Source organism: Plectropomus leopardus, chromosome 4 (assembly GCF_008729295.1).
Source record: "Plectropomus leopardus isolate mb chromosome 4, YSFRI_Pleo_2.0, whole genome shotgun sequence".
Taxonomy (NCBI): Eukaryota; Metazoa; Chordata; class Actinopteri; order Perciformes; family Serranidae; genus Plectropomus; species Plectropomus leopardus.
The window spans coordinates 35,933,328-36,005,416 of NC_056466.1; positions in this window are offsets into that span (position 1 = coordinate 35,933,328).

Consider the following 72,089-nt stretch of genomic DNA (forward strand, 5'->3'; position numbering starts at 1 on the left):
ATGCCAGTGAAGTTTGCTCTGGTTTTTGCTCATTTGTGTTGGTACCTGTGTGGGTTTTTCTCAGAGGGCTCCAGTTTCATCCCTCAATCCAAAGAAAAGACATGCACGTTAGGTAAACTAACAACTCTAAAGTAAGCTGTTCATAGTTGTGATTGTGATTGTGATTGTCTTTCTTTGTGCTAGCACTGGGACAATGGTTCCCAACACAGTTGCAAGATGAACAAAAGGATTTTCATCCCGTTCTTACTCCGAACTCAGAATATGTCCGTTCTGCAAGAGCTTTTGGTGGACAAGGGTGATGGCAAAAGCCACCTTCCACATCCAATCAGAACGGGGCTGGTTGGCGTCAGATAAGAATATGCTTGGACCGAATTGGTGGCATTGTTATTATATGCCAGCAGACGGCCGAACAGCACCGGGCGCATTCACATGCAGATTGCAGCCAGACAGAACTGATCACATACAGATGAAACAGGACAGTGTCAGGTAATAACACTGCAGGTAACAACGTAATACAAGGTGCATGGGTGCGCTTATAGGGCAGGTGGCTGGGGAGGTTGATGAGTCCAAACAACAATTATCTGTCGTGCGGGAGTCTGGAGTTTGCTTCATGTGTCAGTGTGAAGGCCTTTTTTCCCCTACACCTTACCACGTGTCTCTTTCTGTAACCATCTGACTTTGTTGCCTAATCCTAACTGTTTTAACGTCTGCTTTGGTCGCCAAATGCTGTTGTGTAAACATAAGGACAGAGCAGGGTCATCCAGCCATGTGCATATGATGACATCACCGTTATGGCTTTCTGGAGCGTAAACAGCTGATGCAGAAGAACACAGAAATTGCCATAGGTAGATGCAGAAAGTAAATGCAGAAGGTTGCTGACAGAGCGGCGCCATGTGAAGAGTTGATGTAAGAATATCTTGGGATGATAAATTGTTGCTCTTTTCTGACATTTCTCTACTTTTTGCTATTTTGTAAAACATTAGATAGTTTTATGCAATTTAGAAGTGTGTCTGATTCTCCCTCACTGATCTCTAAAAAGACAGCTCGAATTAAATGCAATGACACAATATCAGCTGCTGCTTTGTTTATGGAAAAGATACCTGGTATGCCTTAATGGACAGCTCAGCTTTTTCAGTGTTTGCCAGCAGGGATGCATTCAGAGACATCAACACAGGCTCTGCCCATGTAGGCCCCCCATGGGCCAGCCTTTCATTTATAGAGGACCTGGGACTAGCACACAGGGTCCAGGCAGGTTATTGCAGCTTTTTAGCTGGCACCCTGCAGCTGGTCAGTTGTTCCCTGATCCAGTTTTACAGGAAGTGGCGATACAACTGCACGTTATCAGAGTGGATAGACAGGAGGCTGAGACTGGGGTATCCTCTACAGTAATGCTACATTCCTTCTGTTGCCCCTGTTTATGGGCATCGAGGAGGAGAATTTATCCTTCAGGACCTGACTCCCCTCTGGGCATGATACATCAACATGTTTCCCTGCTCTCTTTTAACCCCTGGAAGGTTAGGCCGTAACTCACCTCGTTCGGTTGCTTACCTCCTTAGTTGGCTGTGGTCCTTTACTTCTCTGCTGCAGTGGCTTAGGTTATAAAGAGGGAGGCGGGCTACAGTGACTAACCTATAGCCAGTCATGACAGGACATTTATTCACTGAGCACTACACACTCCGCCCATAGAGTCCAGGAGAGGGCTTAGCCTGTTTGAGACAGGGGGAGGTTACAATATTTTAACCTTACTTTCATTAGCATAAGTGGAGCCCTCTACCTGTTGGGCCCTGTTGCTTTTAAACCTCTGCGGAAATGTCTGATGTCTGCGAGCTGCCTCATATACTAGTCAGCATGTCCTGATTGGCAGGCTACATTTATTCAGATCTCAGTGTGTGAACACATGCACCCAAAGAGTCCAGTAAAGGGCTGTTTTAATAGAACTAGAGTTACAATATCGCTTCCATCTTTATTACTCTCGCATCACCGGAAAAAGTTGATACTGTGAAAGGAGCTTTTTGAGGCCTCAAATGTGCAGGGATGACAAACACATTGGTTTGGCTGGGCAAAGGTTACCATTAAGATCCCAGAGGGCAATGACAATTACAGTTTACTTTCCAACAATTTTCATCTGCCATCTACTGATCTACTGACTGCATCTTTCTGAATTCCATACCTTAACCCTAAAAGATTTTGGGGCTATTCTTTTGAATTTGTTGGAGACATGGACAAGCGGCTGAGTCTTATCTAAAAACCCGTCAAGAGTTGAGGAGTCAAGTCTTAAACTGGCCCTAAATGACAGAGAGGTACTTTACATTTTCATGATTTCTCCACATTAAAATGCCTTGTGACCAGGAATCAGATTTATATAGCCATAAAGAGAGACAGTTACACAACCTGAGTATTGGAGTATCACTCTCACAGAAACTTCTTTTTGTCCTTTAATTCTGTGATAATTACACAATTGGCAATAAATTCTGAATGTACTGACACTCTGCCTGGGAACCTAACACAATTTGAATACTTAACTCAGTACTACATACTTTTTGTTGCTATTGCTTAATGACTCAGGTTTTGATTATAAATCAGATGACCAGACAGATGAAAGGTGGTGAGGAGAATCAATGGATGAATGGGTCAGAAGGGACCTCCATTGAAAGAGCAGCAGGGAGAGATGAGATGGGTAGACAAAGAGAAAAAGATTTGCATTGCTGAACACTTTGAAAGCTCAGGTCTTCAGCTACTGTTTGGCCTACTTCTCTCCTGTCTCCCCCATGGTCATCCAGCTCTGCTGTCTGTGTGTTGTTAGAACAGGGGAGCAAAGTGGAGAGAGGGGAGATGAGGGGCAATGCGACAGTTGCAATCATCTCTTCCGCTTCTAAGAAGCTTTCTGCCCTGAGGTTCTGAGTACTCCATTCATTTTCACTCTAATGGTGCCTTCCTCTGCTTCCTCCCTACCCATTCTCCTCCTCATCTGTCTCCCTCGGTCCCTTTTTTCCCCCATCTGTTTCTCATCTCTCATTCTTGCATTCTTGCTTGCTTTCAGCCATGCTTAGCCATTCTGCTTTCAGTTTCCCCTTCTTCCTCCTCTCTCACTTTTCCCTTTCATTTCTGCAAAGTCCTTGTCTTTACTTCCCCTCTTTCTCTTCGATCTCACCCCCTTTCTTCTCTTTAGCCCATCCTCTTAATTCTCTCTCCCCGCTCATCATGGGGACAGTAAATCCCTTGGTGGCTGGAGCACAGAGCCATGGAGCTCTTTGATCGTTTGCAGAGAACCGACATTCTGACTGCCATTCTGGACGTAGCTCTGTCTGGTGTCTGCTTGGTTGATGCTGGGGGAGCAGCAGTCAGTTCTTACACATAATGATGTTCCTGCTTCCCACACACACACACAAACACACACACGGGCAAGTGTTTTCCTGTGTGTAATTAAATTTCCCGAGGACCAGAAGAATTGAGTTTACAATACAACCGAACCAAATATCATAAAATGCCCTTCACAAGTTTCTTCCCTCACCCACAATCCCTTTCTCTCCTTTCTTCTCTCCTCTGCCAGTCACTCTGAATGGTTTATGGGGCCCTTTATCCAAAATATGCTGTTTAATCCGTCGAAATGAGAAATTATCATCAAACAAGAAATATGGACTTATGAAGTGCCGCTCCCTTCCAATGACTTAAAATGTAATGACATGATTCAGTCGTTTATAATGCATGAGTGCATGGCTTGTAATCAAACGAAATTGTGTTGTTCACTTGCTGGGGAAAAATGAAATAATAATGATGTTCTTCAAAATGAATGCTTTGTGGGATTAAAATCCAGTAAGAGTTAGTTAGAGGAACTAGTCTCATTGCATTTAATATGTGATTTAGCTTCAAGATAGTGGAAAATATATACATTTGGCCCGTAATGGAAGCGATTCAGTGGCACACTGGAGAAGCAAATCATAAAGGTGAAACGTTGCAAACATCTCTCTCTATGATGTTTTGGCATTTTGCTCACTTGCTTGTTTTTCTTCTTTTGCAAAGTCTCCACAGGCAGCATTTTTTGTTTGTAAAACATTAAAAAGATTAAAAAAGGAAAATCAGAAAACAAACAGAGGCCTCTCAAATGTCGTCTTGTTTTTCTCTCTAATGTGAACAGCAAGTCTTAAATATCAATACTATATTCCTCATGCTCTGCTCTTGCTAATGGAACTTGTGGAATGCACAAAGGACTGAACGATCCCTAATCTTTGAGTAGTCTAAACTATCTTTTAATAACTGCTTTCAAAAAGATTCATCTGAGGAGGAAAAATACACGTGAAATAAAGCACATTCCATCTGATATCATTATCACATTTATTCATGAGTGTGATATTTATTTTGGGATATGAAAATCCATTTGTATTTAAAACTTAGTCTCAGTTGTCAGATGTGGGGAAACAATGAGTGTTTAATAAGGCTTGAATCCCCTTAAATCCTCCTGCTTTGATTTGACATTTGGTACAATACGTTCATTATGACAGCATTTAACGTGTGACAAAGATCCCCCCGGTGTCGCTCTCTGTCTAGAAACAGAAGCGCTATAAGAAAATGCATCTGAAGAGAGCACACAAACACACACTTACACAAGCACCACCCCTTCTTCAGTTAAGCCTGTGGAATTGATGTGCCTCTAAGCCTGTTTTTTTTCCATGCATTATGCCCCAAGAAGAGAGCTTCTGAATGGCAGTGGCTGCCACTCACTAGAGTATAAGCTCGGGATCAGACTTCAGACGTAAACACATGCACACATACAAAAGAGCACACACACACACACACACACACTCACACACACACACACACACACCTACAGGGAGAACCGGAGCAAATGTCGGGGCGCAAATGCGCAGTTTCAGGGTGGAGAGACATTTTTTAAGGGCAACACATTCTGTTTCACAGATGCACCCACAGAATCACCCCCCACACAAACACACACACACACACACACACACACACTCTCACTCTCACCTCTAAGCTAAGAAATGAAACCTGCACAGTGTGTCTCTGCCTCATGCTGGCTTAGCCACAGAGCTGAAGAACAGTGAGGGGATAGAAAGTGGAGATAAAGACATATGACGGAAAAGCTCTGTAAACAAGACACACACAAAGACGTACACTTACAAACACATAAACGCACACACAAACAGGCACATACACATACAGGGAGGCTGCTCCTGCCTGTCTCTCCTTTCTGCTCAGCTACAGAAAGGTGTGGTGCTTTGTGTCAGACTGGCTGTCCCAGAAGTCCTTTTTACACAGAGATTGCGCTATAGGGCAGCTACAAGGTCTGCTTTGAGGTCCCCTCTTTATGCCAAACGACAGAGGCATCATTCTGCTCCAGTTTGCGGAATCAAAAGGGGCATCGTGGGTGTGATATGTAATAGTGTCAGCCGTTAGAGTGACATAAAACATACAAGTGTCAGTAGCGCTCTCTGAACTACATCATTGGCATTAACGTATAAATGGAAATCACTTACCGGTCCTGAGGTGAATTATCTCATCTTTTGCTCAGACGGTCAGGAGCTCTTGAATCTCATTGTTTCTCAAGTTACGGATATTTACAGCCACTGTTCTTCTTTGAATAAGGCGCAGCTACTTTTTGAATCTCCTACAGTGGGTCACACGTATTACACTTCTTTAAAACGTTACACTCACCTCATCCATGGTCACGTCTTTCTGGCTTAATGTTTTACACAGACCACATCTGGGGCTGTTACCTTCTACGTTCCCAGCTCAGAGTGAGACAACTGTCCTTTCCATGACAGTATGTCATATGCAGAGTAGCGAGGCGGCAAAACAGTGCATTGTTTCTGTCTTGAACAGGCAGTTTAACAGCGGCTAAATACAAACAGTGTGCAGGTTATGACAGCCTCTTCTCACTCCGAACTCATCAAATATGTCCGCTCTGTCAGTGTTTTCAGTGTGCGAGTGTGAAGCCAAAAGCCACCTTCCATGTCCAACAGGAATGCAGCTGGATGTCATTAAATGAAAACACTCTCCGACAGAACTGGTGATGTTGTTTTTATATGCCAGTGAATGGCAAAAAAGGAACCAGATTGATCCATATGCAATGCACATGAGCAGCATGACTTAAGATTGCGGCCAGATGGTGCCAGTTGTGTGCACATGGAAAGCAAAAGGACAGCGTTAGGTAATAACGCTGCCGGTAACCATGTCATATAAGGTGTGCAAGTGTGTTTATAGGGCAGGCAGGTGGGGAGATGGATGGGTCCCTCAAACAGCTGGCTTTTGTGTGGGAGTCTGTGGTTCCCTTCCCATGTGGATGTGGGATTTTTTAATCTACAACTGACAACATGCCTCTTTTCCCTAAACCTAGTCATTTGAGACACTGTTGCCTAATTCCAACCATTGTGATGGTCCACATTGGTTGTCATGTGCTGTGTAAACATAAAGACAGTGCTGCGACTTCCCACCATGTGCATTTGTTGACACCATGGTAATGACATCCCATAATGTGAACAACTGATAGAGATACCTGAAACATAGATGCAGATCGTCACTGACACAACAGCACCATGTGATGAGTTGGAATGAGAACTTGTTGCTTATGCACCCACAAAAAATGTCAGCAATTGCCGAATCAAAAAATCAATCTAAGACAAGAATCAGACAAAAGATCTGCACACTGTATTAATAGCTTCCAGTAATTTTAAACATGTAACATTTCGATCTAACAATCTAACAGAGATCTTCATCAAATATTGTGACAACATCATTAAGGAGAACAAACAATACATAGTCATCACTCAGGTGATTGCATCTTCATGACGGAGAGTCAATCTACTCTCAGGCTAAAATCAGGTTGGACCAGTCATGGATGAGCTGAGCAACACTGTCTGATACTCCACAGGGGACATAGAGCATGCCTCTATAAAACAGAATAAGAAACATCAAGCTCAATACTAAACAGCTTAGTGCTTGGCCACAATTTTTATTGGTCCCTGTTACAAGAAGGACAACACAAAGAAAAAGTGTTTATGACTGACTGTCTCATGCCATGACTGTCTCCTGCCCTGTGCTCAGCACCACAGGAGCTGCTTGATGTCAGTTTACTGTGAGGCAGAGAGGCCTGGGTGAAAGGCTGACAAGGCCTCTCTGTGGGAGGCTTCAGCTTGCCTCGTAAGATGCTGCTGAACCTTTCAGACCCAGAGTACCTATGTTTTGCTGCGTGCTGTTTTGAGAAAGGCAGCAAACTGCTGACTCATGGGCTATCATAACTGTGTGGGGTGTAGGGCATGGCAGATCTCCTTGTTTGTTGGTGGATGATGTGTCTTAGAACTTATTACATACTGAACACACAAACTAATGCAAAGAGTAACAAGAAACACTTCAAAGGTGCAAAATAAATTTTAAAATGCTGTCTGCTGCAGCACCTACAACAAGCCTCAGGATAGTATATTTAATGAAAACAAATGTCAAATTAAGTATAAATGATAATGAAGATGCTGAATTTTTTCTTGTATTTTTGACCTGTTAAATGCTTGTTAAAGCATGTGGAAATAATTAGATCAATAGACAATATGTGATATGTAAGGGTTTGCTTGTAGTGATGAACTCATAGTACTATCACCAACCTCTGCGGCTCCCCTCAGCTATAAAGAATGTTTTAACATTTTTAAACTCATTGTTTTGATTTTAAGACCTGCAAATGTACTGTTTTTAAGACCATCAAACAGCCTGTTGTCATAACAATGGACTCTGAGGAATCCTGTTCCTCTAGCACAAATATAAGCCTGGTGACAAGGCTGACCAACCACTGTCACCTTGCAAAAACAACCATCTCTGTATGTTAGTATTATTATTATGATGCAGCCCTTATTTGTTTGCTTATAAACAGAACACCCCTATCATTCTGTAGGCTTCTTTCAGAAAAGCCACACATTCCTGTTATGTGATTTCTCATTACCAAGGTGGAAGCAACGGAGAACCTTTGCAGCAAAGTTATTTGAGGATGGCTAGGTGTTACCCTGTCTCTTAGTTTGGTCGACCTGTACAGAAAGACTTCCAAGCTGTGCTTACTGCTTTTATCGGTGATGGAAGAGATCAAGGCTACCAAGGCAAGAGCAGTCAACACACCGCTGCTGTCTGAGGACAAAAAACTACAAATGGTCAGCTAACAAGACCATCAAGTGTGGCAGGAAGTTAAAGCCTCAGTAAACATTAAATGTAGCAGAGGCATACTGGAAACATCAGGAAATTGTTGGGTGGTTTGTCAAGGATGGCTAGGCTGTGTTAAAGTGGTAGAGCTCACCTCCCAAAGCCAGTGGATGCTGTGGGACCAGGCAGTCAAATGTTTGCTTTTTGGAGAGCAACTCTGGGGTACCAACCAGGGCAAGTTGACCTTCCTCCTGCGTGTTGTATCTGAACTCCTGCCAGCTTCAAAGATCCTAAGGATCTGGGGCAAAGAGGAGGACTGATCCTGCAGGGAGCAACCCTGTATCAGGCACCAGCAAGTCATTTATCAGGCATGCCAAGTTACCTTTGGGGTGAAAGAAGGCAAAACTGTCAATCCACCAGCAGGTATAAATAGGAGACACAGATCACAGAACTGTGGAAAGAATAAAGGATGCTCAAGAAATGGCAGCAGAAAGCAGACAAAGAGGGGAAAGGACCCCTGAAACAACTAAGCTCAGTGTTGCAAAATATCTTATTCCAGCTTCACAGGACAAAGACAATCTGGAGAAAGCGGAGAGTAAAGGGTTAACAGAGAAAGTCCTTTTTGAACAACCGCTTCTGGTTTACCTCCTCAGAAAGCCTAAAACTGGAAGGCTGGAATGTTCTAAGGAAAAATCAACAGGATAGTGTGGCAGCAGCGCATGGTGACCCCAACAGAGACATTCCACTGTGAGAATGGCCTTTCTAGCTGCCAACACTCAGGCCACATCCCCTTTGGACATGGCATATGTAATTACCTGGAAGGTAAGGGCAGAAATGGAAAAAGCTTGAGAATGTTCCAGGACAGCATGAACCACTTACAGGATCTTCAGAACTGCCCACAACTGCTGAAGAGGCTATCTCAGCTTTTATGGACTCTCTGGAAGAAGAAGCAGGAACCCTGGTTATGGACACTTGCTGAGGACTGCTTTATCACTAAAAAATGATATCATCATGACTTCAACAGTTTAGAGAGATCTCTCTGCTAGACACCCAAGGGAAAATATTCTGGTCCATCATTGCTAAAAAACTAACATCTTATTTACTCATCAATACATTTGTGGACACGAGTGTCCAAAAAGAAGGAGTTCTGGGGTATTGTGGATGGCTGGAGAATGCATCAGTGATCAGCCAGGTCTCCAAGGAAACAAAGAGGAACATCAACACACTCAGTCGTATGACTAGAATTCACCAAAGCCTACCCAAGATGACACCACTAGTTGATCTGAAATGCAGAATCAGGGAGCTCTACCAACTACATCCAGCAGAAGTCAAGCTGTTGTTTTTTACACATGAATTGGCTGAAGATTAGGTTCACCATGGGAGACTTCATCACCAAATAGCAGAGGCTCAAGCAGGGCATTGTGGCAGAATGCGCAGAATCCATGGTCTTGTTTGTGGCTACCATGAAACTACCACTCAGAGCAGGAGGAATACAGTGTAGAGGGCCAAAAGCAAACAACTGCACTATAGATCTTGTAGAGCCTTCACAGATGATATCACTGTGATGACTCCATTGATGAAGATGAAATATCTCTACCTGGCAAAGGATGCAATATAAACCAGGGAAATCTAGGAGTCTAAGTATCCTCAAAGGAATGCTGACAAAAAAACCCATATATATAAATACATATGTATTCAAGAGTCTGAGATTCCAATAATTCAAGAACAAGGAATATTGATACCATGAAAGAACTTTGTCAGCACCCTGATAACCTTAGGATGAAAGAGTCAAATACATTAACAAGACCATCAAGTGTGACAGGAAGTGGAATCCTCAGGATGCAGTGAAGGAAGCAGAAGCAAACTGGAATCATCAGTAATTCTTAAGGTGGTGCAGAGGGAGGCAGCAAGAAAAACTGCTAGGGCCAGTTGACCTTCCTTTTGTGCTGTGGCTGAACTCCTGCAATGTCCAAAAAACCTAAAGATCTGTAGCAAAGAGGAGGACCCGTCCTGCAGGCAGTGTGGAGCAACCCTCTGCACCCTGAATCACATCTTGACTGGATGTCCCAAAGCACTAGGTGAAGTCAGATGCAAAAAAATGTCCCTAAAATAAATTATCCAATTGACAGACCTATGCATTCTCAAAGCCAATACACAACAGGCACCACTAATCCAGAGCCAAAAGGAAGGAGAAAAGGTTCAAAAAGCAGGAGCAACTGCCAAGAAGTGCAGGTGGAAGTTGTGTGTCAGACATGCTAAGATACCTTTGGGTGAAGGAAGGCAAAACCACCAGCAGGTCTAGTAGGATCACAGGATAAACAGGATAGGCAAAAAAGAACTAAGAACTCACACACACACACACACACACACACACACACACACACACACACACACGCACAATACATTGGCCTTCCTTTTCCCTAAGGAAAACAGTACTAGCTGGAAAACATGAGGAGTAAAACAACAGCTGTAAACACTGGTATACAAAGAAAACAAATCGACAAGGAAGAAACAGAAACAGGCATATATATACAAACAACTTCTTAGAAGAACAATACATGGCTGAAGTAGGCAGGCACTGGCGTAGAGGGGGACACACAAATATAGGCTGACTGTAGTAGGAAGTAAAACAAGACATGGCACATGAGGAGATTGGAATGTCATCTTTACAGCAGACCATATACCACACCGTTGATTGGGAGTACCCTCTTCGGGTACATACACATATTTGGTTTGTGAGACCGCCGGGATAATAAAAGCATTAAAAAAATTATTTTAAAAAATGGTAAGAATGTTAAGCCTATGTGGAAGACAAAAAGATTTTGGAATCAAGAAGTCTGCCCCTCTCTATCAGACACACACAAACACACACACACTTATAGACCAGTGGGGCTCTTCACTGACCATTATTCTTGGCAATGAGAGCCAAACAGAAAGTGCTTAGTAGAAAACAACAGGATACTTCCACTCCAACTCAAACAGCATTCACCAGCTATGTGTGTGTGTGTGTGTGTGTGTGTGAGGTAAACACTTGTGTGTCTCTGTTTAGAGAGAAAGAAAAAAGAAGGATATATTTATCTTGTCACTTCACTAATGTGGGCCTGGGTTCTCCCAACATCCCTCTAACTTTCATGTTCAGTTTCAGCAAGCTTACATCACCCAAGCCTTCATCACTTCTGACTGTATGTGTGTGTGTGTGTGTGTGTGTGTGTGTGTGTGTGTGTGTGTGTGTGTTTGTGTGTAGGACAATGAGAAAATGAGATTAGGTTTGATTGTGAGAGACATGCAAACCTCTTGCATATCTATCAAACCTTGTGTTAAGACATGAGGAGCTGCATTTACAGACAGTATGACAATACTCTCAGAGAGCTTTTAACGTAGTCTAAAAATGTCTAGCAAGGAGTCCTAACTCCGGACTGATTTAGGTAAATTCTCAGAGCAACTCTGAGCAGGCAAGGGACAGGTGCTTTTACCTCAGTGAGGAGGTGTGGCTGAGCTTTTGCTACATGTGACACATTCTTTAAACAGATTGTTTTTCCTTTTGTGAGCCTTGCAAAATGTGGACACCCAGTGGAAATAAAATGAACTGCATTGCATAAAAAAGACTATGGAAGTGTTGTTATAGTTTGTGTAACACTGATGAAAAGTTAAGACAGACTCAGTCATCACTGCTGAACCGTCAACAAATATCTTAGTGTTGTGCTCACATTATCTGTGGAATACCACCTAATGAATGGTTTCCTACAACCCAAATTTCAAAAACAGTCAGGACGCTGTATAAAATGTCAATAAAAGCAGAATGCAATGATTTGCAACTGCTCTTTGTCCTTGATTTAATCAAATACAGTACAAAGACAAGGTATTTAATCTCCAAACTCATACACTTTATTCTGATTTTTTTTAACCCCCTGAGCCCTAAGCCATTTTTACCTATTTTTGGTTCGCCTGGACTTTTTGTGCAATAATGCACACTCAGCCCCCTAAATGCACAATGGAGTTATACACATTTTTTTCAGGACAACCTGGGCTATCAGAATATTAAGGCTGCAGTAATGTCACTTGAATGTACAAATAGTTATGAGACCATAAAGACAAAAGAAAAATCAAGACGGAAATTGAATTGTACAGATCTTTAGTGATAAATCACCCAAAAGTGTTATGCACAAGCTTTTTTGCTGTATAAAACCTTTCTCCCAAGTGTAGGGAATCAGAAAGTGAAGAAATAAACAGTATAACTATTATAGTTCAAAAAATGGACACACTTTTCCAAAAAGCCCAATCGTTTTTTGTTTTGCAGTTGTTTGTGTATCCCATTATCTGTGCCATTCTGCAAAGCAACTCCTCTCTGTGATGCTGCAGAGGGCCACATCACACTCCTGACACTTCAGAGAGGGCCCTGATTCTCCTGCCTGCTCTGCCTGCAGTCAACACAGAGTTTACATCCATACGAGGCCCTGCTGCTTGTTAGACTGTCTCCTGATTTACCCTTGTCTCATTATTATTATTATTATAGGGGCTACCAGAGTTTATTCTAATGCACGAGGCGCTACCAATAACACAGAGCGATAGCTACAGTAGGATTAGACCAATCACAGTGCAGTTTGCTTCAGATGACGTGTGGCAGTGAAAGCGGATACAACGTGTCGCTTGGTCTTCCAATTGGACGTCAAGACCAAAACAAAACCTCTGACCTCTCCAAAGGAACTATCAGAAACCAATATGGCATTTAGCATCGATGCTAATATACTTTTATCACCGAAATATGATAAAAATATGGATGGTAGACACCCAATACCGGATCTATCATCATGGATTTATTGAACAATGTCCCAGAAAAACACCCGATTCCCAGGGCTGAATAGAGAGGCTTCTAAAAGAGCTATGATGCATTGGAGACATCCCTGTGAAAGGCACAGCCGGGAGCTATCAACACCGAAAGAATGAAGACGATCCGACCTACAGTCGCAGAGTTAGACACTTTACATAAAGTGGAACACAGTTTAGTTGCCGGCGACTACGCCCGGGCTCAGAAGGTTTAAATATAAAAATTTGCTCATCTTGAATTGGATGCCTGCAACAGGTTCCAAAAATATCGGAAAGGGGCATGTTTACCTTAGTATTACATCACCTTTTCTTTTAACAACATCAGGAAGTGTTTGAAAACTGAGGACACTAACTGTTGAAGTTTTGAAAGTGAAATTCTTTCCTGTTCTTGCTTGATACATGACTTCAGTTGTTAAGTATTTACTACATAATGTTCCACACATGTTTAGATGGAGAAGGGTCTGGACTGCAGCAGGTCTGTCTAGTAGCTGTACTCTTTTTACTACAAAGCCACACTGTTGGAACACGTGCAGAATGTGTGTCATTGTCCTGCTGGAATAAGCAGGGATGTCCCTGAAAAAAAAAAGGAAATTTGGATACATTTGGTACACACAGGTTTTGTGGCAGCATGCGCTGCCATATAACCTGTGTGTACCTTGTAGCATTGACCAAGTTACAAGGGCTAAGCTAAATGACCAAGCTACAAATGCCATGGACACCAGCACCCTCCTATACCATCACAGCTGCTGGCTTTAAATTTTATAATCTGGATAGTAATAATCTGGATAGTCCTTTTCCTCTTGCGCCTGCAGGACACAACGTCGACAAACGCACTTTTTCACTTTCTGTCAGTCCATCTCAGATGAGCTCCGGTCCGAAGAGGTCAGTGGTATTTCTGGTTGTTGATATCTGGCTTTCACATTGCATGGAATAATGTGAACTTACAATTGTTGATGCAGCAACTAACTGTGTTGTAATATCCTGGTTCTGACTTTTTTTTTTTTATTTATTTTTTTTTTTTAATCAAAATTGAGTTTTGGGGATTTTCTCAGTCTGTGAAAAAAAGAAAACAAAAAGATTAATGTTTTTGCTTTTTGGAATGGAAAAAAAATTAATGTTCAATATCTTAAACCTGATCAGAATGCAGATATAACCTTATATCATTCAGTACTCCAATGACTCAAAGAAATGCAGGGCGGGAGAAAAGTCAAACCATTAAGTTAAACAATCTTTCTTATTCCTGAGAGTGAGAGAGAGAGAGAGAGAGAGAGAGAGAGAGAGAGTTAGGGCTAGGGGATATGGCTTAACATATTATCACAATTAAAATGGTTATATTGGTCGATGTTGATAATTATCTACCAAAAAAGTAAAATCATCATTTCTTTTAAATGATTTTTGCTCCTGAGAGAAAGTTAAAGAAACCATACTATTATTTGTAGTTTAAACTATTATTCATTGCCAGAACATGAGAACATTTTCGAAACAGAAGAGTATTTCACAAATCTGAGGTAAATTTAAAACAATGATATCAACATGTTGTTATTAAATAAAACAATAAAAACAAACAGAAATCTTAATTCTGGTCAACAGCAGGCCAAACTCTTTGGATAGACATTTTAAAATGTTTGCGTTTCATGTTTAGAAGTCTTGCACTTGATAACAAATAAAACTAAAACATTATTACATTATCAGCTTCCTCTTATATATTTTTTAAAAACCCAGCCAATACTGAAACTACCAGTCATTAATGTAAGAAATTATTACATCACAGGAAAAAGCTATTAGGTAATTGGTAAAGAGTGTTTATGACATTATGCCAAGTGTTGACATTATGGACTTTTATTACGTTGAAAAACTGAAAATATTATGTTATTGGCAGTTATTACATTATTATAGTTATTCTTGGCTTCTACAACAAGTCATTAACAACAAATCTGAAATCAGGATGAGTGGTGGCTTTCAGAGGGACAGAACTGACCTCGGGAACCTGACATCTCAGCTCTAAACAAGGTATCACTTACTCAAGACTCTCTCTCTCTCTCTCTCTCTCTCTCTCACACACACACACACACACACACACACACACACACACACACACACACCACACTTCCAATCTGCTTTGATTGCCTCTCTCCCCCTAGTCTATTTGACTGGCCATCACTGTCTCTGGCTCTCTGTGTTGCATGTTTCTTTACAGAGTGTCTTTTGCTTCATGTCTGGTTTCCCACTGGACCCTCTCTGCACTCCAATTAGGTTTGTCACTCAACTACTGTGGATGGGATTAAGGGAAAGACAGAGCGAAGGGAGAGAGGGGGAAAGATAGAGAGTTAGAGAGAGTGAGGTGGGTTGAAGCAGCTTTTTAAAATTTAGGGAGAAAAGTAGAATGTGTATCAGGGCAATAGAGAAGAAGAATGAGAGCAAAGGGAAAAGGGAGAGGGAAAATAATTGCGAATGCAAGCAAGAGGCTACAAGTGAACAGCTGGATTTGGCCTAAAGGACTTCTGAATAATGTGGTGCCATTAAAGCAGGATTCATAAACTTGCTGTCCTCCCTTCCCCTCCCCGAACCTCGCTGCCTATTTTTCCTGTTTTATCCTTTTACTTTAATATTCCCATAACATGCATACTGGATGCTCTTGCATATTCTCTGCAGTGGATTTACAGCTAGTCAAACCACATGTGGACAATAAGCTGCAACATTGCCTTATACCCCAGCCACTGTAGTGCATAGTAAAAATGACAGAGCTAAACGTTTTCTACCAAGATATATGGCTCTGTTGTCTTTAGGCAGCCTTACACACTGTAATATTGTATAAATTTTTGATAGGTCAGATGTTTGGTGTATATTATGTTGATGGTGTTGTTGTTGCTGAAACAAGGGAGCAATGGAAAAACAGCAGGAGGAGGCAGAACAACAGCGACTGTTAGACTGTTAGTGTCGGCTGCTGAACTGGTGTTGAACTTTGACCTGGTCTTAATGTACAGCTGCTCACCTCAGTAGAAAAATGCCATTTAACGCATTAAAAAAAGTGTGTAAGAACTGTCAAAGAAAGAGCGAAAAAAAACATGGCAGCTGTATCAGCCAATCTGCTGACATTGAAAACATTAATCCAAGGAGAAACTTCTTTAATGTAGAGAAAGCAAGACTGGAAAACCAACAAATAAGCAATCAGAGCAGTGTCACTTTACAGAAAGTTAATAGGTTTTAAGATTAAATGTATAGCATGGCGTTTTACTTCAATCAAGTAAGGCCACACACTACTAAACAAGACGAAGAGTTACAGCTTCTTTTTTGTGCTTCAGCGTTCTCATAATGACAATGCTAACTTGTTAATGTTTAGAAGGTATGTTCACCAGATATGGAAGGAGTTTTAGAATATACTACTCAGGTAAAGCACAAAGCACTGTAAGTACTGCCTTGCAGAACCTTTCGGAGGCTGTACACTCATACACTCATAATGTTTGCTGATGCACTTTATCAACGGTCATAAAACATAATTCATTAAGTCACACCTGTAAGTGTGAAGTGTCTTATTGATACTCTTGACAAGCTATGAACTAGAGTTTGACTGATAATGTATGATTATAATGCATTATAAATACCTACACTCACCTGTACACACATTAACAATCAAATGTAGATATGAGAGGGTGTCAGACTTCAGTTCTTTAAATGTATTTTCAAAGTATTCTCGTGTATGGAAGACATTAATCACTTATGATGCAGCATATAGTCTTACAGATGCGTGAACATGATTACACTTTACTTAACACCAACAAAGAAACATTTTGATAAAGCATAACATATTATAAATGCCTCAATATGTACCTCACTTTACACATACAATGATAGCTGATGATACTGCATGGTCTGTTATAACACACTATGAGTCCTTACTACAGCAGATTGTTGATATGTGTGTAGGTGAGTGTTGGTATTTATAATGTCCTACCAGTCAACCTATAGTTTATAACTATTCAAGAGCATCCATAACACATGACACTTGACATTTAAAATTCATTTTAAGTAACATCTGTAATGTTTTATGACTGTTGATATAGTGCATCAGTGAGCATTATGTGTGTTTATAAATGTAGTCTTAAAGCATTACGAATGCATTATAATTCCCAATAATGCATTATAGATGTGTTCCTCATAGAATGTGTTACCCATACTTCGAATGTGAAGGTGGTGTGTGTGGTTAGGACTGTACACACTGACCAAATCCATTTACACTACACAGATCATTGCAACTATACAGGCAGTGAATCTTGAGCTTGAGTCAACCTGATTGGTAGGAAGACAACAGTGAAATGCTAACTGGCTAAAACCTCACTGTGCATTTCAGACACAATTTCTTATTTTTATTACAATGCAAAGAGTATGTATATGAGTGAAAAGAATTTCACTGGTCACATGCATAATGCAGTCCCTATTTATAAAATACAATTTGCGCATAACCATCTAAACCAGATAAATGAGCTCATAATGAAAAGCTGATTTATTTGGCTCTTTTCTAATATTCTTTTCAATATTACAATGTTTTTGTTTGAGTAGAATATTTCCGAAACCTCCAGCACCAGACATATTTCATTTCATATCATGCAGTGCAATTGGCACAATATTTAGAGTTCCACACAGTGTGTCTGAATGCAAGAGGCTTTTTATTATGTGTGTAGAGTGAAGAACAACTTTGCCATTGTGCGTTCCTGACAGACAAACAATGACAACCACTCATAACAGCGGTTATGAAAGCTTGAATTTGCCTGTGTCAAGGCAAACAGAATATTTGTATGGGAACATTTACAGTCAATGGCACACAATGTGGGAGCGCCTCAGGCCTTAGCTGTGGTGAGACCATCAAAGATAGTGTCACAGAGAGAGGTTTCCCCGTTGCCTTTATAAAATACATACACACACACACACACACGCACACACCACTCTGCAAATGCAAACACAAACATTACTTCACACCCCCAAAAGCAAAAAAAGCAAACTCCATTCTAGATGACTGATTAAAGCTGAACTAAAGTCCCATCAAACAAGATTCTGACAGTGCTCTACACTCAGGTTGCCCAAAACAGAGGAGTCTGTGCGTCAGTGGGATTTAAACCTGCTAAAGTCATTGAAAGATAAACGAAAAGAGCCATCGAAAGATGTTTAATGAAATAATTAGCTGTCAAAAGACAGGCTGTGGAGCTGGCAAGAAATCCATCACAAGGAAGAGTAAAATCCCCGGGTTTATACTATAATCCAAGCTTTCAGGGGCTTGGGTGATATGGGCCACTTTTTTCTTTGACTGCATTTTGGCTGGATTAATTGACAGGCTTGTCACAGGAGTGAAAGCTGTTTGGGGCAGCTGGAAAGTCAGGACCTAACAGGAAAAATCTGTGGCTTAAAGAAATGGGCTGCAGGACTGCCTATATTGGTGCCAAAAAACAGACCTTTGTGTGTGTGTGTATGTGTGTGTGTGTGTGTGTGTGTGTGTGTGTGTGAGTCTAATTATGTGTATGTCTGCGTTTTTCACATTTTGAATGTTTTTTTAAATGCAAGGTGATCTGAGGTCCTTGTATTGAAATGAAATAGTTACTTCTCTTTGTGTCCAGATCTTGGTTCTCAAATGTTACCAAACTTGAAACTGTCCATTGTTGTTGTGTCCAGTTTCCTGTCTTGGTAAATGATACTTGACCATCTGCAGACTTACATTCTGCTCGGCAAGATAATGTCCTTCCTTGAACCTGCTCTTATCTCTCTAGTTGTTGAGGATGAGTGGTAAATTCAAAGCCCAGGAAAACCTTCTTTAGCCTTTTGAAGTTCCAAGACATGTTTGCGTGAAATCAATCGCAGGCACCTTTTTTCAAATGCCTCACATCAAAGTGCTGTCCTGTCCCACTGCTGCCGCTGAGGCCTTCCTTCCATTTTCATCAGTGAGAGATTGGTGTGTCTCGGTTCTTAAGTAAAATTCTGCTGTCTGATTACATTTCCCCTAGTTGAGGGGTTGTTAATGGAACATAAAAATAACTGACCCTGAAAGTATGGATGGTAGGGTGCATTATTTAACTACTCCTTCCATGGCCTCCAGGGAGGAGAGTAAGGAGGGGAGATAAGAGAGGGAATAACAGCTAAACAGATGGAAAAAAGGTACGAATGCACACGACAGTATTGGCAACATTTCACAGCTACATTCAGTGATAAAACTCTGCTTACTCAATGAAAGACAAAAATAATTTTGCAGCTGTGCAATGTCCTTGTTTTAAACTTTCAAACTCCCGTGCCTGGATGTAGTAATTCTTTAAGGGTCACACATCCTGATGTTTTAATTGGTCTCCTGTGTGCAGAAGAAGTGCCTCAGGGCTCTGGATCTCTGGATCTGCATGTGTTACTGTACAAACAGGTGCTGTGGGAGCAGAAAAGGGAGTGTTTAAAGAAAAAAAAACAAGGGCTGGATGGAACGGGATCACAGGGAACCATTCCCATTGTTGATGTACAAGATATTTCACGTCTGTTTCATGAATTATTAACAGCAAAGCTCTTTTGTGTCCCCAATAACAAAACAATGGAGAAAAGGGGGGTAAAGATGGTGTCTGTGTCTCATCATTAACAGCAACATGCTGTCAGTGAGTACATTCAAATGCACACTGTTATCACTGTTAAGTCTTGTTCTAGTTTTATTTGTGTTTAGTATGCTAAAGAACATTTGAAACCTGGGATTTTGACATGCTCTATATTTCCGCATGACTTTCTTTACTGACCATACAGCCCGTTCTCATTTCACACCCGTAAAATACCATCACTTTGATGGTGCTTTTGGTGGAAGATCGTAACGCCAAAAGCCACCTTTTGCATTATTATGCAGGAAACACAACTGGATAGGGACAGGTGAGAATGCGGCTAGACAGAAGCGGTCATGATGTCATTTTACCCCTGCTGCGTTCACATAATGTGCACAGCATCACTGAAGAACACGGCCAGACGTAACCTGTCATGTCTGCATGAAATGCAACAGGACGGCATCAAGTTGAAATGCTGCAATGATGCAATATAAGAAGTGCACGGGTGCCTCTAGGGTGGGCAGGAGGGGTGGTGAATAGTCTCACAAACCCTGGACTTTCATGCAGCAGCCCGGTGTTGACTTCTTGTCTGAATGTAATGTAATTTTTCTTCACCTTATCACGTGCCTCCTTCTACTAAAGAGACTACACAAAGTCATCCAGATTTTGACCCAACTGTGTCACCGCTGACCATTGTGGAATGATGGGTCTGAATATGAATTCTGTCATAGTGTGACATAATAAATGTTGGGTCCAGGAAGCCCTACGACCCCTATTCGACAAAACTGTTTTTTTTTTTTGTTTGTTTTGTTTTACATTTTCCATCTAGTTTGATAACCTTACTGACGTCAGTGACGTTTACCCTGATGCTGATTAATAGGATTACAAAATGTTCCCTAGCACTTGTGGGTAAAGAAGGATGCCAAAGAGGAAGAGGAGTGCAGCCCTTGCTGTGAGGTGGAGCAGTGAATCTGAGCAAATGTTTGTTGAGCTGTGGAAAGAACACCCTGCCTTTTTAACATAAAGTGAGTCAATGTAGGTGAAACAAGCACAACTTGCTTTTTTCATATACATTATGTTTAGTTGCTAATGTTACCCTATAGATTTGTGAAAAAATATGACTGAATGAATTGGCATTTTATGTTTTCTATGTTCGTGACACACAGGGACCAGTCTACAATCATTAATGCTTTTATTTTTTTCCTTTTCTAACCACTAGACCGCTAGCATCTCACACAATGCTTCTGCTGTAGCCATGATTGACCTGCCTACCCGATGAACTATGAACTTGCACACAGTCGCAATGACCGCAGATGACGTCAAGACGACAGCGTACAATGACTGGTTGGGATAACACTTGTAGTGTTGCAGGTCTGTCAACCAAGACAGGACAAAACTTTCATATCATAGGCTGACATTGTGGCATCATGAAAGACACACAAAAAATTGTGTAGTCTGTACCGGCCTTAACTACCAGTATGTGCATTTGCTGACATCCTGGTGTTGGTTGCCATGTGCTGTTTTTGCCTAAACATAACCATGTGCAGTATAATCCCACCATATGCTTGTGTTGACATCATGGTAGCGGCATCCCTGAATGCAAAGAGCAGACGTAGAATGATACCTAGAGTATAACATGTAGATGTGGTGGTCCACTGCAAAGCAGCAATATGTGAAAACTTGGGATGAGAATGTTTTGGACCCTGAGGTATAAGCAGTATCAGAAACTCACTTTTTGGTGTCTTGGCCACATTTTATGATGACCAGGACACAAAGTGTTCTACTGATATAGATACAGCTAAAGAGCTCTGCATCACAGCTTTTAATTGGTGGTTTTTACGTTTTTACATTATTTGTATTATGTCCTGTAATAGGAAGATCTTGAGACAGACTCTCTTCAACCCTGTTATTATGTTAGACTTTTAACAGACTGCAGCACTGTGGTGGTTTGTTTCACCTGCTCACCGTCTTGTGATAAATTAGTATCACTCTCTTTGAGCGTCTTTAACAGAGCCTAATTGAGCATGTTTGAGAGCTGTCTTTAACTGGAGCAAACAACCTACGCTTTGGCATAGTTCTGCACTGTTATGCAATTTAAGCATGAGAAACTCAAAACTACTAACCCACTATTAAGCTTCACAACATGTTTGGTGCAAAATTACAACTCTTTGGAAGATTTGGGTTCACTGGCTGCCCGGTGCAAGTGGAGACAGGTGCTCAACTGCTTCCTCACTTCCATGTGTCTTTATAAACTCATCTTAAATATAACTTAAATTATTAATTTCCATTGTTATGCTGACGATACGCAATTATATCTATCTATGAAACCAGATGAAACTGATCAGCTATCTAGACTTCAAACATGTCTTAAGGATGTAAAAGCCTGGATGAGCGTAATTTCCTGATGTTGAATTAAGACAAAACTGAAGTTATTGTTCTTGGCCCCAAACACCTCAGAAGCTCCTTTTCCAACAATGTAATTTCTCTAGATGGCATTACCTTGGCCTCTAGTACAACTGTAAGGAACCTTGGAGTTTTATTTGATCAAGATTTATCTTTTGCCTCCCATATAAAACAAACTTCAAGGACAGCTTTGTTTCACTTGCGTAACATCGCAAAAATTAGACATATCCTGTCCCAAACAGATGCTGAAAAATTATTACATGCATTTGTTACCTCTAGGCTGGATTACTGTAACTCCCTATTATTTGGTTGCCCCAACAAATCTCTTAGGTCTCTCCAACTGGTGCAGAACGCTGCTGCTCGTGTTTTAACGGGAACCAAGAAAAGGGACCATATTTCTCCTGTTTTAGCTTCTTCTTCATCCAGGATTGAATTTAAAATCCTCCTCCTTACTTACAAAGCTCTAAATGGTCAGGCTCCATCCTATCTGTCGCACCTCATAGTTCCTTACCAACCCTCAAGATCACTGCGCTCTGAAAACGCAGGGTTACTTGTGGTTCCCAAAGTTTCCAAAAGTGGGATAGGAACCAGAGCCTTCAGTTACCACGCTCCTCTCCTATGGAACCATCTTCCAGTTTCGGTCAGGGAGGCGGACACCATTTCAACTTTTAAGGGTAGACTTAAGACCTTCCTCTTTGATAAAGTTTATAATTAGGGCTGGCTCAGGCTGCCTGGACCAGCCCATAGTTAGGCTGACATAGGTTTATCCTGCCGGGGGGCTTCCTATGATACGCTGAGCTCCTTTTCCTTCTCTCAATGCTGCCATCGGAAAATCATGCATGTCTGTTAAATGCATTGCCATTTGCAAGCTTAGTTTAGCCTCAGTAGTTTAGCTTAGCCTAACATCTGTGATAGCCATGTGGTACTGTCACTACCTGGGGCTCGCGATTACGGAGCCTGAACTGCATTACACTAATCCTGTGGCCTCTCGGGAGCATTCCTGCTCCCTTGTTTCCTAGTTTTCCCGGATCCTGGCCGTAACCTTGGCTGTGTCTGACCGTGGTGATAGCTGTGCTGATGCTGTGACCCTGCCTTTGGTTGTGCTCGTGCTGTGTACCCCCCGCTCGCCCTGATCGTGGTCTGGTCCTGGTTGCGCCGATGCTGTGATCTTGCCTTTGGACACCTCCCTATCAATATACACATGAGACTGTTGCACATATTTAATAATTAATAATTAATTAATAATTTCACACCTATCGTTATTGTAATATGACATCTGTTTCTATTATTGCTGTGCCTTTCCCCCCTCTCTCTTTTTCTTTCCTTTTTGCCATGATTGTATTTCATTTGTTATTTATGACATCTATTGCACATCTGTCCGTCCTGGAAGAGGGATCCTTGGGTGATGTGAGGGTCTAAGGGCAGAGGGATGTCGTACACTGTAAAGCCCTCTGAGGCAAACCATGTTTTGTGATAATGGGCTCTATAAATAAAATTGACTTGACTTGACTTAAAATGATGTTTACATCTCCCACACCAAAATGTCTGTGCACGGCACTGCTCTGCTGCACAAACATTTATTTTGAAATGTTTATCCTAAACCTGTTGTGTAGGCTGATGTGATGTTACAAGGAAGTTGTCCAAGACAGTTAATTAATGTAGAAGGCTTGGTTTTATTGCAACTGTTTCAGACTGTGGTGAGGAGACACAAGGGAGACTTGGTTTTGCCTCCAGGGTTAAAGTTGAGGCTCATTTCAGAGCTAACACCTTCACTTTACTGAGCACCTGGAAGGCAAGACACAGAAACTTTCTACTACTCTCCTCCAATCACAACGTGCCTATCCAAATTCGCATAGACCACACAGTATATAAAGGAGTTGAAGGATGGGGATTGAAACCCAGTTCTATTGAGGACCCAGTTCTGCTTTTTTTTTTTTTTTTTTTTTACTGGAAAATCAATCTAGTTTGAGCTTTTTAGTACTGCTGTCGGGTCCTGTAAGTCCTATAATATAACATTACATCTTGAGCCAAGTCATGCCGTTTAATTCCAGTAACATACATCGATTGTCCAATTGAAACAATGTTTTTAATAAATCAAATTACTGGTAAATCTAAATGCAGAACCTTCAACTGTCTAAAAAAACTATTTCAATTCTGTCAGCTGCTGCTGCATCACAGCCGGCACAGGCTTCATCAGCATCCACTTACAGCAGCAGTGGGAAGCACACCCAAACTTTGTAGCAAGTCCTGTCAGTCAATGTTACAATCCCAGTTAAAACTGGCAGAATAAGAGCTAGTTTGCTAAATAAACGAGGCTGCATAAGGTTCGATTCTGATGTGTTCAAGGTCAGCTCAGTAAAATGACGAGTTGATTCCCCAAAGAATGGCTGATGTGATATGTCGCTTTAAATGTTGCCGCTGCTAAAAATTGTGGGACAGATTTCTCTCTTTTCCTTTAGTAAAGGATCGTCCAGTGTATCCTATGCTAAAGGAGATAATAAGGGAAGTACTGAAGCACCTTTTCTTTAAATCAGGAGAATTGGAAAAGCTCTTATCATGGCAGTGGCTCAGATATATTCGGGTCATTTCTCTCAGTAAGGAACCTTCCTAAGCAAAAAGATTATTCGACTGCAGCCCTGGTGTATTTAAGGCCCAGTTTTTCCCTGTGACTGTCATTGTCACAATGGTGTTTTCATGCTCTTCAGCCTTTTCCTTATGTTTGATTACCTGGTTTCTGACTCTTCTTGGATTTATGGACATTGTTTTCTGTTAGATTTCCCTGACTGGAATTTTCTGCCTTTGCTGATCTTCACATGATCTGATCTCTTCAGAAAATATTTGGATTTAATGAACTGTTCTTGGTGTTTGGTGCTTTTCTCTGCAACTGAGTCCCAGTTTAATACTACTGTTAATGCCACTTCAATAGTTAAAGATGATTTTAGGACGTAATAACAAGAAAAAAGTATTTATGCACCTCATTGCACAAAATGCATTAAAAAATCTACAGTGCATGAGTAGTGCATATAGGACTGCATCGGTGCTCATTGTTACAACACTGTCTTCTCAAACAGAGTAATATTTCTATAGATTTACTCAGAGTATTCTGTTCACTCCAAATCAGCAGGATGAGATGCACAGAAACAGCTGCTAACAGTTTGTAGCGAATACTTTCTCTTGTAACTCTGTCCTGTACTTTCAGCCAGGCTTCTACAATGGGGGGTAAATTAGGAATTAGGGTAGAAATTTCTGTTTAGAACCACGAATATCAAGCAGGCTAAATGACATCTGTCTATCTGTACCTCCATCCTTTTTCAGTCCAGAGTGTCAACACACAGACACAGCAGAGAAATAATCCTTCCTACTTTCATGCTAAATTGTCCAAAACAGCCCATAAAACATCCACAGAGCCCTCGGCCTCCTCTCTCCTGCTTGTTTCTTTACTCCTCATGTCTTGGACAGTTCTATGTCCTTTTGCAATCTCACCGCGGTCTCCACAGTGACTGAAATGACTTTGACAAGCTTAGGGTTCGACTAGCTGGCTAGTTTGAGGTAATTCAACAAACCTGATTGTCTTTTTGCCATTTTACAAAATTCCCAAACTCTGCACATTGCATGACCTGAATTGCAGTCTCCCTCTCTCTTTAAAATTCAGTGGAAATGAAGGCTAACAAGACAGGAAACATTAAATGTTAGACAAAATATATTTACATATTTTAACAGTGACACAGGAGGTGACGGATCCAATTAAACAGGTTCTAGACCCAATGTGGGAGGTCCCAGAACATGTGCTGGCAGGATCGGGCTCAAATTAAGCCCTGGATGTGGGCATGTGTGCGCCTAAACCTTGTGTGTATGTTAATTTTATTTATAAAGCCCATTATCACAAAACATGGTTTGCCTCAGAGGGTTTTACAGCATATGACATCCCTCTGCCCTTAGACGCTCACATCACCTTTGGAAAAACTCCCAAAAAAGAACCCCTGTAACGGGGGAAAAAAAGGAAGAAACCTCAAGATGAGTGGCAGAGGATGATGAGTGATCCCTCTTCTGGGATGGACAGACATGCAATAGATGTCGTAAATAACAATTAAATTACAATTATGACAAAAAGGAGAGAGAAAGCGAGAGGGGGAGAGATGCACAGCAATAATGGAAACAGACGCATGTCATATTACAATAACCATAGGTGTAAAATTACTAAATGCACTCTATGATAATATTGTGGGTGGTGATAAGAGTCCCATGTATATATTGATGTGTAAAAATTATTTTTATTTAGATTAATCTTTTTTTTATTAATTAATTTTCTTAAAAAACTGCATGGGTCTAGCATAAAGTGGGCGTGTCTGTAAAGGGAAGACTCATGGGTACCCATGAAACACGTTTTCATTCCGGTATCTGGAAGTCAGAGGTCAAGGGACAACTTTGAAATACCCATGCTATATTTCCTTCGCCGAAATTTAGCCTAACCTCGGAGCATTATTAAGCCCCCTGTCCTGATAACCAGTATCATCCCTAGCTTTAAAACTCAGCGCTGTACAGTCTCTTAAAGAACAGAATGTCAGCTGGAAAATTACACAATTTAAGGTCCTCTAGTTCTTTGCAGGCAGGCCTTTTCATTGTTATCTGTGATCAGGCCCACCACAGCTGCATCTTCAGAAATCGTCATGAGATCATTGTGGTCATCATCTTAGGTGTAGGGGAAAGACTTTTAACGTGGTTATGCGTTTGTAGAAGAAAATGGTGGATAGACACAAAAAGTCTTAGAAATATTCTCCAATTGCTGAGTGAAAGTGAGTTAATGAAACACAAGACATAAGAAAATACAGGGAGAATGTCTGTGGTTGATGTCATTGGAGTTGCGCTCACATCTCTACCACAACTCTATCAATGCAATCACAACAGAACACCAGAAATAAAGTGAGTGCAGCACTAAGATATTTGTCCACTGGAAAAATGTTACAGTGCAGCATATTGAACACAAAAAGTGCTTTTGGGGTCTCAGATCGTGACACATATCATTTCATTTCCACTAGGTGTCCACGCCTTGCAGGCTCACAAAAGGGCAGGATCAATCACATCTGTTAAAGGAAAGAATCACGCCTTGCATAGAATCAGTCACACCTCCTCACTAAGATAAATGTGTCTGTCCAACACGTTCTCAAGTCTTCACATGTTGCCACTTTGTTATGGACTTCTGCTACCATGCTATCATGATGTCAACAAATCCACGCGCTATCGTGATATCAACACAAGCACATGGTGGGATTATGCTGTTTATGTTTGCACAACATAAACACATATCAACCAATGCTGGGACATCAAAAAATGCACATACTGGCAAGGATGGTTAGGATTGTGCAGATCAGCTGACTGTGCAGATCAGCTTGACTGTGCAGATCAGCTCTGTGGAATTATTCTGCATATCTTTAACCTGAGCCTCAGTCTGAAGAAGGTGCCACTCCTCTGGAAAACCTCCTGTGTGGTCCCTGTTCCAAAGACCTCGCACCCCAGGGAGCCCAACCACTTCAGGCCAGTGGCTTTAACCTCTCACCTGATGAAGACCATGGAGAGGATTGTTCTCACCCACCTCCGGCACCTGGTGAGCAGCGCGAGGGACCCCCTGCAGTTCGCGTACAGGCCGGGCATCGGTGTGGACGACGCTGTCATCTACCTGCTGCACCGGTCACTTTCGCACCTGGAGGGCCCCGGGAGCACTGTGAGAGTCATGTTCTTTGACTTCTCCAGTGCTTTCAACACCATCCAGCCTGCCCTGCTCAGGGGAAAGCTGGAGGGAGCCGGGGTCGACCGTCACCTGCCTGCATGGACCATCGACTACCTCACCAACAGACCGCAGTATGTGAGGCTCAGCGACTGTGTGTCGAATGTGGTAGTCTGCAGCACGGGGGCTTCACAGGGTACAGTGCTCTCCCCGTTCCTGTTTACACTGTACACATCAGACTTCACCCACAACACTGACAGCTGCCACATCCAGAAGTTCTCTGATGACACAGCCATCGTTGGATGTGTGTCAGAGGGGGACGAGCTGGAGTACAAGGAGGTCATCACCTCCTTTGTCTGCTGGTGCGAACGGAACCACCTGAGCATCAACGCCAGCAAGACAAAGGAGGTGGTGATTGACTTCAGGAGGAGACCACCTCAGCCTGCACCGGTGAACATCCAGGGCCTGGACATTGAGATCGTGGAGAAGTACAGGTACCTGGGTGTTCACCTCAACAACAAACTGGACTGGGCACACAATACAGATGTCCTGTACAGGAAGGGCCAGAGTCGTCTCCACCTGTTGAGGAGACTGAGGTCCTTCGGTGTGAGCAGGACTCTGTTAAGGACATTTTATGACTCGGTGGTGGCATCAGCCATCTCCTATGCTGTGGTCTGCTGGGGCAGTGGAAGCACAGAGCGGGACAGGAAGAGGCTGAACAAGCTGGTCAGGAGGGCCGGCTCAGTCTTGGACTGTCCCCTGGACTCCATCGAGGAGGTGGGTGAGAGGAGGATGTTGGCCAAGCTGACATCCATCATGGACAACCCCTCTCACCCCCTTCATGAGACTGTGGGAGACCTGTGCAGCTCCTTCAGCAGCAGACTGCGGTACCCACGCTGCAGGAAGGAACGCTACCGCAGGTCCTTCCTTCCATCGGCCATCAGGCTATACAACACCAGCCTGAGCCAACAATAACCTGGACTCACTACAATAAAAAGTTGCACTCTCTGACTTTTGTATTTACAACCTGTACATTTTTTGTTTTCCTTGATACATGCCTATTTTTGCACTATTGTATATTTTATATTTTATATTTTGTATATATTGATATTTTTATATATTTTTTTCTGTACACACGGCTGCTGTGACAAGTGAATTTCCCACAAGTGGGATAAATAAACGTGTCTAAGTCTAAGTCTAAGATTAGGGGAACGAGGCACATGGCAAGGTATAGAAAAAAACATCACATTCAGATGGGATGCGAACGCCAGACTCCCACATGAAAGTCCTGGGTTTGTGGGATTTGTCCACCATCCTTCCTGCCTGCCCTATAGGGACCTTCATGCTCCTTATGTAACATCGTTACTGGCAGTGTTTCAACCTTACGCCGTCAAATGGTGTATCATGCACACGCGACAGGTTCTATCCAGCTGCCTTCTCAACTGGCATCAGTTGTCTGCATATCATGTGGAATCCGCAGGTGCTAACCAGCTGTTCGACGGCATATAATAACACTGTGAGTAGTTCTGTCCAGCCGCATTTTCAGCTGACGTCGTCCAGCAGCGTATCACGTGGACACAAATGGTGACTTTTGGTGTTGGGATCTTATGCCGAAAGCACTGTGAACGTGTATTTGATGACTTACAATTACAACAGGCTGGAGTAGCAGGTGGTACCTTATTTGGTTACCTCAGCCATCAGTGTATGTATATGTGTGTGGTTGGGTAAATGTGAATGGGTAAATAAGGCATGTAGTATAAAAGCAGTTTGAGCACCAGAAAACAAACAAATGCAGTCAGAAACTAGTTCACGTCCAATTACCTTTTTTTTTTTGTTTTATTGTCTTCTTGTTTCTCTTGTTGTTTTGTAATTACCTTTGTCTTGTAATTATGCCCATCATTTATCTGTCAGTCAGTCAGTCAGTCATTTTCTGTAACCGCTTGTCCTCGTAAGGGTCGCGGGGGGGGGGACTGGAGCCAATCCCAGCTGTCATCGGGCGGAAGGCGGGGTACACCCTGGACAGTTCGCCAGACCATCGCAGGGCTGACACATATAGACAGACAACCATACACGCTCACAGTCACACCTAAGGGCAATTTAGAGTCACCAATCAACCTGAGGTTTCAGGTTTATCTGTTGTAAAGAATTTTTAAAAAGGCTCAAAAGGAGACCCATCTGAAAAACTTAAAATGCTGAATATTGCAGCCACATGCATAAGGCCTCAACATGCAGAGAAATCCAAAGCTTGACAAACCTGCAATGCTTACTGTGGCTAAGCTGTGATTGGATAAGAGCTATGTGGAGGAGTGGTTTAGCAAACAGCCAATTAATGTTATAACAACAAGAATGAGCACCCACAACCCCTTGATGAGACAGACCTTTGCAGCCACCTTAGCTTGCCTCTGCCTTAAAATATGGCTCTGCTTGCAACAAAAGCAGTAAATGTTAAGGAACACATGTTGGAACACATGATAGAATATAAATGAAGGTACCATAAAATATGCACTCACCTCACATGGTAATGATAATGACATCTAATACCATGTGTTTGTCACATACACATGTATGCAAAGTTATTACCCTTTCAGAGCAGGGATGTGTTGGCCATGAAAGAGGACCATCAGGTGTCCAGCAGTGTCTTCTACAATCCTGCGGATCCTTGGATTGGATGAGCTGGGCACTCTCTTTAAACTGTTTGTATTCTGCTCTAAAGGCAAACCTTGAGCTGGAGGATCTGGTACTCACACACACACACTCATGGTTATGCATACAAGGCAACATGTCCACACACACACATACACTTTTCCACCAGAGTCTCATCCACTTGCTTGACTTGTATTCTGAGCACAGGCAGCCTTGCTCCTTTTGCTTTCTTTTCCCTCCCCTCCATCCCCTCCCCTCTAACTCTACTTCCATCAAGGGAATTCAATTTATGTGTTTCTAGAAGGGTTGTGGATTTCTCCCTGTCCATCTGTCTCTTCACTTGTCTTGGCTTCTGAGTGTCTTTTGCTCTATTTCTTGGCTCCTGATGTTCTCTTCTCCATCTCTGTGCCATCTATTGTTCACTAAATGAGGTGAACTGCGGATTTTAAAGGTAAATTCAGCTCAGATGGAAGAATTTTGTTTCTCTTAGTCTCTTTTTTTTCTCTCTCTCCCCTCATTTTTAGCTGCACCTGAGCATGAAATCACATCAGCTACCTATTGTACTTTGGACATCAATATGACACATGAGGACACATGAGGTGATTTATTTATGTGTAATGAATTTAGAGCAGCAGTGTGCTGCCGTAAGAAAAGAGGGAAAGTTCAAAGCTTCACAGACTTGCACAGCAGAACAGATGTATCTATCTGCTTAACATTCACACTGATTTAATTTAGTCATGAGTGAATAACAGTAATTTCACAAAGTATATTTCAATAATAAAAATGAAAGATTCCACATCTTCTTCTTCTTCTTCACATCACCATCTTTTAAACAACAACAAAACTTTTGCCAGAGTTTTACAAAGACTGACAAACATGATTTTAAGACAATGCCCCATCTGTTCTCTCTGCACAGATGCTGGGCTGTGATTTACTTTAGGGGAAAAATTGCTCATTGAATGAACACAACAAGAAAAGGACACCAAGAGGAAACTTTGAATGTAAGACTTTGGTGGGCAAACATCCTTCTAACAGTAGATGTTATGCTTGAATGATATCAGTATATGTTTCTGGCCATTTTTATTATCATTCTGAAAATGTAGGCCATATAGACAGCATACTCAGTTTAATCATTCTGTTTTTCATATTTAGCACTTTCGGATTAAGAGGTAGTGCACGCTGATTTAATTTGGGTTTATGGAGCATTATTTGGTCATGTAAACAGCCAATTCAGAATATTTGAAGTTTGCAGCACACAGCCTCTCCTCTGGTTGCATTCACACACTCTGTGTGTTGTCATGGAGACATTGTACACAATTCAACTCGCCAAAAGTTTGCAAGGCTGTGGGGTAGAGATGCATGCAAAAGAAAGTCTCACATATCTGGTCAGAAGGAGAAACACACTCCGACCTTTTCGAGAAGGTGAAGAAGGAAAGAGAGAGTCCAACACATCTGCCACTGGTAGTAAACTGTGAAAACAAGCAAGAGGCGCTTAAGCTGTTCTACTACTTCATTTTCTGATATGATGAACAACATTGTAGGGCATGTTAACTGAAGTATGCATGGCTGAGTCTAAACAGGACTGTTAGTGAAATATTCATATGACATGTAAACTGCTTAGTAAGGAATAACGTCTTTTTACAGAATCAGGGCAAAAACTGGCTCTCGATTCAGATGTCTGTGCGATCTAATTTCTAAACGAAGATAATTTAGTCACTCCTGTTTCCCTATGAATTCATGTCATGCTGTATTCACTTGTTGACTTATTTGCTGCAGAACAGTCCCAGCTGCTTTAAAGTGTTTCCTTTACCAACAGGATCCCCCACGCCCTGAAAGAAACTTGTTTCATTTTGCTCAGTGTGAGAGACTTTACAGTGTTTTCTTTTCGCTCGGCTGCAGAGGAAAGAGAAACGAATGACACAGATGATGTTACTTCTCGTTACATTTTTGTAAGTGTGATAAAATCTTCCAAACAAGTGTAATTTATTACTGTGATGCACCTTAAACCAGACTCATGTTGATCCAAACCTAGCCGAGGCTGACCGGCGTCTCCCCCTCCGACAGGCGTGTGTTGCTGCTTAACTTGTGTTTGTGCAGCAGCCCAGAGTTTTAAAGATTTTTTAAAGGTCATTTACTGAATCTCTGTGGTTTGAAGTTTAGTTTTTCTCTCTCTCGTTGCTGATCATACTTTCAGATATCAGCCTTATTCAACAAATTCATGTTTGCTTTCAGATGGAGAGTATGCATATCAAGTCACTGCAGATGAAATCCCAATATTTCTGTTTTGGATTCTTGACAATAAAGGTTATTAAATACTAAAACAGCTTGGGAATTTTATTGTCAAGAATTTAAGAAAAAATGAAAAAAAATTTTGGACTCAGCAGCATCATCACTGTGATGTTTTAAACATTTTTGTAACAAGAGACTTATACATTTAATCCAGCACTTTGATTGTCTTATGTGTTAATTTGTCTGTTTAATGCCCTGTTTGGACAGCAAGCATCAGATATATTTTGCTTTTTTTTTAACTTAAACATCTAAGATTGCAATAAATGTTTTTGTTGGGGGGAAAAATGTGTGAGAGAATCGTGATCTTAATTCTTAAGGAAGAAGAACCACATTTTTAGCAATCATTGTGTAGCCCTAGTTTGTATTATTGCCTTTATCCTTTTTGAGGAAAAATTGAAGAAAGAACAACCAGATAAAATGGACAAAGTGACTTTGTGGATTTTCCAAGTGGAAAATTTCCTTTCATTGTGCTCCACTATAAACAGGTCAAAACTGTATTTTTGATGTCGAGAATGTATAATTTCATTGAAGCGTTTATGCAGATTATTCAGCTTTAATGTAATGCTGTGCACTCCTATTTAATGTTCCTTTCTTTGCATGCTGGAGCAATCCCAACATTATTGATGATTGGTGATGAACTGATGACAGGCATGATCCTCCTCTGTGACTGAATTATCACTAATTACACAGTGAGACAGCCCTTTAGCCTTCTGTTACCTCATTTACATAGAGCTTACACTCATGGCACCATTCAGCGTTCGCACAGTAGGGTGCTAAAAATACCAACAATTTTGGCAAAGGACATTTTAAAGCTGCAGTGTGCAATGCAATTGGTTATATATATATATATATATATATATATATATATTATATATTATATATATATATATATATATATATATATATATATATATGTAAATGGGTCACATTGATATGTAATTACTAATTATTAAAACTCCTTAAGTGATTATTGTATGACTTTGTACTTTCTCCCAGCTCTATAGAGTGTTGTAGCATTTAGATAATGGTTAATTTTTACAGCCTGCAACTTCACACACACACACACACACACACACACACACACACACACACACACACACACAAAAAGTAAAAAATTGTAAAAATGATGGAAAGGCCTATATTTTGCAAAACTGCAATGGAAACATTTATTTGGCTTTCATAGCTTACATGATGCTATGGCTATGTGCTTGTCAGTAGGAACTGGCTCCCTCATGATGCAGCAGGAGCTATAAGAGGCTCAAAAGTTGAGCTTATCATCTGGAAGTTTTGAATCCAAATTCCTCCTCTGTAAAAACGTGGACCATCACCTCCAGGAAATCCCTCATACGTGGCCGCTCTCACGTATAAGGGGCTTGCCTTTCCATCACCACTCGGTCACTATGGTCAAAAGGTGTTTTCACACAGGCAGGCTACCAGGGAACTCTGATGCAGTCCGTTTGTGGTGTGAAAGCGCCCGACCTTGATCCACCCCAACTATCTGGTGTACTCCACAAGTTTGAGCTGAAAAGGCTCCCGGAGTTAACATCTAATGAGGAGGTCACTGTTCAGGATGATTAATGTATGTCTCCTCCTCAATTGTCAATGTGCATTAAGCATCTCCAGTGCATTAACGCAAAATTGTCAAGTCGCAGCCACGCTTCACTTCCAAACTGCCGCATTTGTCAAGATAAATACAAACGATAACGAATACGACCAGCACCAGGAACAACATGCGTAGTTTTTGTGGCTCCATTGTGCATTTTACTTCTTTTTCTGGTTGAGACTTGGGAGTCATGGAAACATGACGCTCCGCACTTCTTTTTCCAGCCAGGAGTCATGGAAACATATCGCTCCACCAGTGGTTCGGCCTTTGGACCAGAGTAAAAACAAAGGTGTGTGAAAGCGAGCCTTACTAGCTGAAAAATGAAACAATGTATAACTATCGCATCTGGTGTGCACCAAGGGACTACTATAACATATGTGAAAACTACCAAAGAAATACCAACATGCCACAGAAATACATTCTGGTCTATGCTATTGGTAGATACCTATGATCTATTCCAGTGATTCCCAAACTGCCTGTAACAACATAACACAAGGAGCATGAAGGCAGCTATAAGGCGGGCAGGAGGGGAGGTGGTCTTACAAACAATGTTAATAAAACCATCAACAATTGAACAATTGCTTGTCTTGCTTGTTTAATTTCTTCAGTGTGGATCATCAGCTGAAAATTTGATAATTGACTTTTATTCTTTCAATATTCTCTCTCTTCTACTCGACAGTTTCTCTTAATTTTGTTTTATTTCATCGCTCCATCACTTCATATCTCCAGGGAATTTTTGGTTTAGTAATGACTTTTTTCAGCCACTGTGTCGAGGGTTGATCTGAGTTTAGTGTTTAAACTAGCTCCAATAAAATTACAAGAGGAAGGGCAAAAGTCTGCAGGAATGTCAATTATAAGCTCAATAAAATTTGCAGCCACTTCAGCAATAAGGTAACATTTGCTTACAGTTCATTCTGGAATATCCTCTGCATCAACCTACGATGTTTTAGGCATCCATGTGCGTCACCTGTTTATGCTCCGGGATGCTGCTATGGTGATGTCAAAAAATGCACATGGTGGGATGACACAGTCCATTACCATGATATCAACAAATTCATGTGCTTTGAGATGAAGCTGCACAATACTTCTGTTCACACAGCAACGCTGACTTTCACCATTAGGCAGCAAAGTCATGGACGCTTACGGTTTAGACAAAAGATGCACATGGTAAGATGTAGAAAAAACCCACACACATCCACAAGGGAAGCGAACTCCGGACTCCCACACAAAAGTTATTTTCTTGTGGGACCCATCCACCTCCCCACCCATCTGCCCTATAAAGTGTATTCACACTACTTATCACTGGCAGCATTATTACCTGATGCTGTCCTTCAGTGTTTCAGGTGAATGCGACCAGTTTCCTCACGTGATACTGCCTGGCGGCACTCCCACGCAAAAAGCACAGACACAGCGGTGCTATTTGACAAGTTCAGAGTGAAAACGGGTTGGATCAGAGACACCTACATCTGGAAGTTATTACGAGGTCTAAATCGTAGCTTCGTCATACTGTATGTAGGCAGTTACATGTTGGATAAAATTCATATAATTGAGCATATTTCTAAATTCTGAAGCTAATGATTGATTGTCTACATGCAAGTTAAAATCACCTAAAATAAAAACTCTGTTGTAGTTGGTGTGGATAATTGAGAGGATCTGAAAAATTTGGATTCACTACAAGAGGAGCTAGTGGTGTTATTGAGGGTAGTGGTGAATCACATGAGGTCAGTAGTCAAGTCAAGTCAATTTTATTTAAAAAGCCCATTATCACAAATCACAATTTCCCTCAGAGGGCTTTACAGCATATGACATCCCTCTGTCCTTAGACCTTCACATCAATTAAGGAAAAACTCCCCAAAAAAAGCCCATAATAGGGAAAAAATAATGGTAAAAACCTCATGAAAAGCAACTAAGGAGGGATGCCTCTTCCTGGATGGACAGACGTGCAATAGATGTTGTAATAAACAATTAAATTACAGTGGTCAATCATGTGAGGCAGTAGATGATGACGATGAACCAAGCTGATCAACAGTGCTGATTGTTCATGTGGTGAAAGATGGTGAAGACAGTGAAGACAGGATAGACACCACAATCTGCAGAGATTTAGATGGAAAAATTGTCAATAAAAACAGCACCATGCTCCCACCTAAAGGACGGGATGTCATTGTTTTCCCTTTTTTTGAGAAAATTTAACAAGTTACAACAACAAAAACTGACAAACAAGAACTATACAACCTCCATGTTAAAGGCTCAAAAAGCATCCTATAAAACAAGCTTATGTGTAGGAATTCTGGATTGATGCTGGACAGTGTCAAATGAGAACGTGCTTTGACAAAAATGATGATGTTGTTATTATTTGCTGGTGGACGGATGGATGGCAGCTGGTGCACCCAAACGCAATGCGTGTGGCCAGTGTCATTTGAGAACACAGCTGGACAGCACTGGTCATATGTGCATGATGCTGAAGGACAGCTTGAGGTAGTAACGTTGCTGGTAATGGCAACATGTAAGGTGTGACAGTGCAGTTTAATTTTTTCTTCACCTTACCATGCACCTCTTTTGCCTGAACCATTGTGACGGTCTGCACTGGTTGCCATATGATGTTGTGTAAACATAAGGACCTTGCAGCATCATCCCACCATGGGCACTCATTGAAATCATGGTAACAGCATCCCAGAGCATAAACAGCTGATGCAGAAGCGATAACTAAAATGTCAGAAGTAGATGCAGGAGGTCACTGACAGAGTGGCACCATGTGACATGTTGGGATGATAACGTGTTGCCTCACACTGTTGGGGGAAACACTTTGTGGCTCTTTCATTGTTGCATTTTTTTTATTTTTTGTAGTGGTATGTGGTAATCATAAAATCTGGCTTGGTACGCAGTGGTACATGGTCTGAAAAGTTTGGCAGCCTCTCTTTTATTCTATATGTGTACAGCTCCATTCTAATATGAAGCACTTACCAGATTAATGGGTGCATTCTTAAGTCAAACACCCAAACTCATTCTCCCTGTAAACAAACAGGGTGTGTTTTAACAAATTCCTGTTGAATATTTTAATATACAGGCAAGCTGCCCTTCCAGCCTGGAGCAAATAAATAACACAGACATCTCCACAGTAGGTCCAGATTACTTTTGACATGTGGTGCAGAAGCCATTTCTCATTTTGATGACAAACCTTTTATTAATAACACCATTTCAACGCACATAGCCATCAATGGCAGCATGAATGCAGACAAACACAATGACACAGTGAGCACATACAATCCACAGAAGCACATTGGGAAAGTTTAGAAGATGTATCAAGGCAAAGGCATGCAAGACCCTGCAGGGACAGAGTCACATAATGAGCCAAATCTGAAATGTGTGAATCTGACAACAAAATCCATCAGTGCATTTTCAAAGCCCATCTCAACCCTTCCTCTCTTCTCTCTGACTATCTTGACTCTGCTCCCTTATCTTCTGCTGCTCACACACACACACACACACACACACACACAAACTTTATCTAATCACAATACCACAAATCAACTCAAACTTCTCAAAGTTGTGCCGTCGCAGACAACCCCAGACGGCGACGAGTTTGCATGTGCACACGTGTGAAGATGTGTATGTGCATAAATAGAGTCCCCTCAGTCATGGCCTAATTGGAGTATCTGAGGCAGGGGACGGAGTGATGTGAAGTGCTAATTTGATATGTGTTTGTGGCTCTCTGAGAAGGGTTTGATGAAACTGATGCAATTAGTGGTAACACAATTGTGTCTTTCTTCTTTATGTGCACATGCATTTCAGTCATGCACTGTATATTTTTGTGTGCATGTGTGTTTTCTCACAGTGCTATCTAACATGGTTTTAAAATTGTGTGTATTCTCAAGTTTGTCTTTGGTTATATGAGAAAGACGGACCGGGGGAGGGAGAGCGAGACTCATCACCCCAGCAAAGTTTGCTGTCAAGTGGCAAAGTAAACATGGTTGATATCCTGTCTTAATTGATTTGTTTGTGTTTGTTGATTGAGATGAGAGATGCAGCCATGGAGTGTAAATGTTCAAATTATGAAAAGCAGAATGCATAATTACATCTCTGAATATTTCCCTATGGAAAACTTCCTATGGGGCTGAAGTTAAGAGAGGGAAAAACAGAAAGTGAGTTGAGACAGAAACACAGAGTGACTGAAGCATTCTGACAAACTACCAAGTAAATGACAAAATAAATAAAGTTTGATTAGTGTGTTTGAATCATTACACATCTCGTGGCCCTGTCTCCTCCACTGTCCTGGAGACTAGTGGATTAGATCTAAACACTGGATTAAAGTAATCCGCAACCTGGGATTAGGATAATGAGGGGGGGTTTTGAGAGATTTATAGCATGTTGCATAATGGATTTACACGATTTTTACGGGTTTAAACTAGTATATTGAGATCCCAGGGGGAGCAGAAATATACAGTAGACTCAGGGAGGAGAGGCAATACAGAGCGAAGAGTGGATTATTTTTAATTCATCCTTTGAAGGTATATACTTGGCCCCTCCTCACATGTCAGGCTGACAAATATTCGGAGAGAGATTCCCTGTGCAAGGTCTGGTTTGCGTTTTCTGGAAAATGTAATTTAGTCGAGCCAATGATTAATGTATCATTTCATATTGAAATAGGAGAATGCCACAAAGGTGCCCAGGAGGGACAGCCAATGTTTTATTGGTTGTGAGCTGTTTTTTTTTATAACTCAAAAGCAAACAAAAAAAGTGGAAAACAGGATGGCAGATGGACACAAGGGGAGACAGGAACACATACAAAAACATATCTAGGTTATTGATGGTCACCCTGGTTCTCTAAAAGCAGGCTCAATCATAGAAATAGAAAGAGCGGAAACAACACTGAGCTATTTTCCATGTTCATCTGTCTAGTTTTTATCACTGTATACAAAGATGGCTGCACCTCCCCACTTACCCCCGAGTTCCCGCCCATACACCTGTCTGACCAATCACAGTGTCATTGATCCCTAAATTGCTCGTGGGGGCTGTGCCATTGATGTGTGAGTGTGTATGAATGTATGAAAACTAAGTAGCAGGTGGCACCTTGTACGGTAGCCTTGGCCACCAGTGTATAAAATGAAAGGGTGAATGTGACAAGTCATGTCAAAGTGCTGTAAATGGTCAATGACAGGAAAAGCGCTGCACAGTTGGCCATGTCTCACACAACAGATATGCTCTCCATTACCATGACCTGAAGCATTTATTTACTTTTCTATTGACAATATGCATGTAAACATAAGGTTAATGCACCAAAAGGCACTGACTAAAAATATTTTTCATCCATGTTTTGAAGGTAGGTGTTGCAGTGCTGTCTCCAGACAGAGCCAGAGAGCAGCCCAGACTCTCTCCCTCTCTCTCCTCACTTTTGCCTTCCAGCTGGGAAGCAAGTCAAGTGAACTTCTATTGAGGAAGTGCAGTGTTTTTTTCATGGGCACACTGTAGTCTGTCACACTGTACATGTACTGCCAGCAGACAACTTCACTACTCACCTTCTGCTCTGATCACTAACAGCTGTCTGCCCTGAGCAATTATACTACTCTTATAACACAATCATATGCATCAGTATGGATGGAAATTGATCTAAGGAAAACTGCATTCTGCACATAAAGTTCGGCTGTCAAACAAATAAATCGAAGGTGTGTCTCTCCACAAGTTGCAATGTGCACAGTAACCTTGTTCTCCCAAGGCGACTTTACTGCACTGTTTTGACTCAGTTCCACAGAGAGAAGCCTCTCACTATAGCCTACAGAATTATACAAAAAAAAAAATGTAAGTTTAACCCTTACATGGAAAGGCACATAGAAATATTTTGGAACATTATATCATTGCTATTTCCTCATGTATCTAGGCTAAAATAACAGTATTTCATGATGTTTTTCAATATATGACCTTCAGTTTCAAATTACAGTTTGAAACTTTTGAGATAGATTGCCCATTGAGGATACAAATGTAACACTTTCCCCTTTATTGAATATTTAAATGCCAACTTTTTAAAACATTTTATAAACAATTAGCTACTTTCTTTCATGTTTTGCATACATTTTTTTTAAGTCACAAAAAAGTCTTATTTTCATACAGTATAAACAACAGTCAATTAACATTTATAAACTAAACACATTTCATTCCTGTTTTTATACCATCATCTTCACTGTGGTGCTGCTTCACTAGCAATATCTTATCATCGAGAGTCACGGTTAGTGAGGTAGAGAATTCATCTGGTGCAGTGAATCAGCCTCTAAATCTGATGAAAAACAATAAGAATAAAAGTTACATTTAAAAATAAATGCCAATCAGTGTTTCACATGTTCATATTATTGAGTAGCTGTAGGACAGGCCTCAAAACATAAGTTTATCTGTGAGTGGTTATGGCTTATTGTATCCCTTATCTGAACAATGTACCCTTTAGGATGCAAACATTGAATACCTAATAATCAGTTGTAATAATGCAAATCTTTTTTTTCTTTTTCTTTTACCTTTTTTTTTTTTTTATAATATATAAAGCCATGCTTTAATCTTTTTTAAAACAAAACTTCTCATATAACATTAAAAAAAAAACAGCAACACGTACCTCATGGTCACTGACATTTTGAATTTTGATAACAATTATGAGTATATTTTTGAATGTTGGATAGCTGACCCATCTCCTTTTCACTCCTTTTCAGTGTTTCTCATGATAAAAAAGCACCCACTTAAAGCCCCCCCCCCCCCAATATGTTATTGACGCTGTCAGCTGTGATCAAACTGCAATGTTCACATGATGGACTACAAAAAGCACATCCTCACTGGATTGTTTTTTATGCAGCAAAAAGATTTTTTTATTATTTTATTTGTGTTTTCTTTTAAAAACTTATATATAATGTAAGTTTTTAATTTGTAATGTAGATCTTAAAAAGTGCAGCCAAAAAAAACTCTGAGTATTATCATTACTATTATTATAATTATTGTTTAATGCACGTTATAAAGGCCAAACAGGAATAACCCGGTAAAAAATAGCCAAAATGAGAAATAAAATAAACAGAGGAATATAGGCTGCCAGTCACAGAAGTGAAATGTAACGTTGTCACATGAGATGGTTGCTCACACTCGCCCTCCTTTTCCCCTCATATTTATCACCATGAATCCTTATATGAATCCATGGAAATAATAAGTAAAAATTTGTACAACGTGTTAGATCCAGTACTGTACATATGATCTTTCTTATGTTTCAAACGTGATAACATTATAAAAACAATAATAATAAAAATGAGAATATAAGAAACAATAACAATAATTATAATAATTATATATAACAATTATAATAATATATATAATAATTATAGGCCTATAGCCTAAATTAGGGCAAAGATATGATTATAAGCCTGTGTATATAAAAGCTTAAGAAGCAGCACACAGCTCAGTAAACAGCTCCATGTTGACATGATAGTGTTTTGAAGCTGGTTCGGCTCATACAGACTGTGGATGAGTAATGTAATGAAACAGCTGATGATCCCCCTGATGATTTCACGCCTCACTTTAGAAGTTGCCATCACAAAGAATTGTGGGACGGTATTCTCTCCCCTCCTTGGGTAAAGGATGCTCCATTGTATCCTCTGCTAAAGGTGATTATAAAGGAAACACTGAAGCTCCTATCCTTAAAATTTGGAGAATACGAACAGCTCTTATCATGGCAGCCGCTCAGGTACGGTTTTTCTCACTCACTTAGTAACCTTTCTAAGCAAAAGGAGGTATTTGACCGCAGCCAAAGTCCTGCAGAATCACACTGCTGTCATCCTCAGTAGAGTCATGTGACAATTCTCCTCTGAGGCCACTTGTTGTGATATATTTCCATCAGGGAGAAGGACAGACATGAGAGGGGCTTCTTTCTGCAAAGGGGGTATTTCTTTTTGGAACTTGGCTTGCCTGCTTGTCTGGAGCCCTCTTGGTTATTGGCTGAATGATTACCAATCAACATTTGTGATTTCATCATTCTTTCAGCAATCCTGGTGCAACTACAGTGTCAGCTATTGTCACTTTTTAGAGCATGGCAGGACTCCAGATGACGAGGGCACACAGCCAATTAGAAACCTCGGCTCATAAAAGCGCATGCACATTTAAGCAGCATCAGACAGATGATGTGCAAATTCTTCTACAGTGTCCCCATCCAGCGCTCCTGCATAGATTAATGGCAGATTTATTGTAGATTAACCATCACATTCGGTGTCTCAGTGTCAGTGTGCAGAGTGCTCTTCTTATTAGCTCCACTGTCGCAACTTTGACAGATGTCAATAAGCTTAGCTTGCTTCAGGCCGTAGTCATACATCCCCGGGGAAATTATTCTGCTGTGAATTTCAGGGATCAGAGTCCGTTTGCCATGTTAACTTTAGTCAGCCTACCCTCGCTCAACGTCGCTGAGTAACTTCAGCTGTAATGACATATTTTTCACTTGACGAAAGAAATAACAAAAAGCAAACACCTTCAGTGGTGTAGTGCATTTATTTTTAGATCTGTTTTGTTTTCTCTTACAAGTGAACAAAACTCTGGCAGAAAAAGAGAAACCACACTGCCGCCGTGCTGTAGCTCTCACACAGATACACACTTTGACTCCCTATGGTGTTTTACTCCCTAATGTAAGGAATAGTTTATTCTGTAAGCCTTTTATAAGGAAAAAGAGCTGCAACAGTATCATTCTCAAGGTATGCACAGGCTGAATCTGTAACAAATTTTAGGGATAAAGTTGCATTTGAAGTCAATGTTAATGGTTGCAAACAGTAAAGGGTAAACAGTAAAGGTAGTGAAGAAAAACATGCTGCAAGAATCTAAATCTACAGCAGTTGATTTGCACAAAAACAGAAAAAAAACCACAAGGTGACCATTTTTTGCTTTTTATTCAGAACAGATTATCCAGGACACAGATCATCAGGGTTACAGGGAGGAACAATATACACACAAGCATGTTCTGTCTTTCAGAATGGAGAATTTTTTTTTTCACTTTCACATTCTGTCAACACTGGAAGCATGTATTTGCAGTTTAATATATCATTCTAACTCAACAGATTTTCAGCTACCAGGTGCAGGGTGAATAAAGAGAAGTCACTCATCTCCTTTTTTAACCTCACGGCACACCAACTGAGCACCCGCCCACACACACAGACACACATTCCTCACACAAACGCAGAGCATGGCAGACGGGTGGTGTTTTCACAAACAGTGTGAAGCGGGTCACATCAGCCACAGCTTAGAAAGCTTAAAGTTCATAACTCTCTCTTACTGCTCCTCCAGCAATCATACCCAGATCCCAGAGCATTCAGGAGATGATAGCTGTTGACAAAGATAAGATCAGAGTATTCCACCTTAAAAGTAGAACTTTTCAACTTGAGCCGCTCACGCTGTGAGGGGAAAGTAGAGCTAAACCAATGGCAACAGCTAACGAGAAACCAAACTCACATACACAAGGAGAGGGAGAGCTGAGCCAGGAACAAAAAAAAGAAAAAGGTTAACGTTGACAAAGACTGTAATTTGTTTTACTTCACTCTGCTCTATTCAAAACCCTGGCAAAACAGGTGTTTTCAGACCGCTCTCACTCTGAACTTGTCAGAATGTGCTCTGACAGAACCGATGGTGTTGTTATTATACACAGGTGGATGGCCAGACAGCAACAGGTGCATCCCCATCTAACACTCAGGGGTGGTGTCATTTCAGTACGCAGCTGGACAGAAACGGTCACATGCACATAAAACACAGAAGGACAACGTCAGGTAATAATGTTGCCAGTAAAAACATGATACAATGTGCACGAGTGCACTTAAAGAGCATGTGGCTGGGGAGGTGGAGGGGTCCAAAAAACAACCCGCTCTCGTGCAGAAGTCTAGAGTTCACTTCCCATGTAGTAGCTGCACCTTACCATGTGCCTTTTTGACCAAAAACCTAACCTTCCATGACTTTGTTGCCTAATCCTAACCATGTGTACAGTCGTGTTGGTTGCCATGTGCTGTAGTGTAAACATAAGGACTGTGCTCCATCATCCCACTATGTGCATTTGTTTACATCATGGAAACGCCACCCCAGAGCGTAAACAGCTGATGCAGAAGGATACCCAAAATGTCAGAAGTAGACGCAGAAGGTGCCACTGAGTGGCACCATGTGACATGTTGGGATGACCATGTATCAGGTCTGCTTAATTTCCGATGTTCAGCGGAGTGTAATTTGTCAGCAGCCCCTGCAGAATGGATGCATTGTCAGGGTAAACATTTATATAGTTTTTTATATAAAAATATATAAATTTTTTATATAGTTTTTGTGCATACACTGATTGACAGTGTTTACACCACAGTGTGATTACAGGTCCTGGCTTCCTTTCTTTACTTTCCAGCTCTTTATTTTCTCCCTTGTTAATTTCAGTATGGCTGTTCTCTGTCCTGTCAATCTCTTTCAGCCACATACCCACTGTTAGCCCAACCAAATTCACAACAGAAGATACTGTAGATATACTGTAGATAATAATCAAAACCACATTAGCTCCTTTATATGCCGGAAGAAGTACTCAACTAATAAAAGCTTTAAGCTGCTGTGCATGACAGATTTTGTGAAGAACAGTCATAGTCTCACAGTTTCATTAAGCAGACTTTCAAACAGCCAATTTGCAATCTCAGAGAATACTAATTCTACACAGTATTTTCATAGTATGCTGATGCTGAAATTTTTGTTGTGTACAGAAGTCCCATATTATTCTGAAGGAAATTGAAATTGTGCGCAGACAAATGCCATCTAAGATGTTGAGAAGACATATGGATTTAGAACAGCCTTGACATCAGCATCTTTCTTGTCTGTAGCACCCGCTATGGTTTTTATTACTGCTCATTGGTACCAACACACCGCTTGACAACGCTTAACAACGGTGCGACAAAGGCGTTACACCCACCCATGGTGCTGATTGATTTCATTTCATTTATCATTTTATTTCGAATACGTAATGTGAAATTTCAACAAATTCTAAGAATACAAAAGACAATGGTGTTTTTTTCCCCGTTCTTATGAAATATACATTAATAGTTCTCAAAATCAAAACCATATTAAAGTTTTGAACATTCGAAAAGGTTTATTGTTGATTCCTCCATAGTACTTATTGGGTAGTCTGGATGCTGAATTTCCAGCCTGCACAACAAATTTACCATTGGGTGCAGATAAAGAAACGTTGACCCTTAAACCTTGAAATGTCAAAAAGCCAGACCAGAACCAGTCAACTCAAACTCAGTCGAGTAGGCAGATTCAAAGGTCTGGACCAAGGTCACTAGTTTGATGCTTTTTTAAAATGAGCTCTGCCACCTTGTGGTTTCAAAGTATACATGTCTTAATTATTGAAAGGTTGAAATCTGCACCTCAAAACATGTTGTTTATTTTTCAAATTAAATCAAATATTATTTGCTTGTTGCTGTTAGTTATTGGTATTAAGCAGAAACAGACAATGTAAAAACTGCTCTCAAACATAATGTACTCCCATTGGAAATTAGTCAAATGTATTTATGTTAACAGTGGTGAAATGGACATTAACTCAAGTCCTGTACTTATAGCACAAAATATTATCAAAATATACTTTATAATTAATGTATTAATTAATCAAATAATAAGCCTCTAAAAACACCAACATACCTGCCCAGCAGTGGAATAAAACAATGTTCAAATTAATGCATCAATAATAATAGTAATAGTAGTAGTAATAATAATAATAATAATAATAATAATAATAAAATAATAAAATATTATTCTTAAATGGGCCATTTTGCTTGGTGAGAACTTTCATTTTTGGCTCTTTGTCAGGTAGTGAGGCAGGATGAGGACCCAAAATGCAGAAACACAAAAAGAGTCATCACCAGGAGTACCAAAAAAAAACAAACATTTAATGCTCATGATGAATAATCCAAAACACAAACAGGTAACCAAAAACAAAGTACAAATAAAATACGAAGTAAAAATCAAACTAGGATCACAAGAGGGTACAAGACCAGCAGGAACCTGACAGGAAAAAAACAGCAGGGATAACGGCAGCAGGGACAACAGATGAACTGACAGGGGACTATGGAAACACAGAGGTATATAAATGCATGGTGAGCTGATTAAGATGGTGGCTGTGTTTGAAACCGCCTACTACACTAGCAGTATGTACTGATTTGGTCAGAATGCAGTATGCGAACAAAAGCAAAATGTCCTAAAAGTCCTCAGTATGCATCAGACCAGTCTGCCTCGCCTACTGTTTCCCACAATGTGTTGCATGGAGAGCGCAACTGTTGTTGTCATGTCACCAGTGGCCCAAGCTCAGCCATCACACAGCTGATCAGACCTAACCCACCAGATGGGTGCCCCAGTGTTACACTTTATTAATTAGGCCTTGTCAAAAACATATTTTTATCTTTTAAGGTCATTTACATTACTTTTATCAAGTTAACAACATACCAATGTATGCTAATACAATTATACAGGAGACATGAGTGAATTTATTCTTTATTTTCTAAATATTATTTCTTTGACTTGTCATGTCTTTGTTATAGAGCTTGGGATGCTCAAAGTAAAGAGATATCAACAATACCATTAAAAATGTTTGCCACTGGATGTCTATTTCAAGCAGTACTTCTCTGTGTTTTATCAGATATGCCTAACACTGACTCAACCCTTTCAGACAGAAACACAGCTGGCTCTGATCAACTAATTAGTCCTCCATCAGTTTCTGGATGTTTCTTATTGATGCATCACTTTTAAGGTCCATTTATGCTTTTATTTCAACTGGCAATGCTTTTTAAAATTTCAAGCTTCTCTCTCTCTCTCTCTCTCTCTCTCTCTCTCTCTCTCTGTGTGTGTGTCTTTCTTCTCTCTCTCTGTCATTGTATTTTTGTCTTTTTCAATGAAAGCATCGAAGGAAAGATTGATAACTCAATTCAAATTGATGTACAGGTATTATTTACAAAGGTTGTGAAAGCCAGAATAATGATTTAATTTGTGCTGTCAGTGTTAATATGTTTGTCACAATGCAATTAAGATACAAATATAATGTGTTATTTTTTTCTAAAATCACGCTAATCAAAGGCTGCTTACCTCTATTTAAGCTGCTGCAGCAGATTCCTGCTGCCATGTTGATGGACGATACCATATAACACTGCACTTTTAAATGGCTGGTTTCACTTAGATGGCTCAGTTGTCAAAAGTAGTTTGCATCAAGTGTGAAACAAAAATGAAACATCACAAAAATACTTTGAATTTGAGCTCCCTGATTAGACTGATGTCAGTGGGCAATATTTTGGAGTGTGGGAATCTCCACAGACCTGTAGATGAAACTAATCAAAGAGGCTTGGTAATGGGTGGCAAATGACTGCAGACCAGTCAACATTGTGGGAGACTTGGGTCTAAGGGAAGTCTTCAGGTTGGCATGCTGTGACCAGTCATAGAACGTCTTACTGTCATAAGGCTCAGGCAAACAGGACCTGTATGAATAAGGGAAAGCAACTAAACTGTAACCTATGAAAAGTGCCACTGCTGCCAAATTAACCAGGGATATATAGAAGATAAAAGCCGACAGAAAGAGAGCTCACGCTCTGGTTAGTTGATTTCTACATACAGATGAGTGACACTGAGTGACAGGCCACCACTGTCCCACACTGACCACATACAACTAGCACCATCAACACTTGCAAAATAGACACAAAAGCCTCAATTTAGCACAAATTTAGTGGGGCTGACAGGTTATTGGAAGATGTCCAAATAGTTGCTAAATCCTGGAATTACAAAGGGATATTTGGCCCAAAAGGACTTTTTCACTTTGACTGTGAATACATATTAGATTTGATTGATTCAGTCCAATAACCATTTTGAAAGTGTAAAGGAGTCACATGATTTAATTATTATATCTCTAAACAGGAGGAGGGTTTCCAGTGTGCTTGCTGTATGGGCTCCTAAAGATTTGGGTGATTTTATACCCAGGAAGTTGAACTTTTTGGCTTCCTGCGCCACTGAGCAACTTTCAGAGGACTGAATGCTGTGTCCAGCTCTCTTAAGACACCCATGGAGGAAACAAAAGTTACGAAAATGACTCCCACAGAACAAGATGAACCCTGAGGATTTTTTTTTTTTATATCCTTCATATTTTAACTTGTCCAGACAGCTCTACCCTATATTAAGGGAGAGTTGAACAAGGCAAGGCTGTGCAATAATTTGAAACTCAAAGAAATATTGAGGCCTGACCCATTTACTGCGAGGAGGCGGTCTGCAGCAGGGACTTCAAACAATGTTTTATTTTTTATTTGAGTTTGCTCTGTGGTCTGCTTCATTGCCTGCAACCTGTTTCTGGGACAATGATTTACCAATCTGCCCCAAAAGAGCAGGAGGGGCTAAGACAGAACAGACTTTTGTAATATTGAATCTTCAGATGTTGATTGGAGGTGAACAGACAGCAGTTTGTTCTTGCTGTTTGAATTGTTTTAATCACTTTCATTCATATTTTTTATTTACAGGGTTATGTGTGGTTATGTGTATAGAGTATCATTTACCTTTGGATTTTACAAACATGTTTCTATGTGCCAAGGACTGGATGTGACCAAGGAATCCCTCGTAAGACATAAAGAAGTCACTTAAAGGGATAGTTCACTCAAAAAATGAAAATTCAGTCATTATCTATTCACCCTCATGCCGATGGAGTCGGGTGAAGTTTTATAATCCACAAAACAGAGCTGGAGGGTTGGAGGTTTAAGGGGAAAAGATTTTGCAATTCTCTCCCAAACAATTGAAGCAAACGGTGACCAGGAGTCAAAGGTTAAAAAAAACTAAAACATAATAAACAAAATATCTCCATACTGCTTGTCTAAAGTATCTCAAGTGTCCTGAGGCCCCAATGTGCCAAGCTGATTTAAAAATCATCACTGGTGTCATGTTTTCAGCCTTGTTGTAGACTGTAGCTGTAGTGTATGCATGCTCTTGCGACACGGTATCTGAAGTGTTTATATGCCCCCCAAAAGCATCCCCAACACACAGTAGTTTTAAATTTGGGACAAGTTTCTCAACTAATGAGAAACAATTATCAAGAGACTAAAAGCAGTTGAGCAAAAATACTAACCCATTCTCATTCTTAAGTCCTTAATTACTGCTATTTTTGCAGTGATTACAACGTAAGGTCCTGACTCAAAAAGCTATATGCTGCTGGATGGCATTGCCTGAAAGCACCGCCGGACAGATTTTCATTGTGGTATTACACACTGCCAGATGGCCAGACTACACCTGCCATGGCAGCATGATACACAGATGGTCGGCGTCAGTTAAGAATGTGACCAAATGAAACCTGTTGCCTTCACATGATACACCACTGGATGCATCAGGTTCAAACGCTGCTGGTAACAGTAATATAAGGAACATGAAGGTCCTGTAGGGCAGGAGAGAGAGATGGTGGCTGGGTCCAACAAACCTGGGACTTTCATGCAGTAGTCCGGTGTTCCCTTAACATTTGAATGTGATGTTTTTTTTTCTTCACCGTATTATGTGCCTCTTTCCATGAATCCTAACCATCATGGCAGCATGTGCTTTTGTTGACATCACTGTAGCAACATCCTGGAATGTCAACAGCAGAAACAGAATGATACCTAGAGTGTAACATTTAGATGTGGAACTCCACAGCAAAGCGTCAACATGTGATGACTTGAGATGAGAACATGTTGAAAATACTGAGATCCTCCTGACAAAGCCTTGTGACAGTTGGGTGGCTTACGAACTAACAATACATAAAATTGAACCAAGCCATGCTCAAAGTAACACCCAAGAGTCGTATAGCCCATGACAATAAAGGCTACTGTCATTCAGTGAAAGCTGATGTTTTATTATAATTCAAGGTCATCTCAGGTGTATTTATTAAAATGTAATGAAAAAAATAGTATGTATGAGGATCAATACAAACTGTGAAATCAAGTTAGAGTTGGGCTATTAAACCGTTAACATTTATCATTAACTATTTGTAATGGTAATTTAATAACATCATTGTTTGAATGCAGATAACAAAAAGTCACTGAATTGAAAAGGCAGGTTAAAGCTATCAAACAAATAAAAGAAGGCAGATAAAATGAGATTGGATGAGTTTATACCGTACCACCTCCCTGCTCCATCACCTTTTTACTCTTTTGCTTCCCTCAGTTGATCGTCAAAAGCCTCCTCCTCTTCTCCACTGGAGGGTTTAGGTGTATTTGAGGCACATGTTCAGGTTCAGTAAATATTTCTTTATTCAGGTTCAAGTGCTGTAACCAGAGAGATTGCCTGCTTGGCAGATAGGCTGCCCCACTTTGAAGTGTATAAGGTACTCAGTATGCGGAGGTGAAACTGTAAATGTGCTTATCTTACGTCACTCTGTGTGTGTGTGTGTGTGTGTGTGTATGTGTGTGTTTGAGGATGCAGTTGAACAGATAAGGGGTATCCTTAATAGGTTGAGTAATGGCATTAGGTTGTTAACAGATTCATGTGAGAGCAGTCTGTGTGTTTGTGTGTGTGTGTGTGTGTGTGTGTGCAGAGGTTCTATACAAGGAATCCACAGTAAGGGACAAAGAAGTACAAAAGAGTGTGTGTGTTTGTTTGTGTGTGTGTGTGTGTGTGTGTGTGTAAGAGAAAGAGAAAGAGAGAGAGAGAGAAAGAGAGGACTACTCAGTGTGAAAAACAACCTTGGCTGAAACAGCAAGAAGCTTTTAAACCACTTAAAATTCTTTATCACGGCAAACTATTCAAGGACAATCATGAATATCCTCCACCACACACACACACACACAGACACACACCTACACACCGTCTGCAGCATCCTGAAGCAAACTGCCTTGCCATTAAGTTTGGACTGCCTCCTCAAAGTAAACTAATCACTCCATTTGACACGTGGCCTTTTCACCTCGTTTAGTGCCACAACCCGATGACAACCTTCACACAATCAGAAATCTGCTCAAACATCAAGCCTCCCTAATGAGATAATCAATGGAGAGAGAAAAACTCAGGGTCATAGAGCCTGCGCTGAAAAACAAAAAAGGCCTCGCAAACAACAAGGTTCGACCAAGCGGACCTTACCAGGGTCCTGGAGGGGTTGGGGGGGGTGGGGGGTATGGGGGAGAATGAGAAACAGAAATAAGAGTGAAAACAAAAAAGACTACATGTAAGGAGGTGGGGCAGAGGTGTGGGGGAAACACATGGATAGATGAGAGGGTGAGAGGGAGCGACGGCAGAAGCAAAAAAGATCAGTAGAGAAGAAAGAAAAACGAGGAGGTGCGGCAGGAGGAGCAGAGGGGGGAGACACAAGGCTGGATGAGAGGGGAGAGAGGGAGCGAAGGGCCCGCTGGAGAATCTCTTATGAGAATATGATGTGATTTATGGAGGCCATTACACTGAAGGACAAACAAATGGGGTTATTAGCGGCGTATCAACAGATGTGCACGCACACGCACGCTCACGCACACTGTCCACACACACGCACATATCTATAGGCTGAATGGGGGACAGTAAATGGTGCTCAAAAGTCTATGTGTGATGAATGGGGATTGAGAATAGAGAAGAGGAACTAAAAGCCCCCTGCTTTTAGCAGCTCCCTGCCACTGTTCAGTGTCATTATAAAATGTCTAGTTTGTAAATAGCTATAGTCAGTATGGTTCTGTATTACAAATTAAATTTGGGCAACAAAATTAAGTTTGGGATTAACTATTTGTGATTTTGTGTACTTTGAAGTTGAGGCTGCAGCCAAACCGTCACATAGGTAGTATTGTTTGATAGTATCTGTGTGTGAGCAGTGGTGGAAGAAGTATTCAGATCTTTTACTTAAGTAAAAGTATCAATATCAAATACTTACTGTTATTAGTAAATGTCCTGCTTCGAAAATGTTACTTCAGTAAAGTTAAGTTACAATGGCTCAGAGATAGAGCGGATTGTCCTCTAAACGGAAGATCAGCGGTTTGTTCTCCAGCTCCTCAAGACAATCCTTGGGCAAGATACTGATCCCCAAATTGCTCCTGATGCTGCATTATCAGAGTGTGAGTGCGTGTGAATGGTAACTGATTACCAGGTGGCACCTTGTAGAGTAGCCTCGGCCATCAGTGTGTGAATGTGACATGTAGTGTGAAAGCACTACGAGTGGTCAAAAGACTAGAAAAGCACTTTACAAGTGCAGTATTTACCATTTCCCATTTCAAATTCACAGCAGGATGTTAAGAAATACTGGTCATCAGTCACATATCACCCGACTTCTTGCTGCCCTTCATTGGCTTTTAATAAAACACAGAATCAATTTCAAAATTGTATTAATCACACTTAAGGCTCTGCATGGTTTGGCCCCTAATTCCAGAACAGAACTACTAAGCCCTTTTTTAGTGGTTGTCCTCTTCAGTTGTCTGATCAGGGCCTTTTATCTGTTCCCTGTTCACATGTCAAATTCAGAGTTGACCGTGTTTTTGCTGTGGAAGCACCAAACCTTTGGAACAGCCTTCCCCAGCCCATCACATCTTCAGAATTGGAGTTCTCCTTAAATAAACAGCTGAAAACTCATTTCAGTAGGTTAGCATTCTCATAAATCCTCCCAGCTTTGCCTCACTTTGACTTCAGTGCACGTCATTTGCTACAGTTTTGCATCGTGTGTGTTTGTGTTTGAATGTGTGTCGGTATGTGTGTTTGTATGGATGGATGTAAAAGTGCTAAACAAATTAGGTTGTTGTTATTTAAGTAAAAGTAAGTAAGCATAATCAGGAAAATGTACTTAAAGTGTAAAAAGTAAAAATAATCAATCCAGACAAATCTTTAAAGAACAAGACAACCTCAAAATACTGAAAAATAGGGGAAAAAAACACCCCCAAAACTCAAATTTATTTTAAAAAGAAGGGAAAAAATAATTGGCAATAAGTTGTCTGTGAATTGACTGATGCAGCTTTACTCATGTAAGCTATAATTTGATTAATTACATAATTTTTAATAAAATTACCATATGTTTTTTTCATGCAGATATCCGAATTTGTAAAGTAACTACAGCTGTCAGATAAACATATTGAGGTTAAAAGGACAATATTTCGCTCTGACATGTAGTAACAAAAGTATGAAGTAAGTGGCATGAAAAGAAAATACTCAAGTAAAGTTCAAGTACCTCAACTTCAATAAGTACAGTATTTGAGTAAATGTACTTTGTTACATTTCAGCACTGTGTGAGGGTGTCAGTGAGCATGTGTCGGCAGAGGACAATTAACAACACCGTCATTTTCGGTATGGAGACACATCTTGGTGAAAAACTGACAGTTAAGGGAAAGACAGACAGAGAAAAGAGGAGATCAAAAAAACGCTCGGGGGGGGGGGGGGGGGGGGCAATAATAGAGGGGTACATACAAAATAGGATGAAAGACGGAGGCGGACATGGGGGGGGGGGGGCAAGAGGTGCCAGTTTGCAGATGAGAGGCTTGGAAGCCAGAAGGCAATTTAAACAGGCTTGGCTCCCTCTCAGGCATGACAGACTGCTCATTCCCCATCTCTCTCTCTCTTTCTCTCTCTCTCTCTCTCTCTCTCTCTCTCTCTCTCTCTCACACACACACACACACACACACACACACTGATACAAAGTCATTCATGCATGCTGGCATACAAAACTACTCAGAAAAGTTAAACAACCAGAAACACTCGAGAAGCACAAGTGTGCAGGCAGTTGTAACATAAAAAAAAGAAAGAAATTTTGAAATGTGCAGATTCATATGCAAAATGCTCCAGCTTCATGGAAGTGTGAACTATACAGCCACACAAATCCTTTCAATCCCCCAAATTCTGCATATAGAGCAACGTGTGTGCTCAAGCAAAGAAACACATACATTTAGAACTTACATAAACACAATGTGTGCGCACGCGCGCACACACACACACACACACACACACATGCACGCACACACACATGTACGCACACACACACACACACCCCAATCATTATCATTTCACTTCTTGAAAGTGGGAATAGCTTGAATCAGCTATTGTGCGATGGCAGACATACTAATGGTTATTAAAAATTATATATTCATCACACTCTCTTTCTCAATTTGGGCTGCTTGTGCCTTCCCACCACCCCACAGATAATAACAGGAATTTTAAGCTAACTCTACAGCTTCGTTGTCTTCTCTAGCAGACAGAAATAAAAGAGATGTGATCTAACCTCTCCCTGCAGCAGAGCAGTTACTCCAGTCAACGTTTGACTTTGATTGACCAAAGACTCTCTTTCATTTGCTTCACTTGTATTCCGAGCACAGTGCACCTCACTCCTTTTCCTTCTCTTTTCTCACATCTGACCTCAATGTTATCAAGGTGGATTAATTTTCTGTGAAATTCAATTTCTTTGTGTCTGTCTGATGCTGTTGGCATGTCTGTCAGTCCCCTGTTCATTCTTTCTTCAGTTGGACATAATCAAAATGACCTCTTACTTTATTCTCACCATTTATCTATATTCTCACCACGTTTCAATCAATCCATCAAGTTATTTGTTACATGAAGTCGTTAAAATACAATTTCAGTGAAATATAGTGTTGTCATTTCCTTCATTTTGTGCATTTAAAACTGTGTAATAATATATTATGTTGGGGTGGGTAAGGTGGCTAGAGGGTGGTAGCTCTTTTGACCTGGTGTAATCGTATTGTAGTGTATCTTCTTCCAACGTCAGCACAAAGAAAAAGGTTGTTATCTGGGTGCATGGGATCTTAAATGATTCTTCTTGCCCTGACAACCATCCGTCTGTCATAGTCCTTAGACCTTGCCACATGCTTCTAGTATTGCCATTTTAGAATTGTAGTTCCACTTTCTTCTTGTAGTCCTTTTTTATCCTTACAGAACTACAGAAGCAACAGTTCCCAGAACTACTGTTTCATAATTTCACAATAAGAAACCATGGATTACTAGACCCATCCAGGATGCCAAAACAAACGCTCTGCAACTTACAAATCAGGACTGAAGTCTAGAAACATGGACAATAAAGCAGACTCAAATGTAAAAAGAGTAGTAAAGTAGACAAAAGGGACTACAGGAGGAAAGTAGAAGTACAATTCCAGGAAGGTAATCCCACAACCATGTGGCAAGGTCTAAGAACTACAACAGATTAAAATCCCATTCACTCTCTTTTGTGAGGTGCTGATGCATCCTTAGCGGGTGATCTTAACAAGTTCTATGCTCTCTTTGAGGCTGTCAGTGGTCAACAAGCAAAAACAGCAGAAGCAGAGGTTAATGGATGGCTGGGTGCACCTCTGACACCTGTCTCCCTTTCTGAGCCCGATGTCAGGAGACTTTCAAGCGTGTTAAAACCAAGAAAGCAGCCAGACCAAATGCTATCAGCGAGCAGGTCCTCAAATTATGCACTGACCAACTAGAAAGGGTGTACACAACAACATGCAATGACTCACTGGCTCACTCTCTCATATCCACATGCTTTAAGAAGTCCACCATCATTCCTGTGCCCAAGAAAACCAACCTTCCTGAATGACTACAGCCCAGTGGCATTCACCTCTGTAGTGATGAAGTGCTTTGAACAACTGCATAAGGATTACATCTGCTCCTCACTAACCAGCGGACTGGGCTTACTACAGTTTGTCTTACATCCCCACCAATCTACATGCACTTCCAGGCTGGTCATAAAGCTCAAGGAGAATGAGAATGAGAATGAGAATGAGAAGGAAAGTGTATCTGAATCTGAAGAGAAATTAAGAAAACCACTGCTGCAGGGACTCATCAGGCATACAAACAGACAGAAGGACTTCGGTGTTAAAGCAACACGAGATGGGTTTGCAGATGGAAAAACGTGTCTGCTGTAAGAGACTCAATGAAAGAACTGATCCTCACTGAACTGTGGTCATTGAAGATTAGTTGAGGTTTTTCGTCTCTTGAATAATGTGAAATGTGCAGATTTCTATGAAATGTGCGAATTTCTGTGCGAGTGTAATTATTTTTCACTAGTAATTCAGCATTTCAAGGGAAGGACACAGCATTGTCTAAGGTGTTGGAGTGGAGCAGAGTCCATTATAAAAAGCTTGGAAAACATAAGGGCCATTCAAGAGATCATTCTCAGCGATGTAACATATTTAAAACTGGCTAAGAACAACAATGCTTTAGGATAGTAAATCAGTACTTGATTCACAATGACAGTAAACTCACAGAAAAAGTTAAAGCAGTAGAGATAATTGATGCCTATGATGCCCAGATGAAGTGTTGCATATTGCTGCATTAAGCTAAGACAGTGGTTATGCATTAAATTTTTGGCTGCCATTTCACGTCTTTATAAGGACACTTTTAATTAGAACTGTGTTCATAACAGTTGTGGTCTAGCATTAATGAAAGCTATTGTGCTGAGTTCCTTCCCCAGCAAAGGAGTTCAGGTATCTCGGGGTCTTGGTCATGAGTCGGGGTATAGTAAAGTGCAAGATGGTTCTGGGTTTGGCACAATGTTTGTACTGGACTGTTGTGGTAAAGAGGGACCCTGAGCCAGAAGGCAAAGCTTTCAATTTACTGGCCCATCTATGTCCCAACCCTCACCTATGGCCATGAGCTTTGAATAGTGACTAAAAGAATGAGATTGCGGATACAAGTGGCAGAAAATGAGTTTCCCCTAGAGGGTGTCTGGGCTCAGCTTTAGAGACAGAGTGAGGAGCTCAGACAACCACAGGGACCTCGTTGAGCCAGTTGAGGTGGTTGGGCCATCTGATCAGGATGCACCCAAGGCGCCTCCCGTTGGAGGTGGTCCAGGCACATCCAACTGGTAGGAGGCCTCGGGGCAGACCCAGAACACACTCGAGGGATTATATATCTCATCTGGCCCAGGAAAGCCTTGGGATCCCCCAAGAGGAGCTGGACAGCATCACCGCTCGGAAAGGAATGTTTGGAGGGGTTTGCTTCCCTGCTGCCCCCGTGACTTGGCCCCAGATAAGCTGATGAATACGGACAATGGATGGATGTGATGAGTTCACTCTGGTTGGAGGTGGTGTACTTTTGTTGGCTTCACTGTGTTGCATTATTAGCTGAGTGTTATTGTTCGCAGTCAGTGCATAGAATTGCTGTTGTGAACATAATCACGTATGTCGTTAACATGACCATTAAAACAAGTATACCAGTTGGTCAAGTATTAGCCTTCCCCATCCTTAGCTTTACTTGCTGTCTTAGTCTAGACCTGAGCTGGTGCTTTACTTTTATTCCATCCATGACACCTGAATAACACCTCAACTACTTTTCTACATTCACAAGGTCATGTAAGTCCTTACATTCAAACTCTCATCTCAACACCTTTCATTGCATATATTTTTATCCCTTCTGTTATTCTAGCTCTTCTTGCCCCTTCAGCTGCTCCTTCATACAACGTTAAGCCAGCAATGCAGTTAAGCTCCCAGACGTTTATCAAGCAATGCTGTACATCTCCCGGCGATACACGAAGCAATATAGTCCAGCTTTCAGCTTTTCAAGCAATGTAGTTTGGCTTTCAGATGCCTGTTGTCACACCTGCAATTTTTCAACTGTGATGTCTGCTGTGGAAAAAGGAACACAAAGTCACTGGCATAAATATGATTATGAAATGAAAACAATGTCACAATGAGTTTGGCCTTGATTTGAGTGGAATTCAATTGAGTTTTAGTCCTTGCTAGTGAATAAATATTTGGCCTGGCACAAAGCTAGGGCATGCAGAAATTATGCACTGGCTGGTCAACCATTTTCCGTATCCATGCACAAATAAACCCCAGTCATTAGGCTTACGTGGTGCAAGTAAATTTGAGCTGTGTGTATGTGTGTATGTGTGTGTGTGTGTGTGTGTGTGTGTGTGTGTGTGTGTGTGTGTGCCGGTGAATTTGCAAGTATTGCATATATGCAGTGCGCTAACACAAGGGTCTACAAGGTTAATGAAAACAGGTCCCTAATACATTCATTGGGATGGCATGAGGATAGAATTATGGATTATGACTGCTTGGCTGGCTGACAACCACCTATTAACATGTCTGACACATTCTTGGACTGTCTGTCTGCTGGCCTGGTTGCTTCTCAGTATACCTTTTTGTTAGTCCTGCCTTACTGCTGCCATATACCGACATCCTTCTGTATCTGGGATGGCATTACTATGATGCTGTGATGTCAGCAAATACACATGGTGGGATGACGCTGCACACGGTTATGTTCAGGCAACAACAGCACATGATAACCAAGCCAGGACATCAATAAATGCACATGCTAGTATGGATGGTTAGGTTTAGGGGAAGGAGGCACATGGTGAGGTGTAGAAAAACAAACAAACAAACAAACCAAAAAAACCCATCACATTTAGATGGGAAGTGAAAACCCGCTCCCGCATCAAAGTCTGGTTTGACTCATCCACCTCCACCCCTATAAGTGCCCTTGCACACCTTTTGGCATCATACTCTTACACCAAAATCACTACCAAAGCGGTACTTATTTAACAGTTCAGAATGAGAACACACTAGACATACCTAGATGCTTTTGTAGTACCACCCTGTTTTCATTCCAAAGTCCTCATATACTGCCCCTTTTGCAGTAATTTCTGGATAAGATCTCGATGCCAGAATTCCCCTGTATAATATGCCTCTTGGCAGCATCAGCTGAGAACGCGGCTGGATGGAACATGTTGCGTGATATGCCGCTGGCCAACACTTCAGGTCAAAATGTTGTCAATTAGGACAGATTAAAAGGAGCATGAAGGTCCCTATTGGGCAAGTGAACGTGAGGGACTGTGGATGGGTCTACAGACTTTGACCTGGGAGTTCGGTGTTTGCTGCCCTTCAAAATGTGATCTTTTTTTTACTACACCAAACCATGTGCCCTTTTTGCCTAAACCTAACCATCTGTGGCTTTTTAGCGTTATCCCACCATATGCTTTTGTTGATATCATGGCAGCATCCTGGAACATCTACAGCAGACACAGAGGAATACCTAGAGCATAATATGTAGACGTGGAAGTCCACTGACAAAGCGGCAAGATGTGATGACTTAAGATGGGAAGGTGTTACCAGTCTTACAATTTTGTTGTCTGCTCTCAGGTCTTTAACTCAGCCTGGCTCTCACCTCCCTCCATTTCCCATCACCAGCAACTGTCTATTTTTTTTAAAATCTTTTGCTTGTGATTCTCATCCTCTATCTTCATTGACCAACCTGTCTGATGTTATCTAAAGTCTCCTTATAGGGAGCTCAGCTGCACACCCTGATTAAAGCTTGCAGATGGAAAAATAAGAAGGATATGGAGCCTGAGAGACTGGTAAATAAAACAATAGCTCAGAGTTTTTTCCCTAGGTACAGGTAATAGGCACTTTCCTCTTTCTTTACTTTATTATAGAAAAAGCGACACACTTTCAGTTCTCTGCTGCAGTTTAAGTTTATAAAATCCCGTGTTGCATTTTCCTCTTCATCTAAGCCAACTTTACATTAGTTCACTTTCTTTGTATGGGAATCCACAGGTAGTCTTAAAGCCCCATTTCCAGTGCTAAGCCTCTCAAGTCTAATGCTCTTGCAATGAGAGCTTCTTTGTGCCTGTTAAGTGTGTGTGTTTGTATGGTGTGAGAGTAGGGGTGTGTGTACATTCACACTGTATGTAGTAGTGGTATCTACAGTATGCAAGCATATGTATAAGCAATGCATGAATGTGTGTGTGTGTGTGTGTGTGTGTGAGAGAGAGAGAGAGAGAGAGAGAGAGAGAGTATGGTGTCTGATAATATACTGCCTCACATTGCCAAACCTCTTCAACATCCTACAGTGGTCCCTGTACCCTTACAACCTCCTCCCCCCATGCAGTCCTGTAAGCCACCCTCCACTCGCCTGACAGTTGCCATGGTGACCATCACTACACCATGGAGACAGCAATGGGAAGCTGACTAGGGTGGAGAGGGGAAAGCAGCACTTAGGGATGAGAGAAAGATGATGGCAGGTAGGGGAGAGGATGGCTAGTACAAAAAAAAAGAGTGGAGGAAATGCTGAAGGAGATGTCACGGTGGCTGTGCGGGTGCAGTTGGGGTGAGAGGAGGGAGGTGATGGAGGTGAGAGAAGCTCTGACACACAGAAACAGACAAGAGAACCAAAGAGTCAGAGAGAGAATGAGCGACAAAATCAGAAGGAGAGGCTGTCAGTGTGGGTTTCTTTATAACCGAAGTAGCACTAAAGCAAAGAGAAATAAAATCCCCATTTCGAGGAGTTGTGTATATTTTCCACACGAGGGAAATGGACTTCAGATGTGAAAGTGTGTCCTTTTCAGTGAATACTAACCTTGAAAACTATTTCCGAAAAGCCATTATTCATCTAACCAGCCCCCAAGTTCAATTTCAAAACTTAGTTCTCCAGCAAGCCAAACACGGCACTACATCACAAGACGAACTCCAGAGAAAATATTGCATTAGCTTTATTTAGTGCGTGCTCTTTTAGGAGACAATTACAATCTGGGGCAGGAGGGGCAAGGAGTGGGAGGAGTAAGAGCAGAGGAGAGTAGAATGGTAGAGTAGGATGCTGGTCGCTTTGGCACTTACTAAAAAGCTACATTTAGCACAAGTAAATTATAGGCCCTATTTCTGCTGTGAGCCTGTTATGAATGCTCCAGCATCTCTGCACCTTTTATGCCTGTGGCAGTGTGTGGCTGTGCGTAAGCATTTGTCAGAGTGTAAAAGCAACTGGAAATGTGTGTTTGCTAAATATGTGTATGTGTGTGCACAGATATGCATGTGTGTCTTCCCACACCACCCACAAATAAACCGCACACGCCAGAGGGCCAAACATCAAGGCGCTGTTGTTCCTTATTAGGAGTCCCAGTGGCTTTAACAGAATTAGCAGAAAGAAGCGAGCAGTGCCGCACCCTCAGATGAGCTGATCTCAACACTGATACCTGTCACATTTAAAAGCCTCAGCCTGCACACTGTAGAGAATAAGATTTATGCATGCGAAGGGCAAATACATTAGCAGGAACACAAATCTGTCAGTCGCATTTCCCCAGCATGCTCTGACAACAAGGGATGCGGGCGGAGGGATGGCGAAATGCATCTAAAGAAAACAAAAACAGTTTTATCTCAAGGTTTATGCTTTAAGATATATCTGAGTGTTGAAAAACAAAATAGTTTCTTTTTTCCCTTTTCTTTCCCATCGCTCTGGTGCAAGTTTTAAAGTCGTCATAAAAAGGCTCAAATTAATGGAAGGAATAAATCTTAACTTGGTGAGTCATATTATGCTGCTTGTGGACTTTAACTACATCACGCATTTGTCAGAGAGAAAGTGGGAGAGAGCAGGAAACAGAGACAGCCTCACAAGTGAGAGCACGGTGACAAATATTTCAGTCTGGAATGAGTCTTACTGTTCCTTCCCCAACACATAAACCAAATCATCTGTGTTTCACTGCTGACGAAGGAAGAATCACAGTTGGGTTAAATGGTGTTTGCAAAATATTCTTCGCATTTGTTGTATCTTGCTTGGAGTAACAGATGGGTGGGGTTTGCCACATAGTACAGAAGAATGTGTGCCAGAAAGCAAATGGATGCTGAAATTTGAAAATAATTCTTCAATATGTTTGATTGGCACCTTGGAAAGACTGGCACTTATTTGTCAGATAATATTTCATCTGCTGTAATTATTTCCATGGGCAGATTTAAAGCTTCTAAAAATGTTATCATACACATGAAGTTAAGTTTCTCATAAGACATACTAGTCACATAATGCACATGGTGGAATGATGCAGCACATTGCAACCAACAAAGACTGTCATGATGCTTAGGATCAGGCAATGAAGTCGGGATGGTTCTCTAGTGACATAGGAATAGGAACATGATGTATGCTGAAGCTAAATGTGCTTGTGCTGAACCAGGACTAGTTTTTGTTTAATAAAAATGGCAAAACGAAGATGGACATGTTTCCGGAGGTTCATTTTGAGGGTGCAACACACATATTTGACGAGTTCAGAGTAAGAATAGGCTGGGTGTCATCTGACTCTTATTAAATGGGGTGCAATGTAGTTTGTCCGAGTGGTGTTGCCGTAGTGTGACATCATTGCCAGGCGCAGGGCCTCGAGCCGATCTGACCACCCGAGCACATCTGGTACCTACACCAGCGTATGGCACCTGGCGTGCCCCCCCACCATGTGGTTGGACTGGACCTGTTACATGTGCATGTTTATTAAAATTGACATATGGTGCTGTGACCCTGCCTTTGGTCGTGCTCGTGCTGTGGCTGCACTGATACTGTACCCTTGGCTTGCCCTGATCGTGGTATTGATATTCCATTGCTGTGGTCCTGACTGAGGCTACGCCTGTGTCCGTGCTTGTAGCAACCTTCTACTGCCATTATTATGAGCCATGCCTCCACTATCAATATACGCATGGGACTCTTATCAATACCCACAATATTATCATAGAGTGCATTTAATTATTTTACACCTATCGTTATTGTAATATGACATGCATCTGTTTCCATTATTGCTGTGCCTCTCTTCTCCTCTCTCCCCCTCTCTTTCCCTCTCTCTTTCTCTTTCTTTTTTGTCATAATTATAATTCAAGTATTATTTACAACATCTCTTGCACATCTGTCCATCCTGGAAGAGGGATCCCTCATCATCCTCTGCAGCTATTCCTGAGGTTTTTTCCCTTTTTTTGCCCCATTACAGGGGTTCTTTTTCAGGAGTTTTTCCTTGGGTGATGTGAGGGTCTAAGGGCAGAGGGATGCTGTATGCTGTAAAGCCCTCTGAGGCAAACCATGTTTTGTGCGTCTTTTTTCAGAGTGCCCAAGCTTTTTGTGCAGCCACGCTGAGTTGAAAACTTTTCAGAAAGGTGCTTGTTATGTCACTGCCACACCTTTAGGTAAGCAGTTGTGACAAAAAAGACAAAAAAAGCCCATTTGTGGCAGCAGATAGGCCGACATACACTGATTGTTGTTGGTGAGTGTTGTGATTTTATTCTATTTTATTTTATTTTATTATGGCTTGTTGTTAGCTGTAGTCAACCTTTTGATTAACAGAGAGCTATGCTACCTAGGTAAGGGTAATGCCAAGATATTGGTGTTGTAGAAACAAAGTCCATACACAGCACATCTTTTAAAACAAATTAGAAAGCGCTGGAAGTGCTGGAAGTGCTTTTTATGAAGCAATAGGCTGAAGCTCTCCCCAGTGCTCTGCCATCACTAGTCTGCTGGAGAGAGACACGATGTGGACACAGGTCCTAAACCATCATACCGAGATGAAAATACTTAAACAAAGAATTAAGAGAATCAATCATTGTTCATAATACTGGAGAAATTCAATCTGGAGTTCAGTCATATTTCAAAGTCATTAGCCATTTGCTTTTTCAGTGGAGGGTCATCAGTCTTGCAGAAGTTACCAGCACCTCAACTGAAGTATTTACTCTGGCAAAGGAGCCACTCTGGCTGCTTCAAATGGGTCTGAGCCTCTCTTAGAAAGTAGTTAGTGTGCTCAGCAATCAATTCAATCATAGCACCGCTTTACCAGTGTTTTCACCATACGAATATGATGCCAAAAGCTACCTTCTGCATCCAACCGGAACGTGTTTGGACGGCATCAGATGAGATATCGCTCAGACAGAACTGGTGGCATTATTATTGGTGGATAGCCACATGCATTGAGTGTGTGCACATGCAACACACACGGATGTCATCACTTGAGAACGCAACTGGATGGAACTGGTCAGGTTCACATGAAATGTTGAAGAATGGTGTCAGCTAATGACGCTGCTGGTAACCACGTTATATACAGAGTGCGAGTGCGCTTATAGGGCGGCAAGTGGAGAGGTGGATGGGTCCAAAAAAAACGACTTCTGACAGTCTGCACTGTTGTGTAAACATAAGGACTGTGCTGCTTCATCCCACCTTTTTCATTCATTGACATCACTGTGACGGGCTGCGTCATCCCACCATGTGCATTTGCTGACATCATCGGAATGACATCCCGGCGCATAAACGCTGATGCAGAAAGATACTTAAAAAAACATCAGAATGTGTTTTTAAGTTTTGTCAGAGAGAGAGAATTCATCAGGCTGTTGGTCAGGTTTATTGTTACCTGTCTTTGCAGAATATGTTGTGTGCTCCTCAAAAGTAACATGTAGGTTCAACCATCCCCCACTCCCGCTCCTAAGAGCCACTAGAGAGCATACCAGAACAGTCAACACAACAAGCAACAAACTACAGTTTAGCCATTTCCTTCTTACTGTATTGGTGAGCTTTATCTGGTACAGGCCTCTCCAGTGTCTGAAATAATTTCCTATAACAAATGTTGAGTGATTGATTTTGTATGTGCATGTTGAGAAGAAAAAGCTTCTACCTTATTACAGGAGAACAACCCATCATTACAAGTTGAAACAGACAATCAGAAATAGGAAATGCTGATTGTGTTGTGTTGTATGACTTACTGATGGTGTGTTGAGCACACATCTGAAACATCTTTGCTCCCAAATTCTGAGCAATAAAATCAATCAATCATACTCTCCCTTAAAACATGGGTGATAAAGTGCAGTTTACTATATTTCCATCATGCCAGCTTCTCCAAAGGACTTGCCATGAATTGGTTGTCTTTCTCGTGATGTGTGTAGATCAAAAGATTTCTGCACCACAGCAGAATCAAGATGTATATTTAGTAAAATGTAACAGCAGCCAAATTAGCAGAATCTGCAGAATTTATGGACAACACCTGTTTTTTATCATTGGTGTAGGCCCTGACAACAGCACTTGCATTTTGTCTTTGCCTATGGTCTGTTTAGTTTTTCAAGGTCTCATGTCCTACTTACTGCACTTGATGTTTCACCTGCTATAGCTTTTTTGGATCACTTCATGTCCCTGTATAGCAAAATACTTATATTAGGTCCCATTAGAAGCAATGCACATTCCAGATCAAATGGAATGCTACAGAAAGCATTATATAAATCTGTGGTGGTGGTCCACATTGTAATGGGCGGAAAACAAAATAAGGGCAGGGTTACATTCAACCGGCGCTCAGCGTGCACAGCCTTATTTACTGTGTGCTGATGGTTGATAGGTTGCCAGGACTTGTCATTGGCTCTTCTTACTAGATAAAGTGGAGTGTTTCATGGAGATGTTTATGCATCAATAGTCTTGTTTGCCTTTTTCTGCTCATGTCTCACTGATACAAAGCTGTGCTGTTTTGTATGACAAAGCCGTTTCTGTAACATTCATTCACAGAGAAGGTTACAGATTAAAAGCTGAGATTTAAAAGAGCTTAAGCAATAAGTTGCATTTTTTTTTCCATTCTTTGTTTTTGGACTTACTGATTGGCCTGTATAGATAGGCAATAAAACAATTTCAGAGTTATATTTTGTGTTGGCACAGGCCTCTCAGTGTAGGGTTATGTAAATGTAAAAGAGCAGGAGAGGGCTACTATGGCTCACTATAGAAACATTTTTCCATGCACTGATGGACTCAATTATAGTGAAAGATAGATAGAAATTATATTGAAATTGGGGGAGGGGATGCTCTTTAGGTTAGGGACTTTGAGTTAAATGCAGTATGTAATTGTTCTGTGCAGGAATAACAGTTTTGGAGCACCATGTTGTTCTCCAGTGACTACCACATGTGTACTCTGCACTTTCATTTTTGCGTATTTATGTTCATACTAATTGTTGTGCATATACTTGCATACATTTTGTGGCTATGGGTAAAAAACAGAGGTAATAGAGAATGATCGATGAAATTCATTGAGTGCCCTCTTGGAGCATTATTGGAACAGTTTAGTCTATTTAGAGAAAGAAGCTTTTTATCTATCTTCAACAAAAGAAAGTTGATCCTGGCTTTTGTCAGAGACACATTTAGATAGAGACGAGTCCACTAATCTACAAGAAGACTCAGTTAGTGAAGTAATGTTCAGTGGCTATTCATCCAAACACAGATGTTAGCATCTTGGAAACTTTTTAACAGTAATATTCACAAGCATTTCTCAAACAGGGAGGTCAGATAGGTGGCCGTAGATGTAGATCTGTTTGGAATCAGGTGTTCTTTTATTAATAGTTACCCCTAAATACAGACTCTCCAGACCTTTTTTGGTATTTCTAAAACTGTGAAACAAATAGGAAATTCATATGTTATAATTGTAGCAATCGATGTTCTGTTAGAAGAATTGGGATTAATTGACATTGGATGGCTCCTTCTTCCCAAATACAGCACTATCAGTACATCGGTTGTTATCAATGATAAGTGTCCCAGTGGAATTGGTGTTGTGTTTTAGGTTCAGAACTGAAGAACCTATAAATCATTGGAGACTTTATAGATCTTAAATCCAAAATAATAAATCTTGTAGTTTCATTAAAAAATGAATTTCTAGAATATTGTGAATTATATGAAGGGTCAACAGGGGTCATCACTCTTCTTATTAAAAAAAAATGTTTTCACATTCAAGTAAACTTAAGCTTGAATTGGATTCTATACTGCAAACAGAAAGCAGACTTTGCAATATTCCAGTGCAGACATAGGTTTCATGAACAGGGGAATCAGCAGGGAGGTTCTTGGCCCAGAGACCAAAGGAACAGTAATTGTACCTAATACCCTCTGAAAGAAGTTGGGGTCGCAGTGACAGATGCTGTGATGATTAACGAAGTATTTAGGGCATTTTATCAAACTCTATACATAACAGAAAACTGCAGACCAGGATGAGATGCTTTTCTGAGCAAAAACATGACAGATTGGGGAAGATATTCAATTAATAGAGGCTCAAGAGACAACAAAAAGACTGGGCTTTGGGAAGTCCTGAGGAGATGATTTCATCCCTACAGATTTCTATAATGTGTTTTTTTTTTTTTTGAGTAGCACAGAGACTACCTATAGTATTTTGGGATGCACTTAGAGAAGTAGTAGGCAGGAGAGTATGTTATCAGCTATTATGAAACTTATACAGAATAAAACACAAGAACCCTCAGCAGTGTGAAAGCTATGGCCCAGTGTCATTGATAACTGGAATCTTAGGTCGTTTTCACACATAATAGTCTGGGACTGGGTTCACTTGGCGGGGGTGGGTTGAAATTGCAACATTGTTGCAATTGAAGTTGGTTTGGTTCGCATTAACACTACACTTTGTCAAACGAACCAAGAGGAGTAAACATGAGGTTCTGCTGACTGACAGGTGACTGTTGATTGGACAGTCTTTGCGTTTGTCATCCTGCATCATCAGGACTCACCTGGGGACATCAAATGATGTGACTGACAGAAGTTCATGCGGCACTTTAACACTTATAGAGAATTATATTCATGTTATATGGTGTCGCAAAGAGCTCATAAAGAAATGATGAAACTGATTGTGAGCATTATTAGGTGGCTATTTTTAGACTCCACATCAATCATGTTATCAGGGCCGCTGTTGCATCGTTGTTATGCTCATACATTATACAAGACGAATCACAAAACTTTATAAACTCTGCATATACTGTATGTTCCATTACAGAAGAACTATAAAACAGTCATTTTTCAGCAGCAGCTGGAGGCTCTACGGACACACACGTCTGCATCATTAATGAGAGATCATTAATCAGGTCATTATATGGCGGCTTCTGAGTGAGTTCTGCAGTGACACTGATGAGAGGCCAGTTAGGCATTCCTGTCCTATTGTTTTAATAAGTTTAACTTTCGAAAAATGGCGCTCAGCAGAGGCATCTGACTGTTTTAATAAATGATAACAACGTAATGCTCGCCCACAACGAACTCTGGTCCATTTAAAGCCGACCAGACAGTTTAGGTGTGTTACCTCATGAATACCTTGAGGGAATTTTCTTCAGATTTGGCACAAACATTCACTTGGACTTATGGATGAGCTGATTAGATTTAGGTGTTCAAAGGTCAAGGTCAATGTGACCATCTCATTCTTCTGAACACAATATCTAAAGATGGTCTGAGAGAGTTTCCTAAAAATCGACACAAACTTCCACGTGGACAAGAATTAACTGATTAGAATTTGGTGGTCCTAGGTCAAAGGTCAAGGCCATGGTGACCTCATAAACATGTTTTCCGCCATAATTCAATGTAGCCAAGTGTAAAAAAAAACACACACAGTTATTTGAGCACAATAAAAGAAGAGAGACTGCAGTGTTTCCTCTAGGATTTTTTTCAGCAGCGGGGGCAGGCTCTCCGGGGAGCCGCGGCGGCGTAAACAAATGACGCTTTTTAAAGGCTGAATGTAAAAATAAAAAATAATAACAAAAATTCAACAATAAAATAATAAAAACAATAAATAATAATTTCTTGATGGGGCTGTAATCAGTGGCAAAGTTTGCACCCAGGCTCAGAACAATGGATTTTTCTTGGTTTTTTGTAGAACAGCTCTAAGGCTCTGTTGTACGGAAATTCCCCAAGAGGTGGCCCGTTGATGCTCAGCAGCATACATGCTGCAAGGTGATCCCCCTGCAGCCTGTTTCTCAAGTCAGTCTTCACCTACAAATAGAAACAATAATTTTTATTTATTTTTTTATTTTTTTTTTTCAACCCATTTAGGGTCCCAGCCTGATAGCCTGTGTTTCCCTTTATGTTTTTCTCCTCTCCTCTCATCTCTCTCTCCTGCACCATCACTTTGCTCTCCTGCTCCTTCACTCGGCACTCCCCTCCCGTACTCTGCTCTCCTTCACTTTGTTCCACTGCTCCTCCCTGTCTGTTACTTGTCTTATACGATTACATAAAACATTAACGTTAGATAATTTACACTCACGTCACATTTGATTACAAGTGTGAACATAATTTTTTACCTAACCATCATAATTTGAGTCAGTAAAAAGGCTAATGATACCTGACTAGCGCCATCCTCATCAGGTGTCTTTCTCTTCTTTGAAAAAATATTTGAACAAGCTCATCTGAAAATGCAGTCAGCAGTTACATCATGGCGTGTATATCGCTTAATGCTATCAATTAGTTTACTCACGTTAGCGACACTGAGTTGAGTTGGCACCGGGCCCAATTAACTTAAGCTACGTAACCTTAGCTGGCCATCAATATTTTGCGAATGTTTATTTAACTAATAAAATCTATTATAAGTTTTTTTAAGCTAATAAGTCTACCTTTTCTCCGGTAAGTTGCACGCTATTTCCAAGCCGACACTCCTCTGACTCTCCGACCTGATGCCTGGATGCCAGTAGCTAATTAACGTGGGCACCAGTTAGTTCTGTTGGGGGGTGGGGGGGGGGGGGGGGGGGCGGTGGCATCTACCCCAAAGAGTAGATACAGAGCAAGATAGTTATCTGCCTCAGCACTCGCGACACCCAACGCAGTGCAGGACTGTGCTGTGATGCGGGCAGTGGTGTATTTGCAATTTAAAAAAAAAAAAACAAAAAAAAAAAAACAACCAAAAAAAAAAACGACATTTGAAGGAGCGGCGGTAGGATTTAGGAGTGGCGGGCCGCCACTCCTAAATGAGTGTAGAGGAAACACTGGACTGTTTATTTTCTCTATCTTTATTTGTTTTGCATCGGCAAAGTGTTGGTTGTCCTATTGCATTTGAATGCACCGCTCAGCTCACATAGTCCCACGTGGGGATACCTAGCTCTCAGAGCCAATCAGAGGTTACGCAGGCCACGCTCAGCCTGTCGGCTTGGAGGCGAAGTGCAGGCGCGTTGCTTTCCCGGTCTTTTCTGATCTCAGCCAGAGAAGCGAGGGCAGCTGCCTGCTAAGAGGACGAGAAACACGGGAGAAAAAACCCATAGTTTACCTGTGAAAACATGGAAAGAGAGTCGGAGCACTCACCCACTGGAAGTCCCGAGCCAAGTGACTGAACAAAGGAGAGAGGTACGTCGTAAGACGAGTCAATTATCCGATAAAAAAAAAACTTGTTGAGGCTTACCACCGTGGTGCATGCTAATGCTAGCTCTGTGCCTAACAGGCTAACCGCTTGCCTTTCATCCGGAGAGCTGCTGAGGTCCGACATCGGCGAGCTCCGCCTTCATAACATGGAGAGCAACGGTGAGAAATGTGCTTTTTAGCTGCTCTGGTGCTATTTTCCTCTTGTTTTTCCGAGTGTTGAAAGAAAGCAGTGGTGATATTACGGTTATGAGAGTGAACTGAAGTGAATAATGGTGCAATACTTCTGAACATATGCACATTGAGTGTTATTATTTTATGCTGATGTGTATAAAATTAAAGGGAAGTGTTTTATTTTCCTAATGCAAATTTAAAGGGAAACAAGAGTAATTTGATATGTTGTGATACATGTAAAACAATATTTTATTTTGTACTATGCAATTTATTGAGAACATTTATGCTATTTCGGCTGAATTTAAAGTGACTAGAGGGTAATTTTTGGTGCAGTTCTCTCACATGAATAGGCCTATAGTGTAAGAGTAACTCAAGCACACTTCTTTAATACCTCTGTGTCTAACTCAAAATGTGTACTGTTATGTTATTTGCACATGGTTCTGATATGGTTATGATAAATGATATTTTGAATGTTAATGGTTACTTACCATAAGTACTATTGAAACACTGTTCAATGAACAGGTAAATGTGTGAGCACTTTAATGGGTTAGTTCTCAGAAATGATACACTTAAGATTGAACGTTGTACAACTAAGACAGATTTGAGATCTGAATAGAGATGAAGATTCATGTCATAAATTAGATGTAGTGGTGTGCATCTTTTGACATTTGGTATTCCTAATGATGCATCTGAGAATGGATGGTGTTGAATGTAAATTGTGTGACCTGTCTACAGGTCAGATTTTTTTGGAGGACGGAAGAGTCTGAGGTTCAGGACAAACTTCCTGCCATAACAGATGGCGAGCCAACCACCCTGATGAAAGTTCAGCACCAAGGAAATACCCACGTATCCACTCATCCACACACATATTACACTTACATTACACTACAAGGACCTTTGGAAGCAGGTGAACTTGAATAACTCTACAATGATAAAACCTGCAACAACTCCTATTTTATTTAAGGGCCCCAACAGACATTTTTTTGTTGTAAGTGTGCACACTATTTTTTATTTTCTGACAGTTTGGGTTATTAATTTTTATTCTGTACAAACCAAACAGTTTACTTTATTCACTGTAACAAATTATAAGAGTGGCTACTCGACTGTTACTCCTGCGTCTGCCTCACTATTGTTGCTCAGTACAGTGGCTCCTCCCGAATTTAGTGTCTTCTGATTCTGGTCCAGGTCTTATGATCAGTCCAAGTTGTTATTACACTGTAATTCACTTTTATATCTTTAAAATTGGTTACATCAAGTATTAGGAAACTCAGATTTTACACAAATATCTAAAAGTCTATAATGATGTTCTGGCATTTCATATCCAAGGAGTCAAAGGTCAACTGTGACTTTATACTGTTCTGCAAAAACACTTTTCTGTCCATTACTCAACATCATAAGTCAGGAGCAGAAGGGGAGACATTTGGTCAGATACTGAGTTGGTGACACTAATCTTGAAATTGTGCTGACTGTAGAGATGTTTGGGCTGCCGGGGGGGAAGATGTGTGTGAAGCGTCCATGTTTTCACAGACATGGATGTAAATTCTAAGTGCAAAGTGACTGGTGTGTGGAGGCATACTGTGTGTCGATATTTCTAGTTTTATCTTTGCATCTCTGGTCTTCAACTTTTGCTATTTTTAATGGTGATTTGAAAAAAAATGTAAATCATTTAGCAATTAATTTAACCTTTTATAAGTTTTCTCTTTACTCTTGTAAATCTGCATCTTTTAAAATGTTTGATATTTTATTGCTCTGTAAAGCACTTTGAATTGCCATTTGTATGAAATGTGCTGTACAAATAAAGCTGCCTTGTTTCGCATATGTATATATCTACTGGTTCTATTGGTTTTATGGTCTTTTTTGCTGTTTATGTTGTCTTTGTCTTGAGCGATGTTGCCTGTTTTAAAAAGGCAATAAAAAGTAAATTACAAAAAAATAAATATAACACAATGCTATTTACAAAATCAAATTTTCTGCCTCGCATTATATGACCACAGTAGAACATCAC